Consider the following 72,089-nt stretch of genomic DNA (forward strand, 5'->3'; position numbering starts at 1 on the left):
CAGGACATGGGTGGGGACATTCGTAGAGCTCCGAGAGGACCTCTTGGGGAAGGCCGTCAACCCACAGCACAATAGACAAGGTTGTGTGAGGGTGACAGTGCTTATGGACTTAAATCATTCATTCTTTGCACTAGCAAGACGAATGTTCTATGGATCCCTGTCAGGTCGTATGTTGTAGTTATGTTAAACTTGTCATTAGCCATTTAATATTTTTCTTCTGTAATTACGTTATATGTTCAGAAATGAAATTGCAAATATAATACATCTATGGGTTCTTAGACAGGACATATGCTCTCATCACCACACATCAGCTAGTAAGGATCACTCAAGAAGGTTAACCATTAGCATGTCACCAACTTATAACTGCACATGTCACTATGACACAATGAAAGGGGAATTAGAACTCACCCCTTTAACCCTTACAGCTGATGTTCGGACTTCCCTCAGAGAGATATCAGATTATAGTCGTTAGTACAATACTATGGGACCTCCCTCTTGACAACTCCAGATCCATATTACAGACGCTATGTTTGAAGGATACCCTAATGCACACATATAGTGGGGTAGTTTATGGAGATAGAATACAAAAAAGGGAAGGGACCTGTGTCTCACTTGAGGGTAGATGGATAGAACAAGTAATAGAGGCTTGCACACTTGCAGATTAGGGGGGTGCAATACACGATATGAAGGAACAAGTCAGCGTGTGTGATGTAAATTTAGCAGTTTACGTAAAGCACTGTTTAAACAACTGTTATTTGTTTGTTTTTTTATATACTATCTACATTTGTGTAACTAGAGAACGTTAATTTACTAAGTAAATTTTATATGTTTATATTAATAGCGAAAGCATAGGGACAACTACCCCTGTTTTGTTGAGGTAGTTGAAGTTTGACTCAATATAATATTTATTGATACTTAAAGGGACACTAAACCCAAATTTTCTCTTTTATGATTCAGACAGAGAATACAATTTTAAACATCTTTCAAATTTACTTCTATTATCTAATTTGCTTCATTTTTTAGATATCCTTTGTTGAAGAAAGAGCAATGCACATGGGAGAGCCAATCACAGGAAGCATCTATGTGCAGCAACCAATCAGCAGCTACTGAGCCTATCTATATATGCTTTTCAGCTAAGAATATCAAGAGAATGAGGCAAATTAGATAATAGAAGTAAATTAGAAAGTTGTTTAAAACTGCATGCTCTTTCTAAATCACAAAAGAAAAAAAATTGTGTTTCATGTCCCTTTAATAAATAATATTTATTTTCGTCTTCACAGTGAAGACAATTAATACTTTTCCTTGCTAGTTCCCCTTTTCCGTAATCTTAGTCCTTTTCTGATCTACACTTTCCTTCTCTCTTTACCCTTTTCCTCCCCTTATTTTATCCTTCAACCCTCCCCCCGCCCTCTTTTTTTTTTTTTCTCTCCCTCTCCCACTACCCTACTCTCCCTGGCTCCCTGGTCTCCTACACATCAACGAACACATCATGGCACAAAGACTAAGGCAGAACAGACCACTCCCTGTAGAGCTTATCACAATCAATGTAAAAGGGATGAACAGCTCTAATAAACGCTCCATAATCGTTAGGAATATGCACAGAATGGGTGCGGACATAGTATTTATGCAGGAAACGCATTTCTCAGCGAACCTTGAACCAAAGTGGTGTTCTCATCACTACCCCTTCACAGTTTTTGCATCGGGACTGAACAAAAAGAATGGGTGGGTGTACTTTTTAGTGCTAAAACACAATTTCAATTCATACAGACCTGGTGGTCACGGGATACTATATCATAGACCCATTACCTTAGCAAATATCTATTGCCCCAACCACTCCCAGCACCTCTTTTTACCAAAAGTCATTCGCAAAATTTTGGAGATGCGGGTGGGCATTTTGTATGTGGGAGGGGACTTTAATGCACCTCTTGTCCCTTTGCTGGACACCTCCGACGGCTTCTACAGCGTCCCCCATAAGACATTGAAATGTATTATCACTTCATTGACGGAATTAGCTATACATGACGTGTGGCCGACACATCATCCTTCGATCAAAAATGACACCTTTTATTCACATCCCCACAGAAAATATTCCAGAATCGACTATCTGTTTACAGATACAATAGGTCTTACAATCACAAAAAGCAGTAACATTTATTCGATCACCTGGTCAGATCATGCACCAGTGGGATGTTCTATCTTATGGCCCACTGTCCCAGTGACGCCCTATATGTGGAGATTGGATGACACCCTCCTAGATGACCCTCTATTTGGAGCAGAATTAAATAAAGCTATCATAGAATTCTTCCACCTTAACGCTGATGACCATATACCAGAGACCAATATATGGGAGGCGCATAAGTGCACTATTAGAGGCCTCCTTATTAAAAGGGAATCCGGGCTTAGAAAAGCTAGAAGGCAGCGCTATCAGACTCTGTTAACACAGGTAGAAAGAGCAGAACTGAATCACAAAGCACAGCCAACAGATGAGGCATACACAAAAACACTGACCACAGCTAGAGAGGCATTAGTACAATTTTTGCAGGAAGAATATCAAAGGCAAGCACTGAAATTGAGGCAACTCTATTATGAGCAAGGGGATAAGGCAGGAAAGCTACTGGCTAGGGCACTAGTGCGTAAAAAGTTAAAGTCTCATGTGCATTAGATGGTAGATGAGGAGGGGAGCATTAAGTCAGATGCGGATTCGATAGCAGACACCTTTAGAAAGTATTATGAATCACTGTACAACATAAAACACGCTAACAGAGAAGCTGAGATTCACTTTGGGCGGGAGCAGGAGGGGGAAAGAACCATAGAATACCTTGAGGGGGCTAACCTTCCCAAAATCACAGAAGATGAAAGAGAAGCAGTAGATTCCCCAATTTCCATTATAGAAATTAAAAAAGCAATCAAAGACCTCCCTTCCGGGAAAAGCCCCGGGCCAGACGGCTTTGGCCTTAAGTATTACAAAAAATATGCAGACACCCTAGCCCCAATATTGATGAAGCTGTTTCACACACTATCTGATTCCCCAAACTTACCAAGCTCCATGCTTGAAGCATATATCGCCGTGATCCCCAAACCCGGGAAAACACAGGATAAACCTGAAAATTATAGGCCAATATCCCTGTTGAACTCAGACGTGAAGATCCTGGCCAAGGTTATAGCTAACCGTCTTAAAAGGCTGTTGCCGACCCTAGTTTCCACTGATCAAGTGGGTTTTGTGCCTGCCCGAGAAGCGAGAGACAATACTCTGAAAACTCGTCAACTGATCACATATGCCAAAACTCACAATCAGCCACTCGCCCTGGTCACAACGGACGCTGAAAAGGCGTTTGACCGAGTGAGTTGGCTTTTCATTCGTTATACGTTGGAGAGGTTTGGATTTGGGCCCAGTTTTATAAACATGGCTATATCCCTTTACTCAACACCAAATGCCAAAATCAGGGTTAATGGTACGCTATCAAACACCTTCAAGATCCAAAACGGGACTAGACAGGGATGCCCCCTTTCGCTGCTCCTGTTCTCCCTTACGATCAAAGTCTTGGCGAGCAAAATTAGAGCCAATGCGCGCATTAAGGGTCTAACCATCGGTGGAACAGAGCATAAGCTCTCGATGTACGCTGATGACATCTTACTGACATTGTCAGACTCCCCTAGTTCACTTAGTGGACTTGCTGGAGTTTTCCGCCTTTGGAGAAGTTTCAAACTTTCTTCTCAATCCCCAGAAATCTGAAATGCTAAATATCACAGAATAGCCCGCAGTGTTTAATGCTCATCTAGTGGAATGCCCCATCAAAATAGCACAACACTCTATCAAATACCTGGGGATTCTCATCTCACCTGATGTCCGCGAGATATCGGAGATTAATTACAAACATATTCGGGATGATGTCCTTAAGTTATGCAAACGGTCCCGATCTCAAACGGTCCCGATCTCTCCAATGACACCATACTTCGGCAAATACAGTCAGCCATCGAGTCCTACATTTGAAATGGGTTGAAGCCCAGAATTAGAAAGCAAACTACTTACTTGCCCAGAGACAGAGGGGGGCTAGGTATACCACTACTGAAGGAATATCAGAGAGCTATATCCTTGCTGGTTGAATGGAGTCAGAATTTACGTAATAAAGCTTGGGTACAAATAGATAATGATATTTTGAAACACAGTAATACGGGAGCCCTGGCTTGGGTCTCTGTTAAAAGTCGTCCACCCACAATACAGCAGTATCCCTTGATAGCGGAAGTGTTTATATCATGGGACAAATTAATTAGTGAAAACTCACAACTGTCATCTTATCACTCACCAAACACTCCAATCCGAGAAAATCTGGATTTGGGAATTGAAAATACCCCATATGTTGCAGGAGCACATTACACTCTTAAAGAGATTTCCATGTCAAACATTTTGCACCAAGGTAAGCTCAAAACACGGGCAGAACTAACGGAATGGGCTCCAGATATTTTTGCTTCATGGTTTAGAATGGCACAAATAACACATTACTTTGAAACACACAAAGACAGAGCTGCGCTTACTAGGCATAGGTCACTATTTGAAACCCTTTGTACGATGCTGCAGACCCCGACCCATCTCATTTCTCAGATATACAAAATCCTCTTGTTGAAGGAGGGAACCATCCTTCCGAATTATGCCCTGACTTGGCAGGCAGAGCTAGATCAAGAGATAGAGTACAAAGATTCGCTCAAGATTTTTAGTAGAGCTAGGAGGGCATCAGTATCAATGAAAATACAAGAAGCACATTATAAATTGCTTAGCAGGTGGTACATGACTCCTCACAGGCTGCAGAAAATGTATCCACATACAAATGGGGGTTGCTGGAGAGGATGTGGGGGGGAAGGAACCCTTTTACATATCTGGTGGAGTTGTCCACATATACTATCATACTGGGAGGAGGTGCTGGGAGAAATGAGCAGAATACTAGGGGTCATTATCCCTCCAAAACCATCATATCTGATTTATCACGGTCTCCCCAAGGTGATAGGGGAGGATAGATATCTACTTCTATTGCTCATGTTGAACAGCGCAAAGGGTTTAATTCCCAGGCATTGGAAAAAGACTCAAGTGCCGAATTTGCGAGAGTGTAGGGTTAGGTTGGAGGAACTGCTAAATCTTGAAAGATACCATTAACTCAAGACCAGCAGACTTGCCACACACGAGATGATGACATTGACCTCGACAGGAAGAGGATTATAATGTAATACTGTAGGACATTAGAAATTAATCAGAGTAGAGCCCTGCCCTGCACGTCTGAGAAATAGCGCCACCCGCCGAGCCTTTCCTCCCCCATCAGCTCACACTCCCTTTCAGTCATCCCCTGCCCCCCTCTTCCCCTTCCCCCTAATTTTTTTTCTCTTTCTTCCCCCTTCTCTCTTATTCTTTGCTATACTAATAACCTTGTATAATCTTCTATACTACCTTCTTTAACTTTCTTTCTCTTCACCCGCACGGGTGTCAACATCAGGGATCTTTAAAACTCAGCGGCATGTAGCAAAGATGCTGAGTGCATAATTGTAAAAGTTATTATAATCCTGATGTTAGGCTTCAATGAACATGTTACAGCAAAGATGTGATCCATTCGAAACAACGAGTTATCCTACTTGTTGGAACAAGCTCAAAGCTGAACATAAAAGAAGCTAGAGACACTTATTGTACAGAAAAGAACACCCCTCGTTAAATACAACATTCGGTAGCACTTGGACATTTGGGGGGATAAAGTAAAACGAATGTATATTCACAGCTCGATGTACTGTTTTTGAGCACTACTACCATTTTGTAATGCTTCCTTTCTTATTAATAAAGCTTGTTTTGGAAAAGAAAAAAAAAAAGATTTCTTGATACAAGGGATCCTAACTACAAGGACCATACTGACTTTGTTATTTCCTTGCTGGAATTTATTCTCAATAATAATATTTTTACATTCGATGGCAACATTTATCGACAACTAAGAGGGACAGCAATGGGGGCAGTTTGTGCCCCCACTTATGCATGCCTCCATTTGGGGGCTTGGAAACTGTTTGATATTTTTGAAACCCATAATGGCATTTTTGATGAAAAGGTGCTAATGTGGGTTAGGTATGTGGACAATGTTCTTGTCCTTTGGGATGGTACAAAATGTGTGTTTGAAGAATTGCAAGTAATGCAACTTATAGTATTTTGCATGCTAGGAGTGGCCATCCGGAGCACTTAAAGAGGGGTATTCCCTATGTTCAATTTCTTTGCCTCAGAAGAAACTGTTCGTCTCTATCAAAATTTGATCATCATGCTTTATTCATGAAGGAGAGATTCCTTAAGAGGGGATACTCCAGAAAATGTATAAAGAAATCACTCTGGAGAGCAAGGAATATGTCCAGAGATGACCTCTTGTACAAAGAAAAAGTTAAGGATAAAAATGGTCAGATTAGATTTATTTCAGGTTATAATGACCAGTGGGAAAACATAAAAACTGTAATGAAGAAAAACTGGCATATTTTGACCTTAGATGAGAGGATTAAAAAAGTGGTAGGTGAAGGACCACTGTTGGTAGCTAAAAAAGCCCTAAACCTTAAAGATAAACTGGTGAAAAGCCAGTTTACAAGAGGACCTTCAAACGCAGGTTGGTTAAGGAAAGACAGAGGGATCAAATGTAGCTTTCCATGTGGACACTGTGTCCATATGGATAGCACAAAACATTTCTTAGTATCTGGTAAAAAGACCTATGAGGTCAAATATTTCTTTAACTGTAAATCAGAAGGAGTCATTTATCTTTTGCGATGCTCATGCCCGTTTATTTTACGTTGGTAAAACAAAGAGATTGATAAAGGACCGGGTACAGGAGCATCATGATGACATCTTCTACTCCAGGGATACTAATGTTGCCAGGCATTTCAACCTGTTACATAATTGTGATGTGGAGTTCCTCAAATTCATAGTAATCAATAAAGGTATAATGAATGGTCATGGAGGTGACAATGATAGGGTCCTGATTCAAAAAGAGGTTAAATGGATCTACAGGTTGGGGACCAGGATCCCAGCAGGGTTAAATGACAAGTTAGAGTTTGCCAGCTTCCTATAATGTATAAAGTATAATGTGTGGAATATGTGTGTGTATATATATATATATATATATATAATGGTGATATGTATACGTATTGAAATTTGATGGGGTGGGTGCCATGAAAAGTGAAGTGGAGGCATTAAAATATAATAGGAGATTTACAAAACATACTAGGAATTAGGTATTTGTTTTTGTGAGACAATATGTCTTCTATAAAAATACCTTTAACCCCTTAATGACCGAGGACGTACGCCATACGTCCTCAGAAAAAAGGCAGTTAACGCCTGAGGACGTATGGCGTACGTCCTCGGTTTGGAAAGCAGCTGGAAGCGATCCTCATCGCTTCCAGCTGCTTTCCGGTTATTGCAGGATGCCTCAATATCGAGGCATCCTGCAATAACAATTTTTACCCCTCCGGTGCAGAGAGAGCCACTCTGTGGCCCTCTCTACACCGGACATCGATGGCCGCAATCGTTGGTGGGTGGGAGCTGCAGTGGGAGGCGGGTGGGCGGCCATCGATGGTTGCTGACACACAGAGGGGGGCGGGATCGGGGGCGGCAAAGTCAGGGGCGCGCACAGACACGCGCGCGTGCACGGGGGGCGGCGGGCAGGCGCGTGCACGGGGAGGGAGCGGGTGGGAACCACTTACACTACACTATGTAAGTGGGAGGAAGAGGGGGAATACATGCCCCAAAAAAAGTAATCTAAGGGATCTGGGAGGGGGTGGGGGTAGGGGTTGGTCGTGGGGAAGCTACACTACAGAAAACCATAGAAAAATAAAATAAAAAACAGAAAATATATTGTAAACTGGGTACTGGCAGACAGCTGCCAGTACCCAAGATGGCCCCCAATAATGCAGAGGGGGGGTTAGAGAGCTGTTTTGGGGGGGATCAGGGAGGTTGGGGGCTAAGGGGGGATCCTACAAAGCATATGTAAATATCCTAAAGATTTTTTTTATTTTTTTTTAAAAAAAAACACGTTTATTTTAGTACTGGCAGACTTTCTGCCAGTACTTAAGATGGCGGGGACAATTGTGGGGTGGGGGAGGGAAGGGAGCTGTTTGGGAGGGATCAGGGGGTCTGATGTGTCAGGTGGGAGGCTGATCTCTACACTAAAGCTAAAATTAACCCTGCAAGCTCCCTACAAACTACCTAATTAACCCCTTCACTGCTAGCCATAATACACGTGTGATGCGCAGCAGCACTTAGCGGCCTTCTAATTACCAAAAAGCAACGCCAAAGTCATATATGTCTGCTATTTCTGAACAAAGGGGATCCCAGAGAAGCATTTACAATTATTTGTGCCATAATTGCACATGCTGTTTGTAAATAATTTCAGTGAGAAACCTAAAATTGTGAAAAATTTAGCGGTTTTTTTTTAATTTGATCGCATTTGGCGGTGAAATGGTGGCATGAAATATACCAAAATGGGCCTAGATCAATACTTGGGGTTGTCTACTACACTACACTGAAGCTAAAATTAACCCTAGAAGCTCCCTACATGCTCCCTAATTAACCCCTTCACTGCTGGGCATAATACACGTGTGGTGCGCAGTCGCATTTAGCAGCCTTCTAATTAGTAAAAAGCAAAACCAAAGCCATATATGTCTGCTATTTATGAACAAAGGGGATCCCAGAGAAGCATTTACAACCATGTATGCTATAATTGCATAAGTTTTTTGTAAATAATTTCAGTGAGAAACCTAAAGTTTGTGAAAAAGTTAACAATTTTTTTTATTTGATCGCATTTGGCGGTGAAACGGTGGCATGAAATATACCAAAATGGGCCTAGATCAATACTTTGGGATGTCTTCTAAAAAAAAATATATACATGTCAATGGATATTCAGGGATTCCTGAAAGATATCAGTGTTCTAATGTAACTAGCGCTAATTTTGAAAAAAAGTGGTTTGGAAATAGCAAAGTGCTACTTGTATTTATGGCCCTATAACTTGCAAAAAAAGCAAACATTGGGTATTTCTAAACTCAGGACAAAATTTAGAAACTATTTAGCATGGTTTTTTTTTGGTGGTTGTAGATGTATAAAAGATTTTGGGGGTCAAAGTTAGAAAAAGTGTGTTTTTTTCCATTTTTTCCTCATATTTTATAATTTTTTTTTATAGTAAATTATAAGATATGATGAAAATAATGGTATATTTTGAAAGTCTATTTAATGGCGAGAAAAACGGTATATAATATGTGTGGGTACATTAAATGAGTAAGGGGAAAATTACAGCTAAACACAAACACTGTAGAAATGTAAAAATAGCCTTGGTCCCAAACGGACAGAAAATGGAAAAGTGCTGTGGTCATTAAGGGGTTAAGAAGGGCAGAAGCTTCAGTACACATACTTTAGCGGAATGTCTCTTTAAGAAAAAGATGCAGGTGTGGAAGCAATTACCTGAGTTGAATCAGGTGCTATATAAAGAGGAGGTCCAGAGTGGCCTGAATATGCCCTGATGAGCCCCTGTGACACATACTTTCTGTGGGGGTGAAACCTGCGTTGGCACTTATGTGTTTATAACATTGGAACAAGTCAACTGTCTCCATTGTCCTTGAATATGAGAATCTTTACTTATACGATTAACCAGCAAAGGTTTTTACCACTTGTCATACAAGATTGTCTGCTTGTTTGTGGGATGTGGAGCAGCAGCAGAGTTAGCAATACCGGTTACTTTGAAAAGTTGGTATATCTTTGGTAAGATATGTGACACTTGAGACAGTGTTTATGTGGTATGGATCCGCAGTGAAGTGAGCGACATCAGCTACTTCGGAAAGATGCTGGTACATCTCTGGTAAGACCCGTGACACTGAATATAGTGTTATGCGGTGTGGATCCGCAGTCAAGTAAACAACTCAAGTTGCTTTCAAAAGAGGGTACATCTTTGGTAAGATTTGTTTCATTTCATACGAAGCCAGAGCCTTAATGCTGATGCATCAGCTGGGACACTGTTTGGCCAATAAGCCTAGTTGGAGGGGGGGGTAACTACGAGAAGAAGCTTCTGATATCTGAATCTAGATGGATTTTTGAATTGGATTGTTTATACCCTAAGGGTTTAAACAACAAAGAGGACCTCTCCCATCTATTGAATCTGAAATAATCAGACTTTAATTACACCAAGAAAATCTATACAGAACATTAGACCTGGATACATATGAAACAACAATAAACACTTAAAGACTCAGAGTAACATCTAAGAATAAGAGATTCACACACTTCCATAATGTTTTTATATTTATATGGTTAGCACCACCAGGTCCATAGGACTTTCTATAGTTCACCCCCCTCCCCATACCAATTCCATGAGTGATATGACTTAAACTATAGCAAATTAACTGCTCGCATTAGACATCTTCTGATCACATAGAATAAACCAGGGACAGATTTAATCCACCATTGGGTCAACACTAGTTCAGAGCCTTTATAATAAATGACCAATTCGAGAAAATACAGTCTCAATATGAGCAGATAGCCATCTCTTATCACATCAGAGAAATAAAAGGGAAAGATGAATCACGTTCCACTCTATCTCTCGTATGACTAAGAAACATTGGTGTTACCGGTGTTTCCATGGTACACATCATTATCAGCATTATCATTGCAAACTATCCTTGCAAATTTTCTAACTAAGTGAAGATAAGAAAACAAAACACACATGTGAAGCATATGCCCCTATGAGAACTCATTTAGGGCAACTTAGTTATCCCTTAGAAGGCGTATAACAACCTTAGATTTTCTACCAACGTAGGTGTCATAATATGTATGGCAATGAGTTAGAACCCACATGGCTTACTTTATAGACATAAGTAAGTCAGGTTCACGTACTGAATAGATTAAAATGACAACAAATGACAACACTCTCATGCTGAACTTTCGTTTACAATATAATTGACAAGGGTATAACCCCTACTGTTTTGACCTGATGAGTTAAAACGAAAAGGAATTTGGGACACTATACACATTTTATTAATGGTTTACAAAGGATTATTACCTTCTTGAACACACTCCTTCCCTTCTATCACACCAATGAATATATCTTTTTCCATTTGACATTTTCTTCCAATCGGACCCTTAGAAATCCGATACATTCTGTACACAAATATATCTATTATGATCCCAAATGACATGATGTGCACAATTGTTTTGTGTTAAAGATAACCGTACTGTGTATTCCCATTTGGACAACGCATATGCATATATGGATTTTTATTACGCAGTTTATGTAACCCATTTTACGATGTGGTTTCATGTTAATTTAAACTTTGACCAATCAGATCTACCTATCTTAACCCCTAATCAAAGTTATTTTGTCCCATATTATTATATCTTAACTAACACCGGAAGGTAAATACCATTACCATTTCCGGGAGCAAGTGAAAATATATGATATCGCAACATCCGGTTGAGTACATACAGTCCTATTTCCGGGAGATACTGGAAGTATGCGAGTACCGGAACTTCCGGTTGAGCGTAACTATCCAATACCGGAAATATGAGACATCTTCACTTCCGGCTTTACGGTTTTACCAACATCCGGCTAAGAATATTTGCCTAAACCCGAGAGGATACTTAGAATCAGAGGGCTTACAAGCAGAACTAATGTTATAAGGCATCTTATTAAGACAAAGAGAATTGGATTAAGTTAAATAGTGTTTATATTATGATGGTACAATACCGGTTATATTAACATCCGGTTCAAAAGGTCATCATTTCCGGCCTAAAAATTTGGCGCCATCCACAACAGAATCTGATTGGTCACTGAAGGGTATAAAGGAATTCACTCACCTAACCATATACTAGTCTTGAGAAAAGCCCTACCAGTGGGCCGAAACGCGTTGGCAATATATGGTGAGCTATATTCCTTTCATTTCTCAGAGTTTTTAACAGTATTATACTATGTTACTGTTTTTCTTCTACAGGTTTTGAAGACTTTGGATTTTTCGTTTTTACTGTCTATTTTTGAATGTTGGTTTTTGAGTAATATTTTCCCATTCATCGGATTAACGTCTAATGACACTTTTAATATTTTCTTTTCCTTTTTTAACATTTTCACTGATTCTAATATCCATGTGATCACTGACACACACCTGCCGTGATTGCACTAGTTTGTGTACACACTAGTTGTTATTTTTGGATTTGTTTTTCATTACATTTTTGGATTCATTTTTTGGATTGACTTTTGGATAATTATTTGGATTACTTTTGGAGTTTGGAACACCTAAATTTTTGGACTGTCATTTTTTCACTCTAAGAAATTTTTTTTGATCACATAACCACTAAACACCAGTATATTTGGACTGTCTATTTTCTATTTTTCAACACTTTTTTTCACCACATTTGACTATTAACGTTAGTCCTTTATCATCACTCCCAGCTTTGGGATTTAAACTGTCAGTGCCAAATCACTGCTAGATTTATGTTGTCTGTCTAAGACTACAAACCTCATATATATTGTCTAATTGGCAAATCATTCTATCTGTCATCTGTTTTTAATCATTTTTAATGTCTTCATGGATCCATGTGTATTTATGTGAATAAATTTTTATATTTGAGATAGTGAATTTTATATTTGAAATAGTGAATTTTATAATAGTGAATTTTATATTTGAAATAGTGAATTATATATTTCCACCTGTAAATATAACCTGTACGGTATATTTTTTTACCTGGGTTTATATACACAAACAGATATATGTAACTTTGAAATCCACTATTTTTACATTTGAACACTACAATTTGCATTGTTATCTACACTTGTAACCTGTTTGGTACACTTCCTTTCAACTATACGGTGCATTCTTTCTGATTAAATACATCTTGACTCATGTCATATTCAGATCTAAGGTTTAGATAACTATACACTAACCACTTGAGTACAATCCTTTTAGACCTAGCCTTTTGGCGCTTCACTCTAACCCCTTCACTTTGAGATCCCTATCTTCGTGGGCAGCTGAGGACCCACTTTAGACAGGAGCTACAGGTCACATATCTCTCTATAGCGCTGTAAGATCCTTTTTCCCCCAAATAGAAACACTCCTTGATATCTGTGGCAGAGTAGTCACTCCTCCTCTGATATGTCACATTGGACCAGAGAGGGTGGGAGAGGACAAGTGTTTGTATGAACATCGTAACATCAGATACAAGATGAATATAAGTGTAAATTTACCTCTTGATGTACTTTGCCTATGACCTGAAGTGCAGTTTGATCTGTAGTCGATCTTTATAGTGGAACGAGACTGCTCGTAAAGTACATAGTGTGTTTACTTACAGAACTTCAGTACAGTTGAATCTGCAGTCCCATTGTATACTTACTATGCTTGTCTACGCTTCACATGTATTACGTTTACCTGTATGACCTGAAGTTGGTTTATAAATTGCTAACTGGTAAATGTTCAATGTGGTTTATGTATTAGCACAGATACAGAGCTCTGTTGGTAATTCTTACCGTATTTAGTAATATGTACTATACATTACGATGTCTCACTATATGTATATATTCTGTGTTGTAATATGTTTTCACTTCATTCAATGCTTTAGAGCATAATTGGGTGAACACCATTTGATTTTTTGAAAGTTAATTAAACTGATGTATAAGCCCATCTTGTGTGCTGTTTTTGTTCCCTTCTTTTTAGGACATTATTATATGTCCTATAATTTTCTTCCTTTTTTAGTATATATATATAAACTTAAGTGTTGCTTTAAAACCACCTCACCATACTATAATCTAAATAAACCTTTAAAAACAATCTTTATTTGAAAGATTAAAACCTGAGCACAAAGAAGCGTATCCAGCAGACTTCGTAATATATTTAGAATATACAATCTATTCACTAAAGTATCAAATGTGCAATCTCATCATAGAAAATTTTTTTGACTCAGAAATATGAATCACTGTTACCGGATTACACTATGGATTAGTGCAGGTAGGACAACAAATTGCCAACATAGAATATGGAGCTGTATCGAGTAACGCAACAATGTTGCAGTACACATAACATGGTGATACAGATGCAGCTTCCAAAACATGTATAGAAGTTAAAATTGCCCCTAGGACGCAATATATCAATCAACCTATGCATCCGAAATTCAAGATCCTAACAGTTATATTAATCGTTGGAACGTTATTTCAACCGTGCAGTTAAAACCAGGCAATATCTACCTTAACGTGTGAGCGATGAGACTTCTCATGCCGCCATACAGGATAGGTGTATGAAATCTCGCTACTCGCACTGATCTGAAATAGCCGCTATTGGCCTACGTCTGTGCGAAAACATATACAGTGATAGGCTGTATGTGAGATAAATTTATGGCTACAGTCTATAAGCTCAGAGACATCATGAGAGTTTGGGGGGAAATTGAACATTTCGATCGGGGCAGTGTCATCAATCGATCCAAAACCAAAAAATCAGAATGCAATTCCCTAATTTTTTTTACCAGGTACACTCCGGCTAGTAAATTAGTTAAAAATACATTATCAAATAATTGGAATATCCTTGCACAAGATCCAACCTTACCATTTAAAAAACTGAAACCTCCACGTATGGTTTATAGAAAAGGTAAAAGCTTACAGTCCTTGAGGGGTAGTTATCAAGCCGTCTACTTTACCTGCCTTTGCCGGTCCAATACGCCCGCCTAAGCTCGCCTACCATCGCCGCCGCGGACCTGAATATGTTCGCCTAAGTTATCAAAAAAGCTGTCAAAAAACCGTGCACCAAGTACGGGGCAATGAGCAGTGGATTGTGATAGTTATCACTCATCCGATCTCGCTGCTCTTCGGCTTTTTTACAGCTTTATTGACAAGCTGTCACTAAGCACCCACACTAACTACACTGTTCTACCCCCAATACCGGTGCCCCCGGAGCCCCCCACAACTAAATAAAGTTAGTAACCCCTAAACCGCCACTCCTAGACCCCGCCGCAACTCTTATAAATGTATTAATCCCTAAACCGCCGCTCCCGGACACCGCCGCCACCTATATTATACCTAGTAACCCCTATCCTGCCCCCCTATACCGTCGCCACCTATAATAAAGTTATTAACCCCTATCCTGCCGATCCCGGACCCCGCCGCAACTAAATAAATAGTTTAACCCCTAAACCGCCGCAACCTATATTAAACCTAACCCCTAATCTGCCCCCCTACACCGTCGCCACCTATAATAAATTTATTAACCCCTATCCTGCCCCCCCACACCGCCGCACTATAATAAAATTATTAACCCCTAAACCTAAGTATAACACTAACCCTAACACCCCCCTAACTTAAATATTAATTAAATACATATAAATAATATTTCTCTTATTAACTAAATACTTACCTTTAAAATAAACCCTAATATAGCTACAATATAAATAATAATTACATTGTAGCTATCTTAGGATTTATTTTTATTTTACAGGCAACTTTCAATTTATTTTAACTAGGTACAATAGCTATTAAATAGTTATTAACTATTTAATAGCTTCCTAGTTAAAATAAAGAGAATTTTACCTGTAAAATGAAAACTAACCTAAGTTACAATTACACCTAACACTACACTATCATTAAATAAATGAATCCTATTTAAAACTAAATACTTACCTGTAAAATAAACCCTAAGATAGCTACAATGTAATTAATAATTACATTGTAGCTATTGTAGGATTTATATTTATTTTACAGGTAACTTTGTATTTATTTTAGCTAGTTAGAATAGTTATTAAATAGTTATTAACTATTTAATAACTACCTAGCTAAAAGAAATACAAAATTACCAGTAAAATAAATCCTAATCTAAGTTACAATTAAACCTAACACTACACTATCATTAAATAAATTAAATACAAATACCTACAAATAAATACAAATAAATACACTAACTAAAGTACAAAACCCACCACCCACATACCCCTAATCTAACCCAAACCCCCCTTAAATAAACCTAACACTACCCCCCTGAAGATCTTCCTACCTTGAGTCGTCTTCATTCAGCCGAGCCGAATTCTTCATCCAAGCGGGGGCTGAAGAGGTCCATCATCCGGCTGAAGTCTTCATCCAAGCGGGTGCTGAAGAGGTCCATCATCCGGCTGAAGTCTTCTATCAAGCGGCATCTTAAATCTTCTTTCTTCCGGCTCCATCTTCATCCCCCCGACGCAGAACATCCTTCCTCCATGACGAACTCCCGACGAATGAAGGTTCCTTTAAGGGACATCATCCAAGATGGCGTCCCTCGAATTCCGATTGGCTGATAGGATTCTATCAGCCAATCGGAATTAAGGTAGGAATAATCTGATTGGCTGATGGAATCAGCCAATCACATACAAGTTCAATCCTATTGGCTGATCCAATCAGCCAATCAGATTGATCTCGCATTCTAATGGCTGTTCCGATTCAGCCGGATGATGGATCTCTTCAGCCCCCGCTTGGATGAAGACTTCAGCCGGATGATTGACCTCTTTAGCCCCCGCTTGGATGAAGACTTCAGCTGGATGATGGACCTCTTCAGCCCCCGCTTGGATGAAGACTTCAGCCGGATGATGGACCTCTTCAGCCCCCGCTTGGATGAATAATTTGGCTCGGCTGAGTGAAGAGGAATATCTTCAGCGGGGTAGTGTTAGGTTTATTTAAGGGGGTTTGGGTTAGATTAGGGGTATGTGGGTGGTGGGTTTTAGTGTGGGGGGGGGGTTGTATTTTTATTTTACAGGCAAAAGAGCTGTTTTTTTGGGGGCATGCCCCGCAAAAGGCCCTTTTAAGGTGTGGTAAGGTAATAGAGCTGGTATCTTTTAAATGTAGAATAGGGTAGGGAATTTTTTTATTTTGGGGGGCTTTGTTATTTTATTAGGGGGCTTAGAGTAGGTGTTATTAGCTTAAAATTGTTGTAATATTTTTATAATGTTTGTAAATTATTTTTTTGTTTTTTGTAACTTAGTTCTTTTTTTATTTTTTGTACTTTAGTTAGTGTATTTATTTGTATTTATTTGTAGGTATTTGTATTTAATTTATTTAATTTATTTAATGATAGTGTAGTGTTAGGTTTAATTGTAACTTAGGTTAGGATTTATTTTACTGGTAATTTTGTATTTCTTTTAGCTAGGTAGTTATTAAATAGTTAATAAATATTTAATAACTATTCTAACTAGCTAAAATAAATACAAAGTTACCTGTAAAATAAATATAAATCCTACAATAGCTACAATGTAATTATTAATTACATTGTAGCTATCTTAGGGTTTATTTTACAGGTAAGTATTTAGTTTTAAATAGGATTCATTTATTTAATGATAGTGTATTGTTAGGTGTAATTGTAACTTAGGTTAGTTTTTATTTTACAGGTAACTTTCTCTTTATTTTAACTAGGTAGCTATTAAATAGTTAAAAACTATTTAATAGCTATTGTACCTAGTTAAAATAAATTGAAAGTTGCCTGTAAAATAAAAATAAATCCTAAGATAGCTACAATATAATTATTATTTATATTGTAGCTATATTAGGGTTTATTTTAAAGGTATTTAGTTTTAAATAGGATTAATTTAGTTAATAAGAGAAATATTATTTATATGTATTTAATTAATATTTAAGGTGTTAGGGTTAGTGTTAGCCTTAGGTTTAGGGGTTAATAATTTTATTATAGTTGCGGTGGTGTAGGGGAGGCAGGATAGGGGTTAATAAATTTATTATAGGTGGCGGCGGTGTAGGGGGGCAGATTAGGGGTTAATAAGTTTAATATAGGTTGCGGCGGGGTCAGGGAGCGGCGGTTTAGGGGTTAAACTATTTAGTTGCGGCGGGGTCCGGGATCGGCAGGATAGAGGTTGATAACTTTATTATAGGTGGCGGCGGTATAGGGGGGGCTGGATAGGGTTTACTAGGTATAATGTAGGTGGCGGCGGTGTCCGGGAGCGGCGGTTTAGGGGTTAATACATATATTATAGTTGCGACGGGGACAGGGAGCGGCGGTTTAGGGGTTAATCAGTTTATTAGCGTAGCGGTTGGCTCCGGGAGCGGCGGTTTAGGGGGTAATAAGTTTATTATAGTTGCAGCAGGGTCCGGGAGTGGTGGTTTAGGGGGTAATAACTTTATTTAGTTGCGGCGGTGTAGGGGGGCAGATTAGGGGTGTTTAGACTCGGGGTACATGTTAGGGTGTTAGGTGTAGACAGCTCCCATAGGAATGAATGGGATATCTGGCAGCAGCGAACATGAACTTTCGCTATGGTCAGACTCCCATTGATTCCTACGGTTTGAAAACCAGGTACGCTGGGCCGGAAAAGTGCCGAGCGTACCTCCTAGTTTTTTGCTAACTAGCAAAAGTAGTCAGATTGTGCCGCACTTGTGTGTGGAACATCTGGAGTGATGAAAGAATCGATCTGTGTCGGACTGAGTCCGGCGGATCGAAGCTTACGTCACAAAATTCTACTTTTGCCGGTGTCTAGGGATTGATAACTAAGGCGAATCAGCCTCGCCTCAAATACACTGCGGAATTCCAGCGTATTTGAGGTAGACACGTTGATAACTAGAGGCGCATGACTGCTAAATATGATGTACATAGTGACATACACACTTGGCTACCATCAAAGAAGATGGGTTGTTATAAATGTGGTAGTTCGTTACTTGCAACACCATGCTCATGAGATAATCTTTCAGGCATCCCTATAGAACACAACACTATTCCATTAGACACAAGTTACCTTGTTCCTCAGACTTTGTCATTTATGTCATAATGTGTCCCTGTGGGAAATATTATGTTGGCAAGACCTTTACTACATTCAGGGAATGCCTTGCCAATCATAAAAGTGCCATCAGGGCGGCCTACAAAAATAATGAAAGTGAAAAAACAGTAGCCTGTCATTTCTTAAAATGTGACCATTCCATTGCTATGCTTAGGACCATACTAATAGATAGGGTCCCCCACTTAGGAAAGGAGGCAATAGGGAAGAAGAGTTGTTAAAAAAAAGAGGCACGTTGGATACACAGACTAGGCACGATGAGCCCTAAAGGTCTAAACACTCAATTAGATCTATGTCTGTTCTACTAATCACAGGAAGTGTAACATATGCCATTAATTTATATATCCCTCTTAGTTTACTGTTCCAGTCCCTAGGGACCGCTTACATGCGGTCTCATAATGATTCGAGTTTAACTTGCAGTTATTTCTGTTGCTTTTTGCAAGGTCACCTTTTTGCAGGCACAATAATTTACGCCATTATTTGGTTTATTTAAGCGTTTTATCAGCTACTGCACGATAATTTTTTTCTGATCTGTAGCTTTGTTTAATATCACTGTTGCAATGCAATTTATACACACAATAGAGGAAAGAGATAACAGTGTCATTGTAAAAGTTCCTCTTGTTTCAAGATTGGGCAGTTCCGTTACACACCTCTGAACGGGTCAGCCTATCACTGTATAAGTTGTGCACTGATGAAGGCCCAATGGCGCCTTTTTCAAATCAGTGCGAGTTGCGAGATTTCATACAACTATGCTGTATGGCGGCATGAGAAGTTACATCGCTCACACGTTAAGGTAGATATTGCCTGGTTTTAACTGCACGGTTGAAATAACGTTCAAATGCTTAATATAACTGTTAGAATCTTGAATTTCGGATGCATAGGTTGATTGATATATTGCATCCTATCTGACTCAATGTCTTCAATGGAGCGCAAATGTTCCAAAAAATCTTTTCTTTAGTGGACAGGTCGTTTGACCAACATACTTTATATTACAAAGTTTACACGTTAAAGGGACACTGAACCCAGATTTTTTTCTTTCGTGATTCAGATAGAGCATGCAATTTTAGGCAACTTTCTAATTTACTCCTATTATCAAATTTTCTTCATTCTCTTGGTGTGTTTATTTGAAAAGCAAGAATGTTTAGATGCCGGCCCATTTTTGGTGAACAAACTGGGTAGTCCTTGCTGATTGGACAACACCAATAAACAAGTGCTGTCCATGGTACTGAACCAAAAAGTTGCTGGCTCCTTAGCTTAGAGTCCTTCTTTTTCAAATAAAGATAGCAAGAGAACGAAGAAAATTTGATAATAGGAGTAAATTAGAAAGTTGCTTAAAATTGAAGGCTCTATCTAAATCATTAAAGAAAAAAAATGTGGGTTCAGTGTCCCTTTAATAAATAAATTACATATCATACACATTTGCGCTCCATTAAAGACATTGAGTCAGATACCCCAGTTGATCTTCACTTTCGTAATTATTATAATGGTAAAGGCAAATTTTTGCAGTTTCAGGGTATTCAACATGTAGGGAGACATGCTAGGGGTGGTAATAGATTGAAAACATTCAATCAGAAGGAAGTATATTGGATATTCCAATTGGGAACTAGGGTTCCCAATGGTTTAAACTCAGATTGGGATGAAAAAATGATTTGAGGATTAATAACATATTTTTTTTGCATAACATTTCCCTTTAATTCCCAAATGGAATAGTTGTTTATTACAATGTGGCCAAATGTGATATGTTATACTTCCGTTTAAAGCTCTAGATTTAGAGGCATATTCACATAGGCAGTATTTTGTATTGAATAAATTTAACCTGGTTGTTTAGCTCATGCGATTTATATGATATAATATTTTCCCTTGAATGGTATAATCCCCTAATTTGGTAACTACATAGTAGGTTATGTTTAAATTTAATATGCCATGGAATAAATAAAAATGTAGGAAAGTATATCATATCAGTGCAACAATATATAATATAGGGTTTACATAGGTTTTTGAAATTTATAGTATTTTTTGATGTTTAAATATTCCTGTTATGGATATGAGTAATTGTATACAGTTGATAGATTGACTTGATAGCAACAATATTGAATAGTGATACATACACTTATGCAAATAATATACTGGGACTCTGTAATTTGTTGCAAGTCAATCATCCATATTGTTAACATATGTATTCACTCTGATTATGTTAGGGCACACACCTGTCCTTTCCCCTTTAAGTAGTGACTTGTATTAAAGTGTAACATGGGTCATTGAGAAAGTGTAACCATACGAAACGCGTTTGACCTGCTATTTGTACCACTCTTTTAACTTCAAGTTATCAAATAAAATATTTCTATTTTTTTAAGACATCTGGATTTTTTCCCCCAGATTACGAGTTGTACGTTAGGGTTAAAAAGCAGCGTTGGCCATTACCAACGCTGCTTTTTAACGCCCGCTGGTATTACGAGTCTTGCAAGTACAGGTGTACCGCTCACTTTTTTGGCCAGACTCGGAAATACCGCAAATCCACTTTCGTCAATTGCGTATCCTCTTTTTTCAATGGGACTTGCATAGCGCCAGTATTACGAGTCTGCCAAAAAGTGAGCGGTAGACCCTCTCCTGTCAAGCCTGGTACCGCATTTTAAAGTCAGTGGTTAAGAGTTTTACACTACAACGCCCCCACATCGCAAACACTAATATAAAATGTTTAACCCTTAATCTGCCGAACCGAACATCGCCGCCACTATAATAAATATATTAACCCCTAAACCGCCACACTCCCGCATCGCAAACACTATTTAAATATTATTAACCCCCTAATCTGCCAGCCCTAACATCGCCGAAACCTGCATTATATTATTAACCCCTAATCTGCCGCTCCGGACACTGCCGCCACCTACATTATACTTATGAACCCCTAATCTGCTGCCCCCAACATCACCGCCACCTACATTATATTTATTAACCACTAATCTGCCGCCCCCAACATCGCCACCGCTATAATAAAGTTATTAACCCCTAAACCTAAGTCTTTCCCTAACCCTAACACCCCTAACTTAAATATAATTACAATAAATCTCAATAAAATTACTACAATTACCTAAATAATTCCTATTTAAAACTAAATACTTACCTATAAAATAAACCATAAGCTAGCTACAATATAACTAATAGTTACATTGTAGCTATCTTAGGGTTTATTTTTATTTTACAGGCAACTTTGTATTTATTTTACCTAGGTACAATAGTTATTAAATAGTTATTAACTATTTAATAACTACCTAGTTAAAATAAAGACACATTTACCTGTAAAATAAAACCTAACCTAGCTTGCATTCTATTGGCTGATTGGATCAGCCAATAGGATTGAAATTCAATCCTACTGGCTGATTGCATCAGCCAATAGGATTTTTCCTACCTTAATTCCGATTGGCTGATAGAATTCTATCAGCCAATCGGAATTGAAGGGTCGCCATCTTGGATGACGTCACTTAAAGGAACCTTCATTCGTATTTAGTCGTCGGAAGAAGAGGATGCTCTGCGTCGGATGTCTTGAAGATGGACCCGCTCCACGCCAGAAGGATGAAGATAGAAGATGCCGTCTGGATGAAGACTTCTGCCCGTCTGGAGGACCTCTTCTGCCCAGCTTGGATGAAGACTTCTGCCCGTCTGGAGGACCACTTCTGTCCTGTTGGGTGAAGACGTCTCACAGTAGGGTGATCTTCAAGGGGTTAGTGTTAGGTTTTTTTAAGGGGCGATTGGGTGGGTTTTAGAGTAGGGTTGGTTGTGTGGGTGGTGGGCTTTAATGTTCGGGGGAATTATATTTTTTTTTTACCGGTAAAAGAGCTGATTACTTTGGGGCAATGCCCCGCAAAAGGCCCTTTTAAGGGCTATTTGTAATTTAGTGTAGGGTAGGGCTTTTTTTATTTTGGGGGGCTTTTTTTATTTTTTTAGGGGGATTAGAGTAGGTGTAATTAGTTTAAAAATCTTGTAATTATTTTATTATTGTCTGTAATTTAGTGGGGTTTTTTTTTCATACTTTAGATAATTTTCTTAAATTGTAATTAATTGTATTTAGTTTAGGTAATTAATTTAATTATAGTGTAGTGTTAGGTGTAATTGTAACTTAGGTTAGGTTTTATTTTACAGGTAAATTTGTCTTTATTTTAACTAGGTAGTTATTAAATAGTTAATAACTATTTAATAACTATTGTACCTAGTTAAAATAAATACAAAGTTGCCTGTAAAATAAAAATAAACCCTAAGCTAGCTACAATGCAACTATTAGTTATATTGTAGCTATTTTAGGGTTTATTTTATAGGTAAGTATTTAGTTTTAAATAGGAATAATTTAGTTAATTGTAGTAATGTTATTGAGATTTATTGTAATTATATTTAAGTTAGGGGGGTTAGGGTTAGACTTAGGTTTAAGGGTTCATAACTTTATAGCGGTGGTGATGTTGGGGGTGGCAGATTAGGGGTTAATAAATGTAGTTAGGTTGCGGCGACATTGGGGTGGCAGATTAGGGGTTAATAAATATAATATAGGTGGCGGCAATGTTGGGGGCAGCAGATTAGGGGTTCATAAGTATAATGTAGGTGGTGGCGTTGTCCGGAGTGGGAGATTAGGGGTTAATAAGTGTAAGATTAGGGGTGTTTAGACTCGGGGTTCATGTTAGGGTTTTAGGTGTAGACATAAATGTATTTCCCCATAGAAATCAATGGGGCTGCGTTAGGAGCTTTATGCTGCTTTTTTGTAAGCATTTTTTTTTCAGCCAGCTCTCCCCCATTGATTCCTATGGGGAAATCGTGCACGAGCACGTTTTACCCGCTCAACCGCTAACGTAAGCAGCGCTGGTAATGAGGTGAGATGTGGAGCAAAATTTTGCTCTTCGCTCACTTTTTTGCGGTTAACGCCGGGTTTCTAAAAACCCGTAATACCAGCGCTGTCTGTAAGTGAGCGGTGAGCATAAACTGCTCGTTTGCACCGCACCCCTGTTAATGCAAAACTCGTAATCTTGGTGTTCATGTTTACACCCAGAGAGGATTGAGTGCTCTTTACTATAGTATTCTCATTTGCTGCATAAGAATACACTTCTTTATGCTTGAGTTTTAATCTTTCAAATAAAGATTCTTTTTAAAGGTTTATTTAGATTATAGTATGGTAAGGTGATAGCGACACAAGTTTTCTGTATGTACCATGTAACACTTGTTAATAATATATTGTATGTTTAAATTGTAGATTGTCTTGAAAAAGGCTGTCTGTATCAGCCGAAACATTGACTTGTACATGAATTAACTTATGTGAATAAAGAACATTTGTACTTTTGGAAAGACCCGTGAGTGCCCTCCTGTGTATCTCTTTCGATATGGAATAATTGAGGAGTCACCTGGGCAGCTTGTTCAAATTAAAGAGGAGTGAGTGTATGTTATGCATGGATGATATATATATATATATATATATATATATATATATATATATATATATATATATATATATATATACAGGGAGTGCAGAATTATTAGGCAAATTAGTATTTTGACCACATCATCCTCTTTATGCATGTTGTCTTACTCCAAGCTGTATAGACTCGAAAGCCTACTACCAATTAAGCATATTAGGTGATGTGCATCTCTGTAATGAGAAGGGTTGTGGTCTAATGACATCAACACCCTATATCAGGTGTGCATAATTATTAGGTAACTTCCTTTCCTTTGGCAAAATGGGTCAAAAGAAGGACTTGACAGGCTCAGAAAAGTCAAAAATAGTGAGATATCTTGCAGAGGGATGCAGCACTCTTAAAATTGCAAAGCTTCTGAAGCGTGATCATCTAACAATCAAGCGTTTCATTCAAAATAGTCAACAGGGTCGCAAGAAGCGTGTGTAAAAACTAAGGCGCAAAATAACTGCCCATTAACTGAGAAAAGTCAAGCGTGCAGCTGCCAAGATGCCACTTGCCACCAGTTTGGCCATATTTCAGAGCTGCAACATCACTGGAGTGCCCAAAAGCACAAGGTGTGCAATACTCAGAGACATGGCCAAGGTAAGAAAGGCTGAAAGACGACCACCACTGAACAAGACACACAAGCTGAAACTTCAAGACTGGGCCAAGAAATATCTCAAGACTGATTTTTCTAAGGTTTTATGGACTGATGAAATGAGAGTGAGTCTTGATGGGCCAGATGGATGGGCCCGTGGCTGGATTGGTAAAGGGCAGAGAGCTCCAGTCCGACTCAGACGCCAGCAAGGTGGAGGTGGAGTACTGGTTTGGGCTGGTATCATCAAAGATGAGCTTGTGGGGCCTTTTTGGGTTGATGATGGAGTCAAGCTCAACTCCCAGTCCTACTGCCAGTTTCTGGAAGACACCTTCTTCAAGCAGTGGTACAGGAAGAAGTCTGCATCCTTCAAGAAAAACATGATTTTCATGCAGGACAATGTTCCATCACACGCGTCCAAGTACTCCGCAGCGTGGCTGGCAAGAAAGGGTATAAAAGAAGAAAATCTAATGACATGGCCTCCTTGTTCACCTGATCTGAACCCCATTGAGATCCTGTGGTCCATCATCAAATGTGAGATTTACAAGGAGGGAAAACAGTACACCTCTCTGAACAGTGTCTGGGAGGCTGTGGTTGCTGCTGCACGCAATGTTGATGGTGAACAGATCAAAACACTGACAGAATCCATGGATGGCAGGCTTTTGAGTGTCCTTGCAAAGAAAGGTGGCTATATCGGTCACTGATTTGTTTTTGTTTTGTTTTTGAATGTCAGAAATGTATATTTGTGAATGTTGAGATGTTATATTGGTTTCACTGGTAAAAATAAATAATTGAAATGGGTATATATTTGTTTTTTGTTAAGTTGCCTAATAATTATGCACAGTAATAGTCACCTGCACACACAGATATCCCCCTAAAATAGCTATAACTAAAAACAAACAAAAAACTACTTCCAAAACTATTCAGCTTTGATATTAATGAGTTTTTTGGGTTCATTGAGAACATGGTTGTTGTTCAATAATAAAATTAATCCTCAAAAATACAACTTGCCTAATAATTCTGCACTCCCTGTATATATATATATATATATATATATATATATATATATATATATATATATATATATATATATATATATATATGTGTGTGTGTGTATCTAAGCAGCTTGAGTTTAGGACTTCTCATTACATTACGCAACCACATCTTGTGTCTCTGCTGCAGAAGCTGCCGCCGCCTGAGTCATCTGTTTTCAGGAGTTGTTTTGCTATTAACTATCAGGGTTAATGTAATTATATTCAAATGTCAAAATCACTGATGAAATATGATGTGATGTAGGTCAATGAACTGTATGCAACAATTTAAAATCTGATTTTATATACACTTTATTATGTTCATCCTTTCCTTGAAATTTACTTATATAGTTGATCTAGAAACATTGCTTTATGCAGTATAGGCTCTTTATAGAGGCATAGTAAGAATTAACCCATAATATACAGACAATAATAGCCCCATACAGCGCTCAATAGTAAGTATCCATTGATATAGGACAGTGTAATACAATTCATGACGTGTCGAGTATTATTACCCAAAGGCGCAGAATTGTCAAATATCACCGGTATTCATGATCATACCTTAGTCTTTTGTGTTCACTCCCAATACGAACTTCCTCTGACTGTCTTCCAGCTTAATCATCTGTTCGCTCCACTTCTCACTTCTCTGTATGAAACAACTGGCAGCTATGCTACGGAAGAAGCCGGTCAGGCTCCACCTCCTCCTCCACTGCAACCTCCATTCACGGAGCCCCGCAAACCGCAGTTTCAGCTACCGCCTTACTCATAGACCATGCTGCTCTGGTTACACAGCCTCCTTAAATTAGGTAAATCATTACTGACGACAGCATTAGCATTCAACAGTTAACCCTAGACATCGTGAAACAACCTATATGCTATTGCAGAGAACTGTGCTATGTAGCACATATATCTCTCCTATAGTAATCAACATATAGGAAACAGCATCAATTTAATGTTAGTCTGCAACATCATATAGAAAGTTGCAGTCCCCATATTTCGGCAAAGAATCACAATGTCATTTATGTATGACTGTTAAGCCTGTTCTGTAACCCATATTATTATAACGTACTTAAATTAATGTTAGTGGGGGTAATATACAGTTCTGTAAAGTTAGTTTAAACCTCATTTGGAACTAGGTCTACAATCAAAATCATCTTAAGACTTTGCAAAAAATATGATCAATATAGGTTTCAAGCACATGACATATTATAAAATATATTCACAAATTAATGTAGAATATATACTAGTATATCATAGTATATATTGTCCAGTTCTAAAATTCACCCTTTCAGTGCCAGCAATTAATTAGATCTGTTTGGATATTCATTCCTTTTGGGGCCCTGGTTCTGAGTTTAAAAATCCAGAAGGCCTCCCTAGTACGCAGTATTTTATCACGGTCACCACCTCTCCTGGGTATCTTAACTGTTTCTATGATCTACCATTTAAGTTCATTAATGTTGCCATTATGGTATATCTTGTAACACCAGGCTACCTGTGAGTCTGGATAGTCTGATTTTACTCCATTAAGGTGATCTTTGATTTTTTCTCTTGCCTCCCTCGTAGTGAGTACAACATATTGTCTCCTACACTGGAAGCACGTTACAAGGTAGACCACATATGTGTTCCAGCAGTTTGTGCAGGCATCAATTGTATTTTATATTATTATTATACATTATTTATGAAGTGCCATCATATTCCTTAGCGCTCTCCATGGATACAGATCATTTAAATAAAACAATAGTATAAAACTTCTAAAACTAAGAGACAGGACAGAATTTACAAACACATACAGGAGGAATCAAGGGCCCTATTCCTGTGGGAACTTACCATCTAGAAGGGTAGGAGGTTGAGAAACAGGAGGTGAGGACTGCAAGACTGAGAAAGATGTTAATGCAGAGTTAGAGGAGGGAAATGTTGTTAGGTAAAAGGAATATTATTGAGTTGGGTGGTAGGCTTCTCTGAACAGAAAAGTCTTCAGAGAGCATTTATAGGAAGAAAGATTTGGGCAAAGCCTTACAGCACGAGAGGGAGTGTTCCAGAGGGTAGGTGCTGCACGACAGAAGTCCTGCAGTCTAGCATGAGAGGATGTAATAGTCGCAGAAGCAAGGAGCAGGTCATTGTTGGATCTTAGTGGGCGGGCTGGAGTATACTTGTTGATTAGAGAGGATAGTTAGAGGAGAGTGGAGTTGGTGAGCGCTTTGTATGCAAGGGTGAGAATTTTGAATTTAATTCTGCTGTGTATGGGGAGCCAATGAAGGGATTCGCAGAGAGGTGCAGCAGATACAGAGCGACGGGAAAGGTGGATCAGCCTGGCAGAGGCATTTAGGATGGATTGAAGAGGGGAGAGGAGGGAAAGACGAAGGCCAGTAAGTAAGTTATTGCAGTAGTTAAGTCGGGAACTAACAAGGGAGTGGATTATTTGCTTTGTGAATTGTATACACTCTCTGTGTATTCATTGATTGAAAGCTTTTCCCCGATAGGGTATATGTACAACATGCCTTGCATCTACCAGCCCCACATCTGTAGTGTCCCTTGCATACTAACCAGCTATTTATTCTTTCTGATAACTTCACTTGGAGCCAGTATATTACCAAACATTTTATTTTTCATAGATACACATATACATCTGTTTTTAACAGCATCAAAGAGGTATGTATCACCTTTCAAAATAGGTAGACACTCCTTGATAATCTTAGAGATTTCCCCAAATTGGTTGCTGTAATTAGTGACAAAAATGGGGTTATTAGTCAAATTCTTTAGATTTTTATTTTTATTGGAGTGCAACATAGCCTTCGTATCCATCCCTTCCACCATATGAAAGGCTTTCATTATTTTTTGTTCTGAAAAACCCCTATATTTGAACCTATCTTTAAGTCCTTTTGCTAGTTGAGTATAATCCTCCCTACACATGTCGTACAGGGTACGTCAGACACAAACTGGTCTTTAAAGACCAATGATGTACCCTTTCAAGGTATTGCCGTGATGCCTCGATATTGAGGCATCACTGCAATACCTTTTTTTAAACACTGATGCAGAGAGGGCCACTCTGTGGCCCTCTCTGCATCGACCAGCGATGGTGTGATCGTTGGTGGGTGGGAGCTGCTGCAGTGAGGTGGGTGGGCGGCCATTGCTGGAGGGAATGACGACAGAGGGGGGCAGGCCGGGAGCGCACACGGGTCTGGACATGTGCACCGTGGCAGAGGCGGGAGGGAGCCCTACACTATGAAACAGTTAAAGGGAAGGAGGGAGAGAAGAGGGGGGGGGGCATTTTCTATCTAAGGGATCTGGGAGGGGTGGGGGTTGGTTATTGAGGGGGGAAGCTACACTACAGAAAAATAAATAATAAAATAAAAATACATATTTTTTGAAAATTTGTATGCAGACTCGGTATTGGCAGACAGATGCCAGCACCCAAGATGGCGGACAATAAGGTTGAGGGGGATGGTTAGAGAGATGGTTGGGGGCTAAGGGGGGATCCTACACAGCAGAATATGTAGTATTATTATTTTTTTTATTAAAAATAAATACAAAAGGCCTTTTATTTTAGTACTGGCAGACTTTCTGCCAGTACTTAAGATGGCGGGGACAATTTTGGGGTGGGGGAGAGAAGAGAGCTGTTTGAGAGGGGTCAGGGAGGGATCCAGGGGTGGGATGTGTAAGGTGGGAGGCTGATCTCTACACTAAAGCTAAAATGAACCCTTTCACTGCTGGACATAATACAAGTGTGGTGCGCAGCAGCATTTAGCAGCCTTCTAATTACCAAAATGCAATGCCAAAGCCATATATGTCTGCTATTTCTGAACAAAGGGGATCCCAGAGAAGCATTTACAATCATTTGTGCCATAATTGCACAAGCTGTTTGTAAATAATTTCAGTGTGAAAACTAAAGTTTGTGAAAAACTGAGCATTTTGTTTATTTGATCGCATTTGGAGGTGAAATGGTGGTATGGAATATACCAAAATGGGCCTAGATCAATACATTGGGTTGTCTACTACACTACACTAAAGCTAAAATTAACCCTACAAGCTCCCTAATTAACCCCTTCACTGCTGGGCATAATAAGTGTGGTGCGCAGCGGAATTTAGTGGCTTTCTAATTACCAAAAAGTAACTCCACAGCCATGTATGTCTGCTATTTCTGAAAAAGGGGATCCCAGAGAAGCATTTACAACCATTTGTGCCATAATTGCATAATTTCAGTGAGAAACCTAAAGTTTGTGAAAAAGTGAACAATTATTTTATTTGATCGCATTTGGCGGTGAAATGGTGGCATGAAATATACAAAAATGGGCCTAGATCAATACTTTGGGATGTCTACTAAAATAAAATATATACATGTCAAGGGATATTCAGGGATTCCTGACAGATATCAATGTTCCAATGTAACTATCACTAATTTTGAAAAAAATGGTTTGGAAATAGCAAAGTGCTACTTGTATTTATTGCTCTATAACTTGCAAAAAAAGCAAAGAACATGTTAACATTGGGTATTTCTAAACTCAGGATAAAATGTAGAAACTATTTAGCATGGGTGTTTTTTGGTGGTTGTAGATGTGTATCAGATTTTAGGGGTCAAATTTAGAAAAAGTGTGTTTTTTCAATTTTTCCATCATATTTTATAAAAATAATTATAGTAAATTATAAAATATGATGAAAATAATGGTATCTTTAGAAATTCCATTTAATGGCGAGAAAAACGGTATATAATATGTGTGGGTACATTAAATGAGTAAGAGGAAAATTACAGCTAAACACAAACACTGCAGAAATGTAAAAATAGCCCTGGTCCTTAAGAGTAAGACAATTTAAAAATAGTCTTGTCCTTAAGGGGTTAAACTTTACTAGTGACAAAACTTGTTGAATATATATTGAAAAACACACACATTCTCCTCAGTATAGCCCCCCCCCCCCTTTTAAAGGGACAGTCTAGTCCAAAACAAACTTTCATTATTCAGATAGGGCATGTAATTTAAAAAAAAATCCAATTTACTTCTATCACCAATGTTGCTTTGTTCTCTTGGTATTCTTAGTTGAAAGCTAAACCTAGGAGGTTCATATGCTACTTTCTAAGCCCTTAAAGGTCCCCTCTTTTTTTTTTTTTTACAGTTTTTCACTACTAGAGGGTGTTAGTTTATGTGTTTCATATAGATAACACTGTGCTCATGCACGTGGAGTTCCTAGGAGCCAGCACTGATTGGCTAAAATGCAAGTCTTAAAAAAGGAGAGAAATGAGAACAGAGGCATTAATATGGCACACTTGGGGGATGGACATCTCATAACAAATTGAGTAGGTGATTGAGTGTTGTGGGACTATGAAATTAGTTTAAAACTTAACGTTTATTATTTATTATTCATTAGATAAAATATATATATATAGTTGTACACAGTGGTGTGGACCATGCCACTATATGTTAAAAATCCATTCACATACATATAAAAGAAAACGAAAATTAAATTAACTAAAGATAAAGAAAAAATTAAATATGTAGTATCTGGGTAGTACCAGATACTACATATTTAATTGTGCAACTTATAGGAGGTTACTCCTAACACAGAGAGTTAGCAGTGCTTGTATATAAATTATTTCTTTCTTTAATTTTTTCTTTATCTTTAGTTAATTTAATTTTCGTTTTCTTTTATATGTATGTGAATGGATTTTTAACATATAGTGGCATGGTCCACACCACTGTGTACAACTATATATATATATTTTATCTAATGAATAATTAATAATAAACGTTAAGTTTTAAACTAATTTCATAGTCCCACAACACTCAATCACCTACTCAATTTGTTATGAGATGTCAATCCCCCAAGTGTGCCATATTAATGCCTCTGTTCTCATTTCTCTCCTTTTTTAAAACATTATAATCGGCATTAGGCACTACCTTATCCAGTACATAGGTCTATCTGGAGTAAGGTCTGAGATTGTCATCTCGAGTTCTTTCCCACCTTCCCCTTGAGGTTAAAAGGGTATTTTTTAACAAGTACTTAAAATTGACTATCCAGTAGTCTTCTTCTATAAACTGGGAAATAATTATGGCTTCCATCAATTTGATGGAGGATTTCCTTAATCGTGAAAAAGACAGAAAAGCAAACATAGACAAAACATTTGCTAACTTTACAACAGAGGGTGTTAATAAAAATAACTTTGAAGACTGGGAATCAGGCCTGAATATTCTAGGTGAATTGCTAAGGAAACATACAAGGTCTATATGGAATAAAAGCACCTATGACCGTTACCTAGCGAAACACATAATACCTAGAGGCCTAAGAGTTAGACTCTTCCCAAGTTTTAGTTTTCATATAGAGAGTTATAGAGGGAGATGGTAACAAGCCCTTATCTCTTGTTCAGAGGTCTTAGTTGCGATTCTCTCAGATTATGAGACAGAGATTGTGGAAGAACTGAATAAAGAGATCTCTGATATCACTGTTAAACTTAAAAACTTTGAAAGTCTGGAAGACTTTAAAACAGCATATAAAAACCTGAGAGGAGAACTAGACGATAAAGAGAAGGAGATAATTAAGACCAAATGTGCCAAGCTAAGCAGGGATATGAAGGATTTTGAACAGGGAGGAGTTTTTACATGGGATGAAAGGAACCCCAGACGTAGAAGGAACTTAGTACCATCAAAAACCAATAGGGAGGATGTCTCTACATCAGAGTATGAGTCCTCAGCAGGGGAAGAGGGGGCAGAAGGATTTTCAGGCAGAACCCTACTGGTACCAAGTGCAAGTGACAGACAAACCCTTCTCTCAAAAAACGAGAAAGAGGGCAAACCCAAAGAAAAGGAAAAAGCAAGAGAAGGGGGGGGAAGAACAGAAATCAATTTGAGAAACAGAACGAGATGGGGGTACAGGAACAACGACAAAACCAGGGAGGATTGGTCGAGACGACCGAGATGGTAAACTCAGACACTTTGGAAATAGTGAATTTGTCTGACAGAATCCTATCACCCCAACATAAAAGTATACTAGGTAGATGTCTGTCCTTTTCCCCTTCTAACAACCCTGATTTCTTTGAGATAATAAAAGATATTAATCTCTTCGCCAGAAAATTGGCACTCAAAAAAATGTACACAAAGCACAATGACAGTGATGAAGAGACACAAGCCATTATGGACCTTGTGACTTTATTAGAAGACAATGAAATGACAATACCTAATACTCCAGATTGGCACAAGAAACTGACAAAAAAGTCCACATTTATGCCACAACTCTCCTCCTTTCCACAGATAGAAATATTCTTAAAAGAAGTCTGCAGAGATATTCTGAATTTAAGAGAAAGGGATTGGAGTAATCTAAGCAGAGAAGAAAAGTGGGCTTTAAATGACATTCAAAAATGGGATGATGTGATCATCAAGCCATCTGATAAGGGAGGTAATATTGTCATCTGGCCGGTACCCATGTACATCACAGAAGCAATGAAACAGCTGGGTGACACTAAGTGTTACAAAAATTTTTATGGAGCAATCCTAGTGAGGACTACCTGAAAATGTATGAAACCTTAGTGAGGGATGCCAAGAAAGATAACCTAATTGATGAAAAAGAAGAGAAATTCTTAAAAGTGAACAATCCTAAAATTGCCACTTTTTATTTATTACCCAAGATACATAAAAACAAACAGACACCCCCTGGTAGACCAATTGTGGCTGGAATTGGTAGTCTCTGTGAACAGGCATCAAGGTATTTGGATTTGAGATTAAGAAATATTGTTCTGACATTACCCTCATACACGAGAGACACGATGGATGTTCTGAGTAAAATTGAAGACATGACCCTAGAAGACGATATGCTCTTAGCAACGTGTGACGTAGAGTCTCTCTACACGTCAATTGAACATCACTGGGGCTGTCATGCAGTTAACTATTTTCTCCAAATGGAAGCAATAGAACATACCCCCAAAAACACATTCATAGTCAAATTACTCAAATTTGTACTGAGCCATAACTTCTTTGTCTTTAATGACAAATTTTTCCTGCAAATTCGAGGAACAGCCATGGGCACAGCCTGTGCCCCCACCTATGCGAACATATACTTAGGGTGGTGGGAGCGAGAATTTGTGTTTGGAATGGATATGGAAAAATATGCGGACAATATTGTCCTTTGGCTCAGGTACATAGATGACGTCTTCCTAATCTGGAAAGGGGACATATCCTTATTCAGAGAATTTATTGGAATCCTCAACACCAATAATTTGAATTTACGCCTAACATATGAAATCAATCATGAAAGTGTTACATTCCTTGATTTAAAGATTTCGAGGGATATGTTTGGTCAGATTAAATCAGACCTCTATAGGAAGGATACTGCCACTAACTCAATATTGAATTTTCAAAGTGCACATCATCCAGCCACCAAGAAAGCCATACCCTTTGGGGAATTTCTTAGGTTAAGGCGTAATTGCTCTGATATTACAGATTTTAAAAATCAGGCAATGGATATGAAAAAGAGATTAAAAACTAGAGGATACCCAAATAGTATCCTTAAAAAGGCATATCACAGAGCCCTCCATACGGACAGAGCACAGCTGTTGAAACCTAAATCCAAGAGCAACATGGACAACAGAGTTAGGTTTGTAAGTACTTTCAATACCGCCCATAAAGAAATAAAGGAAATACTCAACACGCATGTACATATTCTAAAAACAGACGAGGATTTATCCAAATGTATTGGCAATAATATTGCAATGAGCTGGAGAAGAGCCCCTACGATTAGGGATAAGATAACGAAGAGTCATTTTGTTAAAAATACTCCTAAAAAAAGAAAGGACTTTTTGGGAACATATGCATGTGGAACATGCAAATTCTGCCCATACATATTAAATGTGAAGCAGATGAATATCTTTCCATCTGGAGTGATCGTAATGAACGACTTCTACAATTGTAGGAGCAAAAATATTATCTACTGTATTGAATGTAACTGTAAGAAGAAGTACGTGGGCATGTCGACACGGGAGTTCAGAAGACGTCTGGGCGAACATATATGCAACATCAAAAATGCAAGAAATGACTTAGAACATGACAAAAAATTGACTACAGTAGCAAGACATTTTCTAGAAAAACATGACTGCAAACCAGAATTGCAAGGCTGGATTCTCCAGAAAGTCTCATTAGGAATAAGAGGGGGGAATATCGAAAAAGCTTTACTCAAAGCAGAGACAAAATGGATCTTTAGGATGCAGAGTATGAGTCCTAAGGGGCTTACTGAAACTTTAACTTTTAGTGCGTTCCTAGAATAAAAATCCCCCCAAAAAATGATGCCATATCAATCTTGAGGATATGACCCCTTGAATCAATGCAGTCTTTAATAGATATAACCTAATATCACAATATCTAGATTAGGTGTAACTTGCGTGAATTTTGAAAGAACTATCAACTTCTTAACCAAACTAGGTAGTTATTTTTAGACTTAAAATCCTGAGACCCCTTAGGGGGAATACTAGAAACTATTTTCAATATACCTGTGCTACTCCTAAATATGTGAATACAATTATTTAATTTGTTGAGCTTTTTTAAGCCCGACTACGTAAGGCAAAATAACACAATTTCTGATCTACTGTTACCTCGTACGGAATCCATTCACTATAATTGTGAAATTCAGAATAGAATTTCATATCACCTTAGTTCCTGTAATCTAATTTTTGGAGTTAAAGTAATATAAACTCATATTTACAGTTACCTATGTTACTATATAATAATCATATATGAAATGAATATAGAGTGGGATATTTGGAATGAATTCAGTAGTATACATTAGCAATACTACATGCATATGAGGCACAGGTTGAAAAGAAAAAGTTTCTAGAGAATTAGCTTGAAACAGCGATCAAAACCTCTTTGAAACCTGTATCTGAATTATTGTTTATTTATATATGCAATAATGTTTTATTGGATTTACTCATATCAAGATGCATCTAAACACTCAGTATTGGTAATTATTTGAAATCTTTAGGTTTAATAATAGGAAAATTGTAATACAACTAACCAGAAATCTGGGAGTATGGAATTCTGAATTAATCTGTGGCACAGCATTGCGTACCTTAACCTGAGGAGTTTTGAATGATTATAGCGTTTATATACTGATATATTGTCATGATGAATACGGGCCTCTGTTTACTATCCATACTAATATGCCGTTTCCAGTGGAGTCCGGGATGGAGCGAAAATGACAAGGAGCGTAATCACGCCCTCATATGTTTCCAACCGCACACTATTGGTGTAACGGCACACACCCTCTGTTCTTGAACCAATCGCTGAAGACCTTCGCGATTGGACGATTAGACGCGTCAGTCTAAACAACAGATCAGGATTGGTCTAATGACCTACATAAGGAAATCCCGGGAGGTGATCGGGTCAGCCTTTGATAAAGCGTATGCGAAACGCGCGTTAGGCCGTTTGCACTGCGCTCTCTGTTCTAATATAGAATATAGTGTTAAAAATGGGTTTAGGTTATTAGAAAAATTACCTCTGAATATCGTCCTTTGGTTAAATTGTTGGCCCTCTTTTAGGGCACCGTTAATGGGTTATAATTAGCTGGCTTGGGGAATGAGAGAGTGTTAGAAGTTTTTCCAGTTTAATTGATTTAAGGCACATAAGCAGTATCGATAATAGTACTTCTTTCTAATACCTCCACCTAAGCATGCTGCGGACCACATAGAAACTGAGTTACCAGTTAGGACGATAACCTCACCCAGATACTACATATTTAATTGTGCAACTTATAGGAGGTTACTCCTAACACAGAGAGTTAGCAGTGCTTGTATATAAATTATTTCTTTCTTTAATTTTTTCTTTATCTTTAGTTAATTTAATTTTCGTTTTCTTTTATATGTATGTGAATGGATTTTTAACATATAGTGGCATGGTCCACACCACTGTGTACAACTATATATATATATTTTATCTAATGAATAATAAATAATAAACGTTAAGTTTTAAACTAATTTCATAGTCCCACAACACTCAATCACCTACTCAATTTGTTATGAGATGTCAATCCCCCAAGTGTGCCATATTAATGCCTCTGTTCTCATTTCTCTCCTTTTTTAAAACATTATAATCGGCATTAGGCACTACCTTATCCAGTACATAGGTCTATCTGGAGTAAGGTCTGAGATTGTCATCTCGAGTTCTTTCCCACCTTCCACTTGAGGTTAAAAGGGTATTTTTTAATAAAATGCAAGTCTGTCAAAAGAACTAAAATAAGGGGGCAGTCTGCAGAGGCTTAGATACAAGATAATCAGAGAGGTAAAAATTGTATTAATATAACTGTGTTGGTTATGCAAAACCAGGGAATGGGTAATAAAGGGATTATGTATCTTTTAAAACAATACGTATTCTGGTGTAGACTGTCCCTTTAAGTATTGCTGCTGGTATGACACTTCACATAAAGAGTTGTGAACTTTAGTGTGACAATTATGCTCATAGAGAATTCCAACCCCAATAATGAAATTATTAAAGTTGCTCACAACAAATTTAACCCAAAATAATATATTGGCACACATTATGATCTCTGATAACCATGTATACGTTCTGCCCCTAAAAACTTTCTATAGTATTGATAATCATGTCAATGTTTATATACATATAAATAGTGTGCATGTATCTATTTATTTGGTGTATAAAATAATATTTATGGGGGGGGGGGGATTTTGGTGCCTTGATGAGTTCCCACACTTTTTTTTAATAGGACTTGAACCCTTTTCAATGGCCAACAGTTTACACTTATAGACAATTTTAAACTGCCTCTAGTTGTTAAATACAGTTGGCTCTTTGAAGAATTACACAATAATCTATTTAGTGCATGTATCTTATCCCCCATCAGATAAATATCGGGTTGTTATGGTATTATGTTCCTAGACACCAGAAAAGGGTATTGCTAACCAATAACTGGTGTTTATTGTAACTCTCTTTAAATGAGGGAAAAGCCTTTGATCATTTAACACATTGGGCTAGACTACAAGTGGCACGCTAATGTGAGTCATGATGACAATATCAGGTTATCAGCACGACTGAAGACCTCACATAAAGCGTTAGTGTTAAAAAAATTGCACCAATGAAATACATTAAAATAAACAGACTCATTACTACACTATCTAATAATATTATTCCTTAAAATATTAATTTAAATTTGTATAAGGGTTCAAGGTGTTTGGCTTGAAAGGGGTATATATATATATATATATATATATATATATATATATATACTGTGTATATATATATATATATATATATATATATACTGTATATATATACACACGTGTATATATATATATATATATATATATATATATACATACACAGTAGATATATATGTATAAATGTATGTGTGTGTGTGTGTGTATATATATATATATATATATATATATATATATATATATATATATATATATACACAGTAGATATATATGTATAAATGTATGTGTGTGTGTGTGTATATATATATATATATATATATATATATATATATATATATATATATATATACACACACTTTGGATTCCTCAAACTTCCTCACACAAAATTCATTTTTATTAAATTTTAATATTTAATAATGTTTTGTACTGTGTATTTACTGTACAATATTTTACATTCCATTTACATTTTACTCTGTTCTTCACATAGTAGAAAATGTTCTATGTACTTTTAAATAGATATGTTCCTTTATATATCTCTATCTATCTATCTATCTATCTATCTATCTATCTATCTATCTATCTATCTATAGGTATATATATTTATATATATATATATATATATATATATATATATATATATATTACAAAAAATAATCGCAATGACAATTCCAGTGCACATCCAATCAACATGTGTCATATGACACTTTTGAAGTCCAGCCCCTTTAAAGCCCATAGAAGGCCTATGAAGAAAGTGGGGGGACTACTCTATACATCACAGCCCAGCCAAAAGAGGAAATGAATATACACTTATGTATGTACAAATATATATACACTTTAAAAAAAAATAATTATGTGGTTTTACTTGCAAATTAATATATTTTCCATTGCAACATTCTTATAGTCTTAAATTTACCATCGCTTTAACAATAAAAAAAAAAATAACTTTCTTCTATGTGAAGAACATTGGAATGTAAAATATGCATAACTCATGCTCACGAGTGATAAAATCATATCCAAGTCTGTTGGGAGAAGACGTTAACATGGTATCCGCAGTCCTGACATTTGCACGCATCAGGTTAGCTTGCGTGAAATTTACTAGTTGTAATATGCGCACTAACCTGCGCAAAGAAAAACTTTACTTCCAGCGGGGGTTTACGCTAGAGCGGGAAGCACTAAATACTGCTCCAATTGTAATCTAGCCCATGATGTCTGACATACTCTATTATCACTGTATTTTGTGTGTACTCTCAGGAGTGTTTATATTTACGTTACAGCATTTATTTGATGTGTAAGTTTTATTGATATCTGTTAAATATTATACATTTTATTTCTATTATGTGTATTTTTTCCAATTGTAGACACACACATACACACACACACATATATAAATATATATATATATGTATATATATATATATATATATACACATATATATATATATATATATATATATATATATATATATATATATATATACACACACACAGTACTGTGCAAAAGTCTTAGGCCACCATTAGATTTGTTGTTTTAGTAATGGTATAATGACCATATATAATTATTTTTCAGTCTCTTTATTAGAATACAACCAGAAAATATAGGATATGTGTATGCAGAATTAAACAACAGTAAAGAATCAGAAAAAAATGCTTCTATAGGCTAAAGTAACAAGTATTTAGTGTTATCTCCCCTTACACTTGAGCAATACAGGAACCTAACTCTTGTAAACCTAAATGGAATGGAACCCTAATTAATGTCATTGCTAACTCCTGTATTTGTCCTACTATGTCATGTCTAAATGACTGCTGTGAAAAGGAAAGAAAAACCTTTGAAATGAAAATGATAATGCACTTCAAACTGTTTAATTCTGGACTAAATGTGGACTCTGGATTCTTAACACATTATCAAAATTTTCTGTAATGTACTTTCATTTAGTCAATTACATTGTATATTCCACATTCTTTATACATAGGTACACAAGTAAGCTTATGTCCACACTTTTGTCTTTTTTAACTTTTGTATTCCCCCTGAATATACAATTTCACATCTTTATAGATATTGATTCAATGTTGATATATAACTTTATGTCAGTATATGCTCTATGTAAAGCTATTTATTTCCCCTGTCTGTTTTCCTACACTGGAGACGGTCTGCCTGTTACCTAAGCCCCCCTCATGATTTTTACGACACCTCCTCCGCTCCCTGCACTGTCTTCTTAGCTATTCTGTGTTTTAAGATATAATCTGTAAATTCTATTGAATTGGTCAGTATTGCTTTAGACTTAATAAGCTTGTCAACATGTAAATGTATAGTTAGTCCAATAAAAAAAGTATCATTGCTCAATGCAATACTCTTGTTATTTTAATATCTAAATCTCTGGACTAATACGGCTACTCCAATCAACGTGACACCTGGTTTGTGGAAGACATGCTTAAAGGGACAGTCTAGTCAAAACTAAACTTTCATGATTCAGATAGGGCATGCAATTTTAAACAACTTTCCAATTTAATTTTATCATCAAATTTGCTTTGTTCCCTTGGTGGTGTTTTTGAAAAGCTAAGCCTAGCTAGGCTCAAACTGATTTCTAAACAGTTGAAAACCGCCTCCTAGCTCAGAGCATTTTGAAAGTTTTTCACAGTTATACTGTGCTAGTTCACATGTGTCATATAGATAACATTGTGCTCACTCCCGTGAAGTTATTTGGGAGTCTTCTCTGATTGACTACACTGCATGTCTGTCAAAGGCACTTAGATAAGGAGGTTGTCTGCAAAGGCTTAGATACAAGTTAATCACAGAGGTAAAAAGTATATTAATATAACTGTGTTGGTTATGCAAAAACAGGGAATGGGTAATAAAGGGATTATCTATCTTTTTAAATAAAAAAAATGTTGGTGTAGACTGTCGCTTTAAGCATTACATACACGTGTGGTATGAGTTTAATTTATTGGAAGCTTGCTAATAAAACCAACTTTTTATCATCATTCCATTCAAAATGCTAAAGATCACATAATTTGACAGACATAAAATCATACTTTTGCATCAGCAAGGCCACTCTCAAAGGGAAATCAGCTAACTAACTGGATACTCAAGATGTGGTATTCAAGATGATATAAAGATATTTGAAGAATCAGGAGAGATCAAGGACAAAAAAAGACTGGAAGGGCAAGAAAACTTTCAAAATCCGATTAGAAGTTTCTCAGAGTTTCTTCTCTGAGAAGAAGTCCAGCAAGGTTGAAAGGTGGAGATAGGAGTGCCTAGGGCATATGATCAATCCTGCTGCTAATACAGTTTAACCCCTCAAGAAAAAAAAAAATGAAATGCAAAAAAGTGTGTAAAGCAGCGCTGAAAGCACAGATATATGTCAATAATAATATAAAATGTATGTATGCAAAGGATATTTAATGTATTTAAAAAAAAGTCTACAAATATGAAGTATACAATATATCAAATAGATTTAGGGACGTCTCCCCAAAATGCTCATAAACAATAACAGGAATAAAAACAGCAACTAAAATATCTGCATATATAAAACAAGTTAGGATAACAAATAGAGCAACTGTAAGAACAATGCTGATGCAAAAATGCCCATCCTGAGGAGTCCAGAGGATTGGACAGATGGAGGTGTTTGACACCCATTACAAGCCAATTGGACTCACCATTAGGAGTGCCACCCAATTGTATCCATTGATACCAGTGGATTCCGCCGAGCTGACACTGCTATTACACATCTAACCTCTGAAGTATAGAGGGGAGTCAGGTTATATTACACTCGCTACCGGAGCTTCTACATACACCGCCAATACACGCTGGGAGTGCTCACAGACAAATCGGGGATATAGAGGCTTACAGATCCACTCACAGTAAAGCTACCAAGGTATCATCTTGTCCCCCTGTCTATATTCCCTCTGGATGCGGTCTGATCTACCAAGGGGAAATCTATACTGACACTCAAACAGGATTCACTTCCTTCTATACACTCTTGCATTTGTGCGATTGAGGCCTCTTTCTGACATTTTTGCATCAGCATTGTTCTCACAGTTGCTCTATTTGTTATCCTAACTTGTTTTATATATGCAGATATTTTAATTGCTGTTTTTATTCCTGCTATTGTTTATGAGCATTTTTGGGAGATGTCCCTAAATCCACTTGATATATTGTACACTTCATATATGTACACTCTTTTTTAAATACATTAAATATCCTTTGCATACATACATTTTATATTATTATTTGACCTATATCTGTGCTTTCAGCGCAGTTTTACACACTTTTTTGCAAGAAGTCCAGCAAGGACCTGGCTCAGCATCTGGCAGCTTCAGTGGGATACCTAGTTGACCCTTCTACAGTCCAACGAAGCTTGATCAGGAATAGCCTTTGTGGAAGGGAAGCAGCCAGATAACCACTTTTTCGGAAGGGGAACAAGGTGAAAAGGCTAAGATATGCTAAAACTCACAAAGACTGGAATGAAGATCAGTGGAAAAGAGTATTATGGAGGGACGAATCCAAGTTTGAAATTTTTGGGTCCCATCATCGACAATATGTGAGTATAAGAGTTTGTGAGAGATAGAATGAGTGCTTGCGGGCTTCAGTGAAACATGGTGGAGGTTCTGCCCTGGTTTGAGGCTGCATTTCTGCCAGTGGTGTTGGCGATATTGTCCGTATTGATGGTATCATGAATGCTGAAAAGTACAAAAAGGGTTTTCATTCATTGTGCCTTTCTTTCTGGAAAGCGCCTGATTGGGAATGGTTTTATTTTTCAGCATGGTAATGATCCCAAGCACACTGCTAATGCAGTGAAATAATATTTGGAGAGGAAAACAGCTAATAAAACACTGACAGTCATGGACTGGCTTCCAGAGTCCAGACCTGAATATTATAGAGGCAGTGTGGGATCACCTGGACAGAGAAATATATAAAATACAACCTAAATCTAAGGAAGAACTCTGGGAAACGCTGAAAGAAGTCTTGTATAATATACCAGAAGATTATTTCGGAAACTTCAGGACAGTCTCCCCAAAAGAGTTAAAAATGTGCTTAGTGCTAAGGGAGGTCAAATTAAATACTGACTTATAAGACACTAAAAAAAGTAAAATTGCGCTATATTCTGAGCTGTGCTATAAAGAAAAAATATTTTGACTGTTTCTCTCATATATATGTGAATATATCCTAATGATATATGGACCAATATTACTAAACAATGGTATTTTATGATGGTATTTTATAAATATATATATACTATTAAATACCAAAATTATCTACCAATGGTAGTAAACATAAAAAGATGATAAAAATACAAAATATATTAGAAATGTCTAAAAGACTAATGTGTTATGAGGGTCTCCATAAATTCCGGGTACCTCTAAAGTTTACAGTACCTTAAAAATAATGTCCATACATATCACTTTGAGATATCCTGAGATATAACTCACAATTGTGTCCAAATACTGAAGATGATGTGAAGATGATCCTTAGATCTTATTCAAATTTTGATGGATGGCCCTTTAAATTTTAAACAGTCAAGATGCCTTTCTGTGCTGCTTCAATTCAGCCTGGTGATTCCCAACCTTGGCTCCATTGGTGGTTCAATAAAAAGTGAAAAAAAGAGAGAGCGCACAAGACAAGACTCGAGTGAAAGATGTTATTAGAAAATTACACTCGCAAATGCTGTTGCACTTACTAGATATATATGATAAAAAAGCCTTCAGGTATAGCGTTCACTTGTCTGCGTTCCCCGTCACTCACTATAGGCTGAGATGAAATGCCTCCTGCTGTTACTTCATAAGCTTCATACTTCATTACCACTTTGGTACGTGGCTCTCGGAGCTTTCTACATACTGCTCCAGTGGAACTGGCTAATGTACAATATGACAAACAGACCAGAAAACTTTTGGCTTATGATCTGCATGCCAATACTTTGGCGGAATATTTCAGAGTGAAACGCATTCCCCGGGGTTTACGGATGAATACCCGCCCTAGCCTTCTTAAAGACAACCAAGAGTATTGCCGCAAGTTCGAGTATATCCTAAACAAATGCTCTCTCGATATAATTGTACTGACCGTTGAATATCTGCAGATAGAAATCGATGCTTTGAAACTCACCATTGATAAACTGCAGGAGGAGATTCGAAGCTCCTTGTCAACCGAGGCATTTGACAAATTGATTCAGGAGAACAAGAATGCCCTAACAGAGTTGTGTAAAACAATTGAGGAACGCAAAAGGGTTAAGTTCTTTCGTGATGAACAGGATTACTTGACTAATCGAGTCTACCGCTGGGTGTATGATCCACAGGGGAAAGAGCGTCAGGCCAGTTCCGGCTTCAGACGACGCAGACGTGAGCAGCGGAATACAGATTCATCGATCACTAGCTCCGATTCAGCGGATTTTTCCAACAGCGAAGGGGAGAACGGCCCAGGCGGCGGGGCGGCCGAAAACATCATCGCCCCAAACAAGAAGGCTCAGCAGCAGAAAAAAGCAGGGGTTCAGCAACCACGATCAACTCGCTCGAGGAAGAAGACATAGTAATCAACATCTCGGATCACCCCCTCAGTTCAGGTGAAAGGGCTGTGTTACAAAGGGGGTTATCATTTTGCCCACAAACTGACTGTAATTTTTTCAATTTAAGGACTGATTTACAAAGGTTCTTTAGGAATGTCAGACTTAAGGTTTGGCATAACAACAATGCTAATAATTTTGTGCCTACTGTCACCTTACCATCTAATGTTAACTGTAACAACATTGCCAACATAGATTTATTGAATATAAAAAGTCTTGGGTTACGCAACAAGAGTAATTTTATGCCTCATAATACTAATCACAGTGTTGAAACCTTTGAGAAGTTAGTGTTATCTGATTTTGATAAAATGAGATCATTCAACACTAGGCATTCGTTCAAATTTAAGGGTATGCGTAACTTTGGCACTGCTGATAGAAATGCACTTAAATGTCTTAAAGATAACAACAATCTCATTTTGAAACAGGCAGACAAGGGCGGGGCCACCGTTCTGTTAAACAAGTGTGATTATAGAAAAGAAATTTGTTCCCAATTAGGGGATTCACAAGTTTACAGCAGAATGTTGGGTAACCCACTCTCCCTTATCAATAAGGAGATTTCTTGCATTATTAAGACAGCCCTAACAAATGGTCTTATTGATCTGAAAACTAGTTCTTTCTTACAGGTCAAAAATCCCATTACTCCGGTCCTGTATGTACTGCCTAAGGTGCACAAGTCTATGACTGCTCCACCAGGGAGACCAATCGTCGCTGGTACTAATTCAATTTTTTCAAGTATAGCCATTTATTTGGATAAAGTATTGCGACCCCTGGTTGAGCAGTCATCTTCTTTCATCAAAGACACTAACGATTTTCTGATTAAATTAGATAATTTACAACTACAGACTGACAAATTTATTTTATTCAGTCTGGATGTCAGCAGTCTTTATACCTCAATACCACACGCTAGTGGCATTGGTGCAGTTAGAAACGCTTTACAATCTAAAGGCATTTATTCCACTGATAGGATTGATTTTCTTTTACAGCTATTAGAGGTTATTTTATATAACAACTATTTTTTATTTGAAGATTCTTTCTTTTTACAACTACAGGGTACTGCCATGGGCTCCAACGTCGCCCCTAATTACGCCAATATTTATATGAATTCCTATGAGGAAAAATGTGTTTTTGAACACCCACTTTTTCATCGGTATGGCGCCACCTGGTGGCGCTATATTGATGATATTTTTGGGATTTGGCTGGGCGACGTTGGGGCCCTGGAGTCTTTTGTCGCTGATCTTAATTTATCCACTTCTAACATTAAGCTTACTTTGGTCAGCAGTGAAATTAAGATTGATTTCCTGGATGTATCTGTGATTAAGAATGGTTATGGTTTTCTTACTGACATATATACTAAGAAAACTGACCGCAATAGTCTTTTATGTTTCAACAGTGCTCACCACCCATCTCTTGTCAAATCTTTACCACGCAGCCAAATGCTACGCGTAAAGAGAATAGTTGCTAATGATGACATTTCAAAAATAAGATTGACAGAAATGGGTGATAAGTTTTTGAAACGCGGGTACCCTCTAGATTTGATCAATACAACCATTCAGGATGTTTTACCCTTGCAGAGAAAAGAACTTTTGAAACCTAAACCCTCTAGAACTGATCAAAGCAGAATGACTTTTGTCTCTGAATATTGCAGACAGAGCAAACAAATAATAAATATCATTTGCCGACATTGGGGCATTTTGAAGAGCTGCAATGCAGAGATAAAAGAATTCCAACAATTGCCTATGCCTGCCTTTAAAAGGTCTAAAAATTTGCGTGACATTCTTGTTAAGGCCGATTTGGGTCCCAGTAAAACTTGTAGGCAGACTTACATTACAAAGAAAAACCTAGGTTGTTTCCCGTGTCTATGCTGTAGCAACTGTGGGTCCATCGTTAAAAGTCCCCATTTTTTGCACCCACACACTGGTTATAAATTTATTTATAAAGATTTTTTTACCTGTAATACAAAATTTGTGGTTTATTTGATCAAATGCCCATGTGGGCGTGTCTATGTGGGGGAGTCGACAAGACGGATAGGGGACCGCATCACGGAACATAAAAGTAATATTAGATGCAAGGTACTATCTGCACCCGTAGCCCACCATTTTTTGTCGGCAGGCCATCAGGTTAATCAACTTAGGTTCCAGGTTATCGAGCATATCCGTACCCCCAGACGTGGTGGTAATAGGGAGCAATTGCTCAAACAGCGTGAAACATTTTGGATATTTAAGCTCGATACCCTGGAACCTAAAGGTATGAACCGAGAAATAGATTGGACTCCTTTTTATTAATTTTTTTTATTAATTTCTATTAATTTCCATTTTTTATAAATTACTACTGATAAGTTACTACATTTTTTTAAAAAAAAAGTTTTTTGCTATTGGGATTTATGTCTATTTACATAATATAATTTATAATTTTTTTGCATCTTGGATCTTTATGACCATTGCCAGTCCTGATCCCCTCGAGTTGCTGTTGCTGACCCTGTAGCAATACAAATACATTGTTACATTTTGTTTATTGTTCATTTCTGTTTTACTTTATTGTTTTAGCTAAGTTGATCCACTGTAGCCGTGAATTGTTAAATTGTTGCAAAATTTACCATCAATCCTGACAATATGTATACAATAGTCCATTGAGGCCTCTTATCTGTTGTTTTTAATTCTTTCATTTCACACTGATTGTGACACAAGATGGCGCTATATACAAAAAAAATTTGTGATACTTTAAGAATGTAAGGGTTAAAATTCCCAGGTACTGCCTATAAATCACAGGTGTGTAATGAGTGATGTTATCACATGATTAAGGGGCATAGCCCCGAAACGTCGTGACTTTTTGTTCCTGTTCCTCATGTTCACCAATAAAGAAGGAATATCATAAGGAGACCACCTTGTCTGTATTTGTTACTTCATAAGCGTCTGACAAGGTTTTCCGGAAACCCTGAAAGCCTACTTAATGACTTTAATGAGGACAAGGAAACTTCGACAGTGACGTCTACAAACTGTCAGCTGGTTCCTGACGCATTTCCCCCGGTCAACGGCCGGGCTTCTACAAAGGAGAAAAGACGAATGTCTACAAAGTTGCGCCCTTTGTATTTAAAAGGCTATCCACCATACAGGACTAGCGGGTGTGTCTGGCTTCTACCAATCAAATCAGTCCGATATACGGGTGTGTCAAATAGCTGCCAGTTGCGATAGTACACAATTTTTATGTGAATTACATACTCATATCATACATTTATAATATATAACAAAATGTGATAGGTACAGGTTAAAACGATTATTAAAAAGCATAAAAACAATCAAAATATCTTAATATTTTAAAAAACATTCCTAAAAAATAGTACATTAAACTAAAAATATATACTAGATGTTTAAAAATGCAAGTAAAATAAAAATCAATATGGTGTGGAAAAACATATTACAATGGGAATAAGATATTGTTTTAATCTAACATGAACATACAGAATGCATCTGGATAAAGTGACTTTCTCTTGGTATATACACATTTAAAAACAACAATACCATATATTGCAGTGTCTGTCAAATTCATAATGAATCGGCTATAATCGATCAACATATTAGAATTGTTGAAATCAGATGTGTATAACTTATTCTATTACTGATTGTATTATACAAAGGGAGATTTTATATGAAAGCTGCTACATCGATGTCAATATTCAAACCAAGAGGCTGTAATGTTTGAAGTTCAGTGACGTGCAGTCATAGGAGGCAGGTGAGGCAGCGCCTCACCTGTCCTATGTGTGTAATTACACTTTTTTTTGTTATAATTTGTAATAAAAAAAATATATATTTTTTTAACTTTTTTTTAATTTTATTTAAAAAAAAATTTGTATACCCTACCCCCCCCACCCCCGCATTGCCTGCAACCACTATAAAATTCAACCTTAAATGCAAACATATTCTTTTATTTTTAATTACTCATCCATATTGCGCAAGGAAGGGGAGGCTGTGAGCTGTTCAGCTGCCCTCCCGTTGCGCAATATGGATGAGTGAGGATATTTTTCTTATGGGACCCGCAGAGACTGCCACCCAGTGGCTAAGTCTCTAAGTTCGTGGCCCATATCACTCCCAAGAGGCTGCTCTCTAAACGCCTCGGGAGCAGTGAGTGAGCACAGCCAAGTGCCGCCAGCCAATCAGCGCTTGAACTTGTGAGTGACGTCATGGTGGTCTGGACGTCTGGCAGCCGGAAGAGAAACTAGACAAGAAGAGAGAGGCACGCCGCATTAGCCAGTGAGTGAGACACTGTGGTGGGCATGGGCAGTGGGCTAACTTGACAATGACATTTAGATAGCAGCGCAGCCCTTAGCCATTGCAGGCTGACAGTGACCAGCAAATGACTGCACGCAGCACTACTTTGATTGATTTACAGCAGTCACAGTGCACTGTGACTGAGAACGGAGTGAGACTCCACCTGCTTCCCCCTCCGGTGTCCAGTCGGGTTGTCAAGTTCAGAGTGACTCTCTACTGGCAGGTGGCAGCTGATTGTGGGTAGTTGTGAGTTATTTTATAAGGATATTTTTACTGTTCCCTTACTCTCTAGCAGCTAGAGAGTAAGGGAACAGTAAAAATATCCTTATAAAATAATGGCTTGTATATAGAATGTTGTGGGGCTGCACGTGGGTATGGTTAATAGAATAGTTACAGACAGACAGTACTAGCAAGCAAGCACTAGCTAGATAGAAGAGTGTCAGTATGAGATGTGATTAGGTAGCAGCGCTCCGCACTAGCACAGCTAACAGTCCAGTCCTCCTCCACATTAGATTATACTTGGCCGGTGTTGGCACATGCTGCCTGTGTGTGTGTGTAACTTATGTGTCACCTTCCTTCTTCAACAGCAAACTGTAAGCTCTGCCTTTTATTTTGTATTGTTCTGCTGTCCTTACCTACTGTTCTGTTTGGCAAGTTGTTTTTTGTGTGACAAGTATGTAAATATAAAAAGAGAAACAGGATTGATTTTTTGTTTTCCTGTTTCTTGCAAAATGAACTGATCATTAACTCTGAGAACCTCTGGTGTTGTATTGCAGTACTGCATCTCAGTATTAAATTACAAAATGATGGTTCACCTCAGCAACTTATTTTAAATGTATGCTACTAATGTTTTTTAATGTTTTTTTTTCTGTTATTGTTTTCAAAATGTACTTCTCATTTGTCTTGCTGCCATGTAACAAGCTGTTGGTTGTTAAGTTTTGTGTCCACCTGTGTCTTCTCAATAAATAAAAATAATATATATTATTGGGTGAAAAGTAAAATCAGTAAGAGTTGTAATTGATATAGCCTTTATTTGTGCAGATATAAGATTTTAAATCAACCAAGAAAAGTGCAGGCAAGGGGAGCTTGTAATTTGTGCCTTCTTAGCCTTCTAACTATACACTGTATATTTATCATTACTAAAATCCACATGAAACTTGTGGAAACTAAAAGTCCATTTTAAAATGGATTATTATTACACTGTATAGTTAAAAAGCTAAGAAGGCACAAATTACAAGCTCCCCTTGCCTGCACTTTTCTTGGTTGATTTAAAATCTTATATCTGCACAAATAAAGGCTATATCAATTACAACTCTTACTGATTTTACTTTTCACCCAATAATATATATTATTTTTATTTATTGAGAAGACACAGGTGGACACAAAACTTAACAACCAACAGCTTGTTACATGGCAGCAAGACAAATGAGAAGTACATTTTGAAAACAATAACAGAAAAAAACCCATTAAAAAACATTAGTAGCATACATTTAAAATAAGTTGCTGCTAGCTCAAATTGCTGATTCAGAGGTGAACCATCATTTTGTAATTTAATACTGAGATGCAGAGCCACCCAAATTCGTAAGATATTCTGCATTCTGAGACTAAAATAAGCAGGCCATAGAAGCTGATTCAACTAATATTTTTGTTCATAATATCTTTGGTCATGAAGGTTTCTCATTCAAAGAGACACTAATTTAAATACTCACTCAGTATCCACCCCTTCATCTTCACTCCACCACCATGCACACATACATAGTGGATTTATATACTTTTGATCAGTCCGAAATAGAAATGGAAAGCACAGAACAGCCCATTTGTGAACTCAGAGGCTGCATATTTGACCATCTGATTGATGTAAAGTCATGCTAATGACAAAGATCAACAGATGTTGACAAAAGCAAGAGGGACCAGTATATGACACTTTCATTGTTGGCATCTTTAAAACAAATCCTAAATATGTTTATTACACATTTCGGTAAATATTTATCATTACTAAAATCCACATGAAACTTGTTGAAAATAAAAGGGCATTTTAAAATGGATTATTATTATTATGTTTTAATTAAGTGAAAAAGTGATGTTCCATGCTTTTTATATTCATGGAGGTGTGTTCCTGTCAACCAATGGCATTGGAGAATGTTCCTTATCAACCAATGCCATAAGCAGTGCAAAAAAAGATTTTCCTGTTTCAATATCAATTTGAGTAACATAAATTTTCTTTCAAAAGATAGTTCCCTCTAGTTCAAAATAAAACTGAACTGCTCATACCTTGAACAAGTAGGGTTTTTTTGGTTGGGCCAGTAGATTTTTGAGTGCCTAGGGCAGCACAAAACCTAAATACGCCACTGCTATGTCTTCTCCTTTGTACTCATCGTACATGTCGCAACACCATGTTTACTTTGATGGGTCACAAGCTCTGCTCCCATACCTACTAAAGAGATTGAAGCTTATCCCTTTGTGTGCTCTAGGAGGCACTGTTCCAGATCTCCATATTTTCTAGCGAGGCCCCAGAATCAATCACACTATACACACTCTCTCATACATAAAACATTACTAGGGCAAACTGTTACCCACAGGTGCTTCACTTTTTGATGTATTAAGGGCAAGCTCTCACCCTGAATCTTTCAGTAGTATGCTCAGTGCAGTGCAACCTGTCACCCCTAAAGCATCAATTTGTTTTATCTGTTGGTATTGGAGCTGTTTTTGATATATGCATTACTTTAATACATGGTTTTATCTGCTGGTATTTGAACTGTATTTGAGATATGCATTACTTTACTACATGGCTTTATCTGCTGGTATTGGGATATGCACCCTTTTAACTCTATATAGCAATCACTTGTTAGGCTGAAAGTTATGCAAGGGCAGTGTGTGTATGCCCCATTGAGCAGGGCTGCATACAATGTATTTTCCAGCTTGTCACACACATAATAGGAAACTAGGAGTGGATATGTGGAACCTGTTAGAATGGTAATTTAGTTTTATTTTTTTTATAACACTGTAGGGAGTAAAGAAGAGATTGTGTATCATTCTAATTGCTAAGTAACTGGTACTGTGCCACCGAATTATGTATATAGTTATGTGAGCAGGGTGTGTAAAAGCATTATGTTTCAGTATGGTGTTTATGGTCATTGTATGAATATATTGTGGGCAAGTACTGTTTGTTTCAATGATCTGTGTGTGTCTTTGAGAAGCGTTTGTGTGTGTCAGTGAGCAGAGTGTGTGTGCATGTTCTCATCCATCAGCTGGGTATTTCACCTGTGCACTGGTTCAGCTATAATGAAAACCTGCCCTGTAGAGGGTACTTGAGGACTAAAAGAATTTATTAGTTTCTTACCTGTATGCGTATGTTGTAAATAGTGCTAATTGTCATTGTGCAACATGCCAATTTAATAATAAATTTAAGCTACCGATATCTGGTTCATATATGTGTTCCTCTGGCATATCCTAGCCAGTGACTCACCAGTCTCTGACCTCACCGCACATCACTGTTGAAGTTTATATATCCACTTGGTTTCAAGTTTCCTTAGTTCTAAAAGTCTATTAGGTTTAGATGATGGAACACAATCTAAGATTTTAACTTTTAAAGAGCTAGGGTTGTGTCCATGACACTCTAAGAAATGCTTGGGAACACTATGTTTAATCATTTGTTTATGTTTGCACATATTACATCTAGTTTTACCACATTTCATTGTACCCTTCCATTCACTTAACCAATTGACTCCGCCTTGGTATTTGGATTTTCCTTTTTGTTTGTGACAGTTTTAAGTTTACAAGGGGCAAGTATATTTTTTAGACTCTTACCCTTCCTATAAGTGATGGTAGGTTTAACGTCTAAATGTGGCCATAACACAGGATTAGATTTCAGTAGTGGCCAATGTTTTTTAAGGATCTTCTCTAAACACTTAGAACCTTCATTGAATGTAGTAATAAACCTTGGTGGATCAACTTTATTCGATTGTGATTTTAAAAATCTATTCTGTATATGTGACCCTATTGGTTCCTGCCCTGGTTTCTTGTTTATAAATAAAGAGGTTCTGTCCTAAGATATTTTTAGCTTGTTGTATGATTTCCTGGTTATACTCTTTTTCTAGGAATTTATTTTCTAAAATTTGTGCCTCTACTTCAAAATCAGCTGAATGGGTGTAGTTTCTCTTAATACACAGGAACTGACTGTAGGGAACATTGTTTATAACTTTTTGTGTGTGCTTTTTGCCTGGATATAGCTGCTACGATCTGTAGTTTTACGATGATTCTTAACTGCCACTCTACCTGTAGTATCCTTAAACAAAACTATATTTAAAAATTCAATGTGTTCCTCTGAATGTGAATTGGTAAATGTTAGGTTGAAATTATTATTATTTAGATGGGTCATGAAGTATTTCTTCAATTCCCCCTCGCCAGAGTATGATAATATCATCTATATATCTGGCATATGATAATATATTATTTGAATAGGGTTTATTATGCCATATGTAAGTATTCTCAAAAGCATTTACTTATAAATTTGCGTATGATGAGGCAAATGTTGTCCCCATCGCTGTTCCCCTTGTTTGTAAATAAAATTTGTTTTGAAACATAAAATAATTATGATGAAGGATAAAATCAATACACTCAATAAAAAATTGTATATGCTCTATAGGGATGGTCAATTTTAATAATTCTTCCTTAATTTTCCTTATACCTTTATCATGTGGAATACATGTGTAGAGTGCAGCTACATCCCATGTTAACCAGTGCATGTCGTCCTCCCATTTTAACCCTTACATTTTTTTAATAACCTCGGAGGTATCCTTGAGAAATGCCTTGGTATTTTAACTATTGGCTGGAGATAGAAATCAACATCTTTAGATAAATTATCGCAAATTCACCCTATGCCCGACACTATTGGCCTTCCGGGTGGATTTAGGGGATTTTTATGGATTTTAGGTAGATGATATATAATTGATATATTAGGTTGGGTGGTAAATATAAATTTAAATTCATTTTCATTAAGTATTCCTTCTAATTTCGCTTTATTCAGCATTTTATTAAGTTCTTTATTATAAATTTCTGTGGTGTCTTTATTTAGAATTCGGTATGTTTCTTTATCATTTAAAGGTTTTAACGCCTCTTGTAGATAATCATCTTTTTTCTGAATTACTATTCCGCCGCCTTTATCGACGGGGCGTATTATGATTTCGTCATTGTTCACTAATTTTTTCAAGGATTTTCGTTCCATAATCGATAGATTATCATTATATTTGTTTAAAAAATTATTGTTTTCATTTTTAAACTGCTCTTCTATCTCTTTAAGTACTAACTTCGAAAACATTGACAAATGTTCCCCTTGGGATCCCACTGGATTAAACGTAGATTTACCTTTAAAGTGTGAATGCTGAATTTCCAGTTCAGTGTCGTGTTGGGACAAATTTAATATATCAATGTATTCATTTATATTTTCTTCTGTGAGGTTATCTGTTTGAATGTTGGAATTATGATTTATTGTATGTAGATTTGGTGTATAGTTTCCATTTGCAAGATCTTTTAGAATAAAAACTTTCTGTAAAAGGCTAATGTCGTTAGAATCTAAATCAATATTAGCAAGATTAAAAATATATTTTTTGGCTCAACTTATTCTATTCTTGATCTCCCTGTTTGTCTGTACATGTTTTCCTGCTCTATTTCCTCTTCTTCTCTTTCTAGAGACCTTTTCCTTTGTCTTGTGCGGTCTCGCTGCAAGTCTTGTGGAGTATGATTTCTCATTTGACCTAATCCTAAAAGATGATTTTCATAAGCTTCTTTAGGTCTTGCACCTCTCGTCTCCCAAGTGAACATATTTTGTGTGGAGGAGTTGTTGGCTAATGGTTCAAACCTGTTGTTAGTTGCTAGATGTGACTGAGTATTATCATAATTTTTAGTTTCAATATCTCTATCGCTCTGCCTCCTTCTCCACTGGGGATGTTGATCAGAATAATTTTGTTAATTATATGAATTATATTCCTTATCATATGTGTCCTCAGTCTTTGTATTTTTTTATTTTTTGTATGATTATATATAGACCTTGCGTAATAAACTCCTTGTTTATTTTTATTTTTATTATATTGGTTGTTATGTAAATTCGATTTATTTTCCATATACTGTTGTGTGTATGTCTTTTTAAGTTTGATATCGTGTTTTGGTGTGAATTCTTTGTGATTAGTTTTAGTATTAATAGTAATATTCTCTAAATCACTTTTATAGGATTCAGGTCCTTTACTTAATTTCTTATATGTATAAAATACCATTGTTTAGTAATATTGGTCCATATATCATTAGGATATATTCACATATATATGAGAGAAACAGTCTAAATCTTTTTTCTTTATAGCACAGCTCAGAATATAGCGCAATTTTACTTTTTTTAGTGTCTTATAATTTAAACAAATCTTTCCTTGTTATTGCTGCTCATATGTCTTAACCTATGCTAGAGTCTGGACCAGAAACAATGTCAGAGATTATGACCAATGTTATACTTAAGGAATTTGGCCATAACCCCCATAGAGAGAAAAGATCAAGAGCTCTTAATCTATTAGATTCTAATATTGATGATTATACTACATCTGAAACAGACCCAGAGGATCTTTTTAAATCATTAGATGCTAGAGATTGGCAGGACCTAATCCTCCTAGAAAATTATTTAACACATAAAGTAATCCCAAGATTTCTAAGAATATTTAAACAACCAGCCTTTGATTTAGACGAGGTTGAATTTACTACAGAATGGGAAACCGCAACCCAAGAATGTTCCAATAAATTTATTAAGATCCTTATCAAATATAGAGAACACAGACTAAACAAATTAAAGACTGAATTAGATGAGATAGTAACAAAAATATAACCATATAAAAACATAGAAAAATGGATTAATCGCAATAAAAGTATACAATTTAGGATAAGCCAATTAAATAGAGATTTGCAACTCACTAAACAAAAAAAGCTAAAAAGAGATATCACCGATTTTAGAGAAAATAAGGTGTATACATATAAGAAATTAAGTAAAGGACCTGAATCCTCTAAAAGTGATTTAGAGAATATTACTATTAATACTAAAACTAATCACAAAGAATTCACACCAAGACACGATATCAAACCTAAAAAGACATACACACAACAGTATATGGAAAATAAACCGAATTTACATAACAACCAATATAATAAAAATAAACAAGGAGTTTATTACGCAAGGTCTATATATAATCATAAAAATAAAAATACAAAGACTGAGGAGAAATATTATAAGGAATATCATTCATATAATAAGCAAAATTATTCTGATTAACATCCCCAGTGGAGAAGGAGGCAGAGCTATAGAGATTGAAACTAACAATTATGATAATACTCAGTCACATCTAGCAACTAACAACAGGTTTGAACCATTAGCCAACAACTCCTCCACACAAAATATGTCCACTTGGGAGACGAGAGGTGCAAGACCTAAAGAAGCTTATGAAAATCATTTTTTAGGATTAGGTCAAATGAGAAATCATACTCCACAAGACTTGCAGCGAGACCGCACAAGACAAAAGAAAAGGTCTCTAGAAAGAGAAGAAGAGGAAATAGAGCAGGAAAACATGTACAGACATACAGGGAGATCAAGAATAGAATACATTGGGCCAAAAAATATATTTTTAATCTTGCTAATATTGACATTAGCCTTTTACAGAAAGGTTTAAACTTTGCTCCCAAATCAAAGCCCAACAAATTTGAAATGTACGTGGATATACATAAATATGTTAGGAAGCTCACTCTCAAGAGATATTTCCTAAAAAATCTAGAGAACAGAAATACATTTAATTGTTCTCACATAGAATCAGCTGACCTAGGAACTTCTAAAAGATCTTGAAAATTAAAACTATACACCAAATCTACATACAATAAATCATAATTCCAACATTCAAACAGATAACCTCACAGAAGAAAATATAAATGAATACATTGATATATTAAATTTGTCCCAACACGACACTGAACCGGAAATTCAGCATTCACACTTTAAAGGTAAATCTATGTTTAATCCAGTGGGATCCCAAGGGGAACAATTGTCAATGTTTTCTAAGTTAGTACTTAAAGAGATAGAAGAGCAGTTTAAAAATGGAAACAATTTTTTAAACGAATATAATGATAATCTATCGATTATGGAACGAAAATCCTTGAAAATTAGTGAACAATGATGAGATCATAATACGCCCCGCCGATAAAGGCGGCGGAATAGTAAGAGGCGTTAAAACTTTTAAATGATAAAGAAACATACCGAATTCTAAATAAAGACACCACAGAAATTTATAATAAAGAACTTAATAAAATGCTGAATAAAGCAAAATTAGAAGGAATATTTAATGAAAATGAATTTAAATTTATATTTACCACCCAACCTAATATATCAATTATATATCATCTACCTAAAATCCATAAAAATCCCCTAAATCCACCCGGAATGCCAATAGTGTCGGGCATAGGGTCTATTTGCGATAATTTATCTAAATATGTTGATTTCTATCTCCAGCCAATAGTTAAAAATACCAAGGCATATCTCAAGGATACCACTGAGGTTATTAAAAAAATTGAAGGGTTAAAATATGAGGACGACATGCACTGGTTAACATGCGATGTAGCTGCACTCTACACATGTATTCCACACGATAATGGTATAAGGAAAATTAAGGAAGAATTATTAAAATGGACCATCCCTATAGAGCATATACAATTTTTAATTGAGTGTATTGATTTTATCCTTCATCATAATTATTTTATGTTTCAAAACAAATTTTATTTACAAACAAGGGGAACAGCGATGGGGACATTTGCCCCATCATACGAAAATTTATATGTAAATGCTTTTGAGAATACTTACATATGGCATAATAAACCCTATTCAAATAATATATTATCATATGCCAGATATATAGATGACATTATCATACTCTGGCGAGGGGGAATTGAGGAAATAGAGAACTTCATGACCCATCTAAATAATAGTAATTTCAACCTAACATTTACCAATTCACATTCAGAGGAACAAATTTTTAGCTATAGTTTTGTTTAAGGATACTACAGGTATGTGACAGTTAAGAATCATCGGAAAACTACAGATCGTAACAGCTATATCCAGGCAAAAAGTGCACACAAAAAGTGCTGGATAAACAATGTTCCCTACAGTCAGTTCCTGCGTATTAAGAGAAACTACACCCATTCAGCTGATTTTGAAGTAGAGGCACAAATTTTAGAAAATAATTTCCTAGAAAAAGGGTATAGTCAGGAAATCATACAACAAGCTAAAAATAAAGTCATATTTAAGGACAGAACATCTTTCTTTATAAACAAGAAACCAGGGCAGGAACCAATAGGGTCACATATACAGAATATATTTTTTAAATCACAATCAAATAAAGTTGATCCACCAATGTTTATTACTACATTCAATGAAGGCTCTAAGTGTTTAGAGAAGATCCTTAAACAACATTGGCCACTACTGAAATCTGATCCTTTGTTAGGGCCACATTAAGACATTAAACCTACCATCACTTATATGAAGGGTAAGAGTCTAAAAAATATACTTGCCCCTAGTAAACTTAAAACTGTCACAAACAAAAAGTAAAATCCAAATACCAAGGTGGGTGTCAATTGGTTAAGTGAATGGAAGAGTACCATGAAATGTGGTAAAACTAGATGTAATATGTGCAAACATATAAACAAAGCATCAACTTTCTCAAACAGTGGGTCCAGGGAAACATATAACATCACGTTTAGAAGTAATTGTGACTCTACATATGTAGTTTATTTATTACAATGTGGGTGTGGCCTATTATATGTAGGCCACACAAAACGTAAGATCAGACAGCGAGTAAATGAGCACATTTATAACATCAAAGAGAAAATGATTAAACATAGTGTTCCCGAGCATTTCTTAGAGTGTCATTGACACAACCCTAGCTCTTTAAAAGTTCAAATCATAGATTGCATTCCATCATCTAAACCCAATAGACTTTTAGAACTAAGGAAACTTGAAACCAAGTGGATATATAAACTTCAAACATTATAGCCTCTTGGTTTGAATATTGACATCAATGTTGCAGCTTTCATATAAAATTTCCCTTTGTATAATACAATCAGTAATTGAATAAGTTATACACAACTGATTTCAACAATTCTAATATGTTGATCGATTATAGCCGATACATTATGAATTTGACAGACACTGCAATATATGATATTGTTGTTTTTACATGTGTATATACCAACAGAAAGTCACTTTATCCAGATGCATTCTGTATGTTCATGTTAGATTAAAACAATATCTTATTCCCATTGTAATGTTTTTCCACACCATATTGGTATTTATTTTACTTGCATTTTTAAATATCTAGTATATATTTTTAGATTAATGTACTAATTTTTAGGAATGTTTTTTAATATATTAACATATTTTGATCATTTTTATGCTTTTTATTAATCGTTTTAACCTGTACCTATCACATTTTGTTATATATTATAAATGTATGATATGAGTATGTAATTCACATAAAAATTGTGTACTATCGCAACTGGCAGCTATTTGACACACCTGTATATCAGACTGATTTGATTGGTAGAAGCCAGACACACCAGCTAGTCCTGTATGGTGGATAGCCTTTTAAATACAAAGGGCGCAACTTTGTAGAGATTCGTCTTTTCTCCTTTGAAGAAGCCCGGCCCTTGACCAGGGGAAACGCATCAGGAAACCAGCTGACAGTTTGTAGACGCCACTGTTGAAGTTTCCTTGTCCTCATTAAAGTCATTAAGTAGGCTTTCATGGTATCCGGAAAACCCTGTCAGATGCTTATGAAGTAACAGCAGGAGGCATTTCATCTCAGCCTATAGTGAGTGACGGGAAATGCAGACAAGTGAACCCTATAGCTGAAGGCTTTTTTATCATATATATCTAGTAAGTGCAACAGCATTTGCGTGTGTAATTTTCTAATAAAATCTTTCACTTGAGTCTTGCTTTGTGCGCTCTCTCTTTTTTCACTTTTTAAATACTGACTTATGCCTGAATAAACAATTTTATTCTGAAAATTGTGTTTTTTTATATATTGTGTGCATATTTCCTCTATTATCTGTTTGTTTCTTAATAAAGTGACCGAAAAATTAATATGGATGGCCATTAAAACTTTGCTAAAACAACAAATCAAATGGTGGCTTAAGACTTTTGCACAGTAATATGTGTGTGTGTGTATATATTCTGTATATATATATATATATATATATATATATATATATATATCCTGTATATACATATAAATATATATATATATATATATATATATATATATATATATATATATGAGCAACAATAAAAAAGAAAGAAAAAATGGCACATAATAGTGACATTCAAAAAAGACTGGGAATACAGCACTCTTTTTAAAAAACAGACAAAAACACTTGTAGAATTTTGCAATCAAAAAAATGGTTTTATTGTGCGGCCAGCAAGTCCGGACCAGTCCAGATCCACCTAGGCAGTGGCATAAATAGTACAAACGGTTAAACTTTCAATCAAAGCGAATAGTTTCACCAATGGGTCGGCCCAAATGTTACCCATGCAGGATGTAGCTAAAATAAGTGTGTTTAACATGTGAAGCAATTAGCAAAAAGCTAGACACAGTGCTGCAGGTGGAAGAGAAGCTCTCTGGTGTACATCAGACCTAATAAAGGTTTTAGTAAAAACTGAGACAACCATAAAATAAGCAACTTTCATTCCAAAATACAGTACTTGTCACACAAGTAATGACAGTAATATGCATAGTTAGCTTTAAGCATGACAAGATAGAGTAAAACAGCACAAAATAAAGCAATCAACATGTAATACTGGTCAGGTAGGCATTGAGATGTATTAAGTAGTATTCTCCTTTTGGAGACTATAGATGTTTCACAGTCCTCCAGACTGGAACCAATGTAGTAGGTACAAAGTCCCCAGGATTAATAATGCACTACTCAGTTAGGTGCCCAGCAGCAGAAATTAGAGCAGGTCGTCGTCATAAAAGCAATTGCAAGCGGTATGCGGTTGTAAGCTGATAAAAGCAGGTAAAGCAGATAAAAGTAAGCAAAGTCACTCAAGCAAATACTAGAGCATGTATGTAGCGAGAGGTCAAGTTAGTGTAGCGTAAAGTAGCAGGCAAAACAAAAGGCAAATATAACAAGCTGGAAAAAGAAAGGGTACAGGAGGATACTAGCTTGTTTGAATAGTACCCCTCTGTCAACTGCACCCTTTCAAAGCAGCCTCAGTTTACCCACAGCCTTGTCGAAACTTCTAATCGCCTTTGGGACCTCTCTCCAAAAATTTCTTTGCTTAGAGCATTCAGTGATCCTTGGTTAACCTCCAGGTAATATCTGCTTAACCTCAGCAGCGTGCTCGTGTGCTCTCCATACGCACGCTGACACTCCGGTTAGTCTCCTGCTCAAATTCACTGTAGCGCGTCCAGATTCAAAAGTAGGCTCCACCAAACAGCATGGGCATCACGTGGGACGGCTAACAAAACACTGACACGTGTTTCACCCCTACGTCATCAGAAGAGACGGGGCTTCATCAGGGCATGTTTTTTTGCACGTCATCCGTGCTTTTTATAGAGAGATTCAAATAACGCCAATAGTAGGAGGTGAAAAAATACTAAGCACATACGAAAAAGTGACAAAATTAAAAATTGTTAATATACAGCTTATACATATATACAATTGTTGTTCTGCATATTATTATAGACCAAATATATTGGAAGTTAGGTTAATAAAAACTACTTATTGAATGATCTGATGAGAGGGATGAAAAATAAAGGGGTCATACGGAAGCTAGAGAAAGCTTCCCATATCGAGCTTCTCATTTAGACCACCTTGACCAATGGTAGAAAGATTATAAATCCACCTGCATTCTTTTTGCAGGAGGATTTTATCATTATTCCCCCCTCTACCATTGGTAATTCCCTTGTCAATGCCTGTCACCCTCATACAGTCAGGTAAACTGTTATGATAAGTTTCAAAGTGTCTGGCTACACTGCTAGTTGTATTCTGTTTTTAATGTCGTCCCTGTGTTCCAGAATTCTGTCTTTCAGGATTCGTTTCATTTTCCCGACATAAAAACAAGGGCAATTACAGGAAAGAAGATAAATTACACCTTCTGTGTTACAGTTAAAAAAATATTTTAACCTGTAAATTTTATCCTCATTCACTGAAAAGACCTTGGTCTGCAACATAAACCTGCAGGTCACACATCTTTTACAGGGAAAATTGCCTATCAACTTTTGCCTAGACAGCCAGTTCTTTTGGGGAGTAACAAATTTGCTTTTGACTAATTTGTCTTTTAAATTTGGGGCTCTCCTAGCTGTTATAAGGGGAGCTTCACCTATCTCTTTTGCGATATTCTCATCATTTAAGAGAACACTCCAGTTTTTCTTGAGTATACTTCTTAAATGATCCCAGTGGCAGTTATACTCTGTAATAAGTCTAATTCTGTTGTCATTAGCTCTTATTTTGGGGAGTAACAGCGCACTTCTTTCTGTCTTCTGTGCAGAATTTCTGGCATGTGCTATTATTCTCTTTGAATAGCCCCTTGCTTTGAAACGTTTCTCCATAGAGATAGCATGTTCATTATATTTTGAGACTGAGGAACAATTCCTGCGTAAACGCAGGAATTGACCTTTTGGGATGCCTTTCTTTAAATGCTCCGGATGATGACTAAATGCCTCTAGAACACTATTAGTGGCTGTTTCCTTTCTAAAATTCTCAGTTACAAGAATGTCTCTTTCAATTTTGATGTGTACATCCAGGAAGGACAAGTCCGTCTTGCTGAAATTGAGGGTCAGAACAATATTCCTATTGTTATTATTAAGTTCTGAAACAAAACTCCTTAATTCATTCTCTGTACCCTCCCAAATCAGCAAGACGTCGTTCACATAGCGTAACCAGATTTGGGCATGTTCGTTGAAAGCTTGTTTCTGGAAGACTTCTTCCATTTCCCACAGGCCCAAGTGTAGACATGCGTATGTGGGGGCACAAGTGGCCCCCATTGCTGTCCCCCTACTCTGTTTATACAGCTTGTTGTCGAAGGAGAAAACATTATTAGTGTCCAAAAAATGTTTTGTGGCCTTATTCCTACAGTATGTGGAATAGAGGAATAAAGGCCCTCCACATCCAAGGACACTAGAATTGCTCCATTTGGTATTGTAATGCCCTCTATCTTTCTTAGAAGATCGGATGTATGGATCACATAGGAGGGCATGGTTTCAAGAAAGGGTTTGAGAAATAATATAATAATAATAATAAATAATGGGATGCCCAGGAGGGTTCATAAAGTTCTTATGGATTTTGGGTAAACAGTAGAAGACCGGCATCACCGGAAAGTCATTGAATAAATATTTGAATTCAGATAAATCAATGATGCCCTTTGACTTAGCATCATTTAATAATCTGAACAAATCAATTTTCAGGGAGGGAATGGGGTTCTCTTGGAGGCGCAAATATTGATTTTTATCTAGTAATTGTCTTTTTACTTCCAAGACATAACATTTGGCATCCCAGAGGACCACATTTCTGCCCTTATCAGCAGATTTAATTACAATGTCCTCAGCATGCATTAATTCATTCAAGGCTTTCCTTTCTACTTTAGACAAATTATCCTTTGTAATCCCTGTGAGCATTAGGTTATTTATATCCTTTTCAACTAGTTTTACAAACAGATTGACTGAGGGTATGGAGGCTAATTGAGGCATAAATTTAGATTTAGCTCTCAAACTTGATTTAACTCTGATTTGAGTGCTTCCAGGAGTAAATTCAAAGTCAGAGATTTCAGCTTGTTCAGTCATGAGTTCTTCAAGATCTGCAAGTGCTCCTCTGTCCTCTTTTCTCAGTGCCAAATCAACTATACGTCTATTGCCTTTACCTTTAAACATTTGGGAAAGGACAAGGTGTCTTGCAAAGTAATGCAAGTCTTTAATAAATTCAAATTTATTAAGCCCATTTGTAGGGAAAAAAGATAGCCCTTTCTTAAGGACACTCATATGAGCTTGATTGAGTTTAAAAGAGGACAAATTTATCACTTGCAGGTCATTGTCTGGTGATGTCAATAACCCCTTCTGCTGCGGAACCTCCGTGGACGTCCCCTGCGTCCCCTTGCCTGTTCTGTCTGGAAGGATATCTCCTCCCTTCTGAAGGAGTACTCCCTCCTCCTGTGTCTCTTCCTGCCCCCTCTCCTTCTTCTAGACCAGTTCTGGCTAAGTGAAGTTCGTTTTTTGACAACTGCTTTTTGGTTTCTACATCTGAACTGTCAGTCCCTGAATCATAAGAGCCTCTAACAGTTTGGTAGTTGTATACCCGATTTTTTAAGTAGTCATCATTGTCCCTGGCTAGTTTTCTACTCTTCCTAGATTTAATATCTGACTGCAGTCTAGCTAGTTGCTCCTGTATTTCTCTATTTAATTTGTCAAAGTTAGTGTTCTGTTCAAAAGTGTTTACCACTTTGAGTGCATCTTCTACCGGTTGTTTTGTTTTCTCAAATCTCTCCTTATTTCTTTTAATCATTTTCTTCATAAGGATAATTGAACAGTCTGTAAGACTGGAGTTCCAGTCTTCCAAAAAAATATCACCATCTTCATCCTCCCTCAAATTTGTACCTGGGTCTAGTCGTAGTCTTAACCCCCTCGGGATAATCCCATTCTTTACATAATTTTCTAGGCTAGCTGTTTCTGCCCGTAATTTAATCTGTTTGACAAGCAATTTTTTATACTCTTTGAATGCTGTAAAAATGTTCAGTGGATTCACTTCTCCATTCTTACTTTCTAGGGTGCCAGGCACCGACAAGGTCGCAATTAAATCAGCTTCCCATGTTTCATCAGAAAGTTCATATGCCATTGCCTAAAGGTGAGGTTCTAGACTCAGCCACAAGGCCAACCAGCCACACAACAACCACAATTTAGAAAGAGTAATTAAGAAGTATATAAATCTATATGCTCTACTTCATCCACCAGAGTACCAGAAAAAAGTGGACCTAAGTTTCACCCCTACTTCTGATGACGTAGGGGTGAAACACGTGTCAGCGTTTTGTTAGCCGTCCCACGTGATGCCCATGCTGTTTGGTGGAGCCTACTTTTGAATCTGGTCGTGCTACAGTGATTTTGAGCAGGAGACTAAACGGAGTGTCAGCGTGCGTATGGAGAGCACACAAGCACGCTGCTGAGGTTAAGCAGATATTACCTGGAGGTTAACCGAGGATCGCTAATTGCTCTAAGCAAAGAAATTGTTGGAGAGAGGTCCCAAAGGCGATTAGAAGTTTCGACAAGGCTGTGGGTAAACTGAGGCCGCTTTGAAAGGGTGCAGTTGACAGAGGGGTACTATTCAAACAAGCTAGTATCCTCCTGTACCTTTTCTTTTTCCAGCTTGTTATATTTGCCTTTTGTTTTGCCTGCTACTTTACGCTACACTAACTTGACCTCTCGCTACATACATGCTCTAGTATTTGCTTGAGTGACTTTGCTTACTTTTATCTGCTTTACCTGCTATCAGCTTACAACCGCATACCGCTTGTAATTGATTTTATGACGACGACCTGCTCTAATTTCTGCTGCTGGGCATCTAACTGAGTAGGGCATTATTAAAGTGAATGTAAATTTTGATGCTAAAGTGCCTGGTTTTTAAAACTTTAATTAAAAACAGGGGCACTTTAATTCATCAATATTTTCATTTCACTCCTGTTGTGAAAATAAACTTACTTTTTAATCTTCACAGCAGCTCCAGCTTCCTCCACCTGTTTCAAAGCCTCTTCCTGGGTCTAAAATGAGGTATCTGGTTTCCTCCAATCACAGCAGTGAATCAGACACTGAATTCCCCGGGAGGATGACCTATCAATCATTTCTGACATCAAAAATGGCTTGTGAGACCGGAGGAAGCAGCAGCTGCTGTGAAGTTTAAAAGGTAAGTTTTTTGTCACAACAGGAGTGAAATGTAAATTTTGATGAATTAAAGTGCCCCTGTTTTTAATCAAAGTTTTAAAAACCGGGCACTTAAACATCAAAATTTACATTCACTTTAATCCTGGGGACTTTGTACCTACTACATTGGTTCCAGTCTGGAGGACTGTGAAACATCTATAGTCTCCAAAAGGAGAATACTACTTAATACATCTCAATGCCTACCTGACCAGTATTACATGTTGATTGCTTTATTTTGTGCTGTTTTACTCTATCTTGTCATGCTTAAAGCTAACTATGCATATTACTGTCATTACTTGTGTGACAAGTACTGTATTTTGGAATGAAAGTTGCTTATTTTATGGTTGTCTCAGTTTTTACTAAAACCTTTATTAGGTCTGATGTACACCAGAGAGCTTCTCTTCCACCTGCAGCACTGTGTCTAGCTTTTTGCTAATTGCTTCACATGTTAAACACACTTATTTTAGCTACATCCTGCATGGGTAACATTTGGGCCGGCCCATTGGTGAAACTATTCGCTTTGATTGAAAGTTTAACCGTTTGTTATTATATTTTGGTTATGGTTTGTACTATTTATGCCACTGCCTAGGTGGATCTGGACTGGTCCGGACTTGCTGGCCGCACAATAAAACCATTTTTTTGATTGCAAAATTCTACAAGTGTTTTCGTCTGTTTTTTAAAAAGAGTGCTGTATTCCCAGTCTTTTTTGAATGTCACTATTATGTGTCATTTTTTCTTTCTTTGTTATTGTTGCTCATAATAACTGAATGGGTCTGCACCAACAGTATTTATTATAATATGTTTAGGAACATTGCTTTCCTATCTTAAGATAGAAGTGTTTGAGTACTCTCTTCACTTCAACACTTGGTCTCCTTGCTATTTTTTCCATCCACCCACTTTATATTTAATATATATATATATATATATATACACTGCTCAAAAAAATAAAGGGAACACTTAAACAACACAATGTATCTCCAAGTCAATCACACTTCTGTGAAATCAAACTGTCCACTTAGGAAGCAACACTGAGTGACAATCAATTTAACATGCTGTTGTGCAAATGGGATAGACAACAGGTGGAAATTATAGGCAATTAGCAAGACACCCCCAATAAAGGAGTGGTTCTGCAGGTGGTGACCACAGACCACTTCTCAGTTCCTATGCTTTCTGGCTGATGTTATGGTCACTTTTGAATGCTGGTGGTGCTTGCACTCTAGTGGTAGCATGAAACGGAGTCTACAACCCACACAAGTGGCTCAGGTAGTGCAGCTCATCCAGGATGGCACATCAGTGCGAGCTGTGGCAAGAAGGATTGCTGTGTCTGTCAGCGTAGTGTCCAGAGCATGGAGGCGCTACCAGGAGACAGGCTAGTACATCAGGAGACGTGGAGGAGGCCGTAGGAGGGCAACAACCCAGCAGCAGGACCGCTACCTCCGCCTTTGTGCAAGGAGGAACAGGAGGAGCACTGCCAGAGTCCTGCAAAATGACCTCCAGCAGGCCACAAATGTGCATGTGTCTGCTCAAACGGTCAGAAACAGACTCCATGAGGGTGGTATGAGGACCCAACGTCAACAGGTGGGGGTTGTGCTTACAGTCCAACACCGTGCAGGACGTTTGACATTTGCCAGAGAACACCAAGATTGGCAAATTCGCCACTGGCGCCCTGTGCTCTTCACAGATGAAAGCATGGGCACACTGAGCACATTTGACAGACGTGACAGTCTGGAGACGCCGTGGAGAATGTTCTGCTGGCTGCAACATCCTCCAGCATGGCCAGTTTGGCAGTGGGTCAGTAATGGTGTGGGGTGGCATTTCTTTGAGGGGCCGAACAGCCCTCCATGTGCTCACCAGAGGTAGCCTGACTGCCATTAGGTATCAAGATGAGATCCTCAGACCCCTTGTGAGACCATATGCTGGTGCGGGTGGCCCTGGGTTCCTCCTAATGCAAGACAATGCTAGACCTCATGTGGCTGGAGTGTGTCAGCAGTTCCTGCAAGACGAAGGCATTGATGCTATGGACTGGCCCTCCCGTTCCCCAGACCTGAATCCAATTGAGCACATCTGGGACATCATGTCTCGCTCCATCCACCAACTTCACTTTGCACCACAGACTGTCCAGGAGTTGGTGGATGCTTTAGTCCAGGTCTGGGAGGAGATCCCTCAGGAGACCATCCGCCACCTCATCAGGAGCATGCACAGGCGTTGTAGGGAGGTCATACAGGCACGTGGAGGCCACACACACTACTGAGCCTCATTTTGACTTGTTTTAAGGACATTACATCAAAGTTGGATCTGCCTGTAGTGTGTTTTTCCACTTTAATTTTGAGTGTGACTCCAAATCCAGACCTCCATGGGTTGAAAATTTTGATTTCCATTTTTTAATTTTTGTGTGATTTTGTTGTCAGCACATTCAACTATGTAAAGAACAAAGTATTTAATTAGAATATTTTATTCATTCAGATCTAGGATGTGTTATTTTAGTGTTCCCTTTATTTTTTTGAGCAGTGTATATATATATATATATATATATATATATATATATATCCTGTATATATATATATATATATATATATATATATATATATATATATATATATATGAATTAAAAGATTGGTTTATAGGCACAAAACAGTGCTTATGACTAAAAATTAGTTAATTTACATTCATGAGGTCAATAGATAAATTAGTAGAAGTTGATATAGAAAATCCAAAAAATATAATGCAATGAAAATGGAATATAAATTGTATAAAAAATACACTTAAGACTCCCTACTTACAAGAAATTACCTCAATCAAAATGAGGTAAGTGCCGCACAGATTTGTTAAGTAGTTGGTTGTCTCTAGTCATCGGCTCCTTGTATGTGTGTATGGATCCACTCCTTTCGAAAACTTAGAAATAATTTTTTTCTCCTTGCTTATGCACTCAGATCAAACAAAATGCCATTTGGAATCGATATGCAGGAAAAATAAAAGCAACAAATAGTGCAATATTGTTTTTTATAAAGCACACTTGTTATTTTATTAATTAAAACATTGGTAAAACTCACTTACACTTTTTAACCTCAATTCACATATGATGTATCAATATGGCATTTACAAAATAGTGGTTAACAAGGAATTTCTTTCTTACACAATATAGCAGCAGCAAAAGTTCACAGTTACTTCCTATGCTGATACATTATGTTTGTCAAGGGGAGAGGGATCTCCACAAGAAAATTAAATATCCTAGATGTCCTAACGCTTTTCAAAGGTTACTTATGGATTATACCTGCCTTCTTCATCAGAGGATAGATTTTAGCTTTTAAAACTAATCATATATATAACGCCGAAAACAAGGGCGGTGCGGCCCGCCCCTGTGTTGGCTAACATTCTCATTGGTCAAGCTCCATGATGCAAAAGGGGGTATGCATAGTAAAAAAACCTCCCCTTAGTGTTTTTAATACATTACTATTGTGACGTTCAGTAGATGTGTGGGTCACATGACAAAGGGTTACAATCTCATTGGTTCATTATCGATCTATCGCTACAACTTTCTAGAAACTTGCTTATAGATTTAAACTTTTAAAACTAATCAAATATATAAAACATCAAAGACAAGGGCGGTACGACCCGCCCCTGTAGTAGCTAACATTCTCATTAATCAAACTTTGTAATGCAAAAAGGGGGTATGTATCCCCTTAGTGTCTTCAATACGTTATTAGTGTGATCAGTATGTGTGTGTCACATGACGTAAGATCACAATCTTATTGGTTAAATATCGATATATCACTACAACTTCTCTAGAACTTGCTTATGGATTCAATTTAGAAAGAAAGGGCAAGTATATTACATTGAGATTGATCTATTGTGTACGTCTTTCAACAAGTAGCGTATTTAAAACAATACTTTAAATTCTCTCCCAATTTATAATATAAACAAATATACACAACATTTCTCCAATGTAGATAAACCCATTAAATACATATATGGACAACAAGCAACTTCCTATTCTAAATTTAAAACTAAAGGAGAATGCATATAAAATGTGGGATTTGTTATTATTACTCTTTGATATTTGTAATAAAATTCATAAAAATAATAATAATTACATAGCTTGTACAGCTAGATGTAGTAATATTTAAAATATTTAATTCTCTTATTTAAAAAAAAAACACAATTATTGGCTTCATTAAAACATATTCCAAAAATTAAATATTGATACATTCATACACAAAAAGCATTCAAAATTCTTTAAAATATATATTTATTAAAAGATATATATAAAAAATATATATTTTGTATTCAATTCAATCTTGCGCAATCCTAAAAATATATGTAAATCCAAGTAAATATATATATATATATATATACACACACACATTTTAACCCTTGGATGTCTGTAAATAAAAACCTGGACCTATTTGTGCACATATATTTAGACAAAGAATTACTTCTTAAAAACATGAAGATAAAAAATGTATGGAGTTATTAAACATATATAAACATATTTTATTTTATTCTTTCTGACCTATATTGCCCCCATCTAAAAAGTCCTTTCCATGCTCAATTTCCTTCCATTGTCGAGGGAGCTAACAGGTCAGGTATTAACAGTTAGATAAACAAGAAAAGATAGGAGTGGCACACTAGGCTGAGTTATAATAAAATATGCAAGTATCCAATATACTGAAAGATTAAATAAATGTAGTATTACTTAAAAAGAAGTTATTTTTTAAAAGAGATCATAAATATCACTAGAGGTATCACAAATATCACTAAAAATAATGAACCAGTATTATATCAGAATACCATAAAATCTATTATATATAATAGTTAAATAACAGTGCTAAAAAATTGTGCTAAAAAAAGTAATAAATATAGTTCCGTTAGAGTATTTATTTAAACACAAAAAAGCAAATGCATTCAATCAAGTAAAATAGATATATATATTCAATCAAAAATAGAACAAGATGTGGCCACATCTAATAGACCTTATATAAGGAATCCTTAAAGAAGGTATTACTAAAACCAAGTTTTGCAGGTAATAATTCTAATTGTAAAAAAGACAGCTGTGAGTTTGTGCAAGACTAGATGGTGATTTTAATATCAACCAGCAAAGTCTGTTTCCTTAGGGTAAGTTTGTGCAGCGGTCTGTTTTGGTTCCGTTTAGCAAACAATTGTGGGGAATGGAAAAGAAATTATCTGCAGTCCAGGTATATAATTCGGATAACCAAATGTCAGTACGTATCCTATAATAAATCCTAATTGTTCCTGTGGCAGTTGAGTAGCCCTTAGGTTAGGCTGATATGTTCCTAAAAAACTAACTAGTGCTGACCGGTCAGTCAAGAAAATGTTCCAGTATTAAAGTGAGAGAACTTGCACATACCTGACAGACTTAGTAGCTGTAAGCGGCTCCGGTGCTATGTAAATGCTTTCCTTGGACAATCAGCTACGGGCACTACACGCCGAGTATCGGTTCACTCCTAAGAGTGGCTTCAGCATCTTCACTGTCAGCGTGTACGTGTTCTTCATCACCTGACTCAAGTGACCAATCCGGATCCTGGAAAAGTGTACCAAATTCGAAAAGTTCACTGATAATCTCAGACAATCCAATTGTGGGTGATTCATAGGTTGTAAGTCATTCTAAGCGTTTCAGCACAGCGTGCCTTTATCAAGATGACTTACAGGTGGTCTAGTACTTCCTTTGATAGGCTCTAATCTTGTAACACCTTTTTAACTCCATAAAGTCCATTGTTACATACTCTATTTGAGCAGCAGTGTTAGAATTCTATTAGTGGTATTTGCTTTGCGTATAATAAATTCCAAAAGGTGTTTAGATTTAAATTTAAAAATAGTCTAATCTGTCAAATATATTTGAGTGATATTCAAACGAATTTCATATATAGTATAAAATGTCTTAATATTACCAATAAAGGACTTTATTTCATATCTATATACTTATTCATAGGGTTGATACATTCATATCTTGATTAAGAGGAAATTCAAATAAAAGATATATATATATATAAGCACACGGGTATTGCACAAAAAGTCACACAAGTATTATATATAAAAAACATGTATTAAAAATACATATATACACAAAAATATATCCATATATGTACCTTTAAAAACATAAACCCATATATATATAAGAAAATACAAAAAACAGGTCTATTGCGATTAGAAAAATTTGCAAAATAAATAAAATTTTAATTTTTAATAAATAAACATATAAAAGACTACAAAATTGGTGAGTACAGAATAGATGATTCTAAAACTGGTGATTAAAATTTGATTAAGAAGGTTTTCTTAAGAATTCATAGAAGCTGGATATAAATATTTGATGCAAAAATAAAAAGATTTGTAATATTAACCATGG

Source organism: Bombina bombina, chromosome 6, assembly GCF_027579735.1.
Source record: "Bombina bombina isolate aBomBom1 chromosome 6, aBomBom1.pri, whole genome shotgun sequence".
Classification (NCBI taxonomy): Eukaryota; Metazoa; Chordata; class Amphibia; order Anura; family Bombinatoridae; genus Bombina; species Bombina bombina.